The following is a 72,089-nucleotide window of genomic DNA, read 5'->3' on the forward strand; positions in this document are numbered from 1 at the left end:
CTAAAGGGCAAATTAGAATTCCTTTAGACAGAGGTCCTGTAATAGCCACTGTTGAAAATGAGTGTCCTTTAAATCTGCGACAGCAAAATAATTGTTCTTCTTAAATTGTTTAAATAGTTTAATTATTTTGCAAACTCAACCATGCTCCATGTTGAAAACCAATTCTGTTCAGTACGCACAGACTCTGTGACCTTAACCATCAAATAATGTTGGTCCAGAAATATATGGTCCAACTGTCAAATTCTTTCAAGCAGTAACATAGTCAAATCCAAAAGGTTATTGGCTTTTTCAGGAAGTGAATATAATGGCAAATACAATGTATAATTTTCCTCTGTAAGCAGAAACAAAGAGTCACGAATCATAACAGTAAAAGTAATTTTTCATTTCAGTGTGACTTTACAGTTGGCTGAGTTTAAGGAGTTGACAGACTGATAGCAAAGCAACATCCTAAGTTATAAACCAAGGGAGTGGAGCTTTTTCTATCAAGGGCCAATTCAGTTTTTACAACATCAGTCGCAGACGGGCGATACAGAATTAGAACACATATATCACAGCAGCTACTCTAATGCAATAGCTGGAACTGCTTCAATGGTAGTGAAGATGATGAAGCCACTTTTAGCCAAAGCAACTGGCTCAAACGAATCGTCACCTTGGGTGGTCACATGCGAGGCGTGATTTAGTACGGCATTGGACACAAATAGAGTCAGAGAAGCAGCCACAATTCACAGTTCACGAGCAGATTTACTGCAACAGTGTTCAAAGGCGTACAAAACAGAAAAATGTGCTGACGGTGCCGACTCGTACAGAGTTCAGTGATGAGGAGGAAATTCAACGAGTCCAGTGTCCAAACGCGAGCTAAGGGTCAAGAGGTCAGGGAAGCTAGGAGGGCTGAGGAGAAACTGGGAGGTGAGTCTGAGGTCAGAACAGGCAAGTTTCCAAAATCACAAGCCAGGGATTTGACCACGGCTTGTGTCACAGGGTAAACAAGAATCTGGCAGAGTAGTGCTTGGGCCGATCCAGAATTCCTGGCACAGGTTAGGAGTTGATTGCTGGAAGAGAAGTAGGAGGAGGGAGCCTGGAAGCCACAACCCAGGCAAAGGCACAGTAGAGACACAAGCTGGGGACTGGCTGTAAAATGAACTATAACAGGCCAAACCCAAACAGCTACTTATGTTCAGCCTGAGGAAAACACTAGAAATTGTGGTTTTACAATATTGCAACCAATATGTAACCGATGTGCTTTATCTGGTGCGCAGCAAATTCACTTTCTAAATGGGGTTTGAGCTTCAGAGCTCTCAACTCGCTCACCACAAAAACCTGCCTCTGTAATACGCTCCTTGTCAAAAATAGTCTTGTGAACTGCTTGTGAATTTCAGCAGCATGTTTCCATCTGTAATGACGCTTGAGATTGGCCTTTTCCATTGCTGCAACATTTCCCCTTCCAACTAGACACACTTCTCTCTTACCTCAGCTGAAAACTGTTTGTCCATTTCCATTGATAAGTTTTGACATTGCACAGCCACTTTTTATTTCTTCACTGTCGCCACGATGATTGTCGGTAATGACACGCAACAGCTCTGTTGGTTTTCTGCACCCTGACCTTGACCTGGCGGCTAAACAATCTGCGGGGAGCGACCTAGAAGACGAGGGCATTATCAGTCCCAGAATAAAAAAGCTGCAGTCATCGTTTCATATTCCTGAGATGCTTTTTCGTATTTTATTAATTGCCTCGTAGGCTGGATCAAACCTTCTTCCGGACCATAAACATCCGGATGTTCCCATCCACCCCTGTTGCAAACAAACCTCTGCAAGATAAATGTGATTACACGGGTGGGTTTGGGTGCAGCTGAGAAACACTTTATCTAGATAATGAGACCGCTGGCTTCCTTTTTCTTCAAGCAGTCACCCCATGCGGTACCTGAACACATGGCCAATTAGTGTAACGTATGAAGGACGAGTCACGTACGACTTGGTTTCCGGGACCATCTCTCTTGAAGATGATGTCAGACTCCAGAAACAAGCATGTGCAGGAGAGTGCACATGAGATCATCTATCATCGTGTAGGCTGGTGTCATGTTACACAGCAGCCAGGGCCTGTAGATACAATCCATGACTCCAATTGACACAGGGTCACCTCGACCACGCAGGAGATCTGGAAGGAGGAGAGAGTAGAGAGAGGCACGGGATGAAGGGTGAATACATTTTAGTATATAGAATTCCAATAGGAAGTGCACTGTATCAAATGCAATACCTTTGTTAAAGACACCGTGGTCCCAATTACATGGAGAGCCACTATGATGTTCTGTTCTCTACTCGGTTTTCTATACACCCTTGGTAATTCTCTTAATGGCTTTTCTGACAGGATAACCACTCAACATGGAGGCGTGAGATGTGTGGCTGCACTTGACTTACTTATTAAAACCTCCTCGAGCCAATGATGTATCCAGATACTGAATATAAATCATACAAGCGATTTGTCTACATGCTACGAAATAGGGACGGCATGTAAGCTAGTCAGCAGATTTATAAATCATAAAATGAGTGGGGGGAGCGGACAAAGATTCCAGGTTGACTTTCAAACTCAAGGATGCAACCGGCATGAAAGAAAAAAGATGGATGAATGAGTAAATGGATGAATGAATGGATGGATGGATGGATGGATGGATGGATGGATGAATGGATGGATGAATGAGTAAATGGATGAATGAATGGATGGATGGATGGATGGATGGATGGATGGATGGATGGATGGATGGATTGTATGTTTTGGAGCTTGGACTGTCTGTAGAATATAAATATGGACTTCCATGACAACATCATCTGAAACAAGTTACATGATTCCAATTCATACGGTTTATTACTTTCTAGTTGTATATGCAGAGGGAGTGTTGTTAAAATGTTAAACTGTGTGTGTGTGTGTGTGCGTGTGTGTGTTACACTGCTTTTGCGCACTGAAGCCTATTAGGAGGCGTTCTGCTACCACAGACTGTTTTTAACTGAAATTACATTGTACGTCTCACAGCTGAGGACGGGTGTGAACTGAGGTAATATGCAAGTCCATTTGTTACTTTCCCCGAGGAGATTGTTGTTTCCATCTGCGTTTGTTTGTCTGCGTGTTAATCAGCAGGAGTACGCAAAAAAACTACTTGACTGATTTCCTGGAAATCGTGTGGATGGGTGATTCATGACCCAATGAAGAATCCATTAACTTTCAGAGCTGATCTGGATAAATGGGAAGATTCCATTTTTCTTATCACCGCTTTGACATGGCGAGACAAACCAATTTGCTCTTCTGATTGTTAGTGCATTTGTCTGATTACCCGATAAGCGCTCAACGGATTTCAAGAAAACAATAGACCTACTCGCACTGTGCCTCATTAGATGCCACACATGTTGCAGGACCTCCAGAGCTACACAGACAAAAATAAGACATAAGACAAAATAAAGTCCTTGCACGTGATAAATATGGCAACCAGTCCCCTTTTGGCTTCAGACAGATTTTAGAAGTCCATCTCTAGGTTTAGGAAATACATTTGTCACATGGTTTTACATATTTTCTGTATTTGTTTACGGTATTGAAATATAAACTAAAACATCTTATCCAGCGTCTTATCGCCCCCCCTCTCAGGAGACAGTTCCTGCACGTAGCTTCTACCTCCACCAAGGAGGTTGTTTTCCTTGTAGTGATTGTTTGTCTCTGAGCCGTATTATTCAAAAAGCTGCTGAACATATTTCCATGAAATTCTTGTGGAGGATTTGGATCTGTCCCAAAGAAGAACCCATCACACTTTGGAAAGGATCTATATAAATGGGCTGCTGCTATCACGTCTCAGAGCGCCCTTCTAGATGCCGTCTACTTTTCCTCTCATTGTTCATGCGTGCTTTCTGCATTCATTTTCATTCATTTTGACCTTTTTTCCACTTACCTGCTTATCGCCTCTTGATTCTCTCACTGAACTCCCTCAAGTCCGTTGCTTCCGTAGGTTTGTTCTTCGAGATCTTCGAAGGAGAAACGGGCTTTGCAAATCAGAGCGATGGCGCTCGCCTGCGGAGAACGACTGTGATCATCTCTCATACGTGATAAAAGCCTGCGAGGAGTCTTCCCCAGTCAGATTGGCCTCTTTACCATCTATCATAGGTTCTGTGGTGCCTGCGTTGCTTGCCTCATTCTTCTTGTCCTCAAGGGGAGCCTTTTTTTATTTATTTATATAGCATAGTGGAGCTAACGTTTTTTTTTTTCACATTATGAATCGCATGCTCGTTTCATCTCAGTGTGGGATTTCAGTGTTTTTCTTTTATGGCAGATATTTGTTATGTTCAAGTTATCGTGCTGTCTCGTGCTATTACATTTTCATATTTGTTAAGGGATATTGCAGAAAGAGATCTTGTGTCTGTGGCTAATTTTCAATATGATCTGGAATAAAGCAGGAGCCTGGTTATTTGCAGTGTCTTATCAGGCATCCTCCTGAACCCAGCGTCCTTATAAGTAATCTCATATATAACAACAATTTCAAAGAGATTTTACGTGGTGAAGGACACATTAATGCAATGATGATATATTTTTTTATTTTACATTTGTAGAACGATATCCACTTGTAATGTTTTCAGTTTTATTATACTTATTATGTTAATATGTTCTGTTTTACATGTTATACTGAACATTTTATATTTTTAACATTGAGCCAAAACTAAAATCTTGTCCCTAACCAAAGTGCTTTTGTTGCCTGAACCTTATTAAAGAATGCTGTTCTTAGTTTATCTTTTACCAAGGAATGAAGATGGATTGTTTTAAGGCAGTTTGACAAACATGAATATATAAAGGTAAATTGATAGCATGGAAAATTGGAAAACATTGTATCAAATCAGGGGGATACAGTTAACAAGCTCTGAGGCGCTGAGCCGAGTGAAAAGTGGTTTTGAGGTTTTATAGGGCACAGGGACTTTCAGCATTCATCACATAAATTGGGGGGGTTCGTTTTTTCCACATAAAATGACTCGAAAAAGGTGTGGCTGTAAAAAGGTTACACAACAATCTGATTAATCTGGCGTGATTTGAAGGACAGTTGTGTTATTCTCTTTCCTTTTTCTGAAGCAAGTTGATAAGTGGAAAAAAGGCAAATACAAAAAATAGTGTTAAGTAGTTGCCGGTCCCTCAACTGTCCACCCACTAACATGCAAATCTGCTGTATATACACTTTCTCCAAGCCTTAACTTACTTGAGGGCTGTGGGCAAACCAAGAGCATGGAGACTGCTTTAAAATATGTATTTATTATAATTATTTATTATTATAATGCTACTACAGGCAGAAACAAATATTAGGCAGTTACCAGAATAGATAGTAGGCACAATCGAGTGGAACATTTGAGTCGTAAATCTAAATTTAGAAGCATTTTTGTTGAAAAAATAAAAAAGGAAAGGTTGGTCATTTGGGGTAGATTACCCCAGGGTAGCAGTTAAGTTGAGCATGAAGACTGTGCAAGATAGATGGGGTAAAATGCCACACAACTAAAACCTTGTGTGTTTGAGTGTGTGCGTGGGTGCGTGTGTGTGTGTGTGTGGGAGAGAGAGAGATTCTGTCTTTTATCTCGAGGGCCTTCCAGGATGCAGGAGCCGACAATCTGTCTCTCCATCCGGCCTCTGCTGAGAGTCCTGTCCTAATAACATATCTCACGGTGAAAACGCCTCCTAATGTGGAAAATGGTAAGAATTCAACACAAAGGTTGTCCTGTGTCTGTGTCATTGCTTTGCGGACACTTCCCCACCGGTCAATTTCCTCACTCCATCTTTTGAAGGATCTTCTATCGAGTGTATAGCATTTTCCATTGCCTTCACTGAGGGAATCGGTTTTCTCTCTGACCCTTGCCTGATTGCTTTTTGGCTCCATCACACTCTTAAGAGTACGCTGTGTATACAGTATTATATGTGTCGAGCAGCGGCAGGTTTCTAACTAAGGGATGGCTCAGGACTTACCTGATCCAGAACTTACTGTAGTCTTTATCAAAAAGTAACGTTTTAAGTTTAACCATAAGTGTAGAGATGGTGTCTGCCTCCCGAACCCAGAGTGGGAGCTGGTTCCACAGGAGAAGAGCCTAGCTCCCATTGTGCTCCTACCGATTCTAGTAAGCACAAGGGAGCCTGGGACGATACAGTGTTATGAGGTGATTGATCCATGAAAGTCCTGGATGGAGGGGAGGTTGGGTCCAGGGATTTCCTCTGCAGGCCTGACAATCCGATGCAGTCTGTTCCTGTCCTGTTTGGTGGACAGTGATGGGAGTGCAGAGGACGGACTGGACGATTTCTACTTGCCCCAACCGTCTCCACCTGCTACCTCCTGCTCATTTACGAATCAAAACCACTCTCCAACCATAATCCAGCAAGCAATTACTCCACCAACAAAATGAATTTGAATTGTATAGAAACACAATATAGAGACAGGGCTGTGTTCAGGGTATTGGACAGCTCCAGCCTCCACCGTGACCCTGAAATAACAAGGTGCGACAAATTAATTGGAGTGAGGGTTTCGTACATGTTCTCTGCATAAGCGGGAGCTCAGACAGAAAACACAGCAGCATGTGGCTGGAATGCACAGATCTGCATTATTCCGCTTTGAATGACTTACCCTCGAGTCTTTCGGCTCCTTCAGCTGCCCGATGAACACGGCGCAGTGTTTTACTGGCCTCGAGAAAAAAGAAGCACAGTGTCAATCATTCATACTCCATCGCCGAAAGTTCAAGTTACAAGTAAACAGGGAGTATGTGCTTTGACGGGCCAGTGTTGCCATGATAAAAGTTCCGGGCGCCTTTATTTCCCCTCGTTCCTTTGCCAGAGCTGCTGCATCAGGATAATGAGGCAGCTGTTCAGGCAGCGGCTGCATCTGCCAAAATCTGTTTCAATTCATGTCCATTAAAACTGATTTGAGGAGATTTAGGGAGACTTTTAATAAAGTTGTAACTCAACCGGTGAAGTCGGGGGAAACAAGGTGAGAAACTAAACTTCACCAACATGTTGTGCGGCATCAGCAGTAACGCAGGCGTCGGATATCCACAGGGAGCTCGGAGTAAAGGCCATGATGAGGTACTTGGTGAATCGCATCAGGACAGCCTACGGGCACATTCCATTGGTGGATTAAAGGGTGCTGCCAGCTCAGAGGAGAACCAGACCTCGCTGGAGGGATAACATGTCTCATGTGGCCCCCGGGGAACACATGGGATCCCCAAGAAGGAGACGGACAGTTCAGCTGCAGAGGAATGTCTGGGACGTCCTGCTAAGCTGGCTGCCCCTGTTACCAGATCCCGCATATAGCTCAAGAGAATGGATGCAAATGAATGCATTTGTCGGATCTGCTGAAGATGTTTGGATCCTTTTTGAGAGGGACAGTAAAATCTGAGTTAGATCAACAAATAAAGCACATGGGGGGAATTGCGAGTGTAATATCTGCAGGGCTTCATTTAATTACATACGTGGCTGTATATCTCTAGCACTGGGTCTTCCTGCTGTCAGATCGATGATTGGAAATCTCTGCAGACCTCAGTGACCTCAGAGCTGTGCCCTCAGAGACCTTCTAGACCCTGTGACACTCGTGGTGCTAACACGACATCAAGCCCCCCCTCTTAAGCCCTAACAGTGCCTACAGCCACCGGACCATTCGGCCCCTGCTCCCCGAACACAAAGAGAAGACTTGAGTGTGCTGGTTTCCATGATGCTTAATGTGTGCACGTGGAAATAATCAGACGATGCGGTCGCATTACTCTCATCTGGGTGGCCAGCGCTATAAGGCCACGGCTCTGAATCGCCCTCCAGCAAAGAAGAGTGCAGGCTAGATAGTGTCGCTTTCCATTACCGCGCACACTTGCCTTCCTAAAATTAGAGAGGGGGCCTCTGTAAACATTGTCGGGGGACCTTGGAATGACTGCCAGCGGGAGTTGTAATATAATTCTAGGGTCGAAGAGGAAACTACAAATCAAGTTAAAAGACAATAAATGTTTGGTTGGTTGCTTCCTATTTATCCCTCCGACCTCACATGGCCACAGAAGTGTCACTAAGGTCACACCCCATGGCCTAATTAAATGAAGTGAACTGTGAAGGCTTCATATCTTATAGGACAGGATGCTGTTAATCCTCATCTTTACTCATTGAGGCCCCATCACTGGAGAACGGTGACAAACTGAAAAAAAAAAAAAAAAAAAAGCCTACGAACAACTTCTGTTCAAATTCATTGGTCCAAGTGTTGGTTTGATAGAGTTGATGAAACAGCCCGACAGTGAACGACTGACTCACAAACCGATATTGTATTTGCTATGCCTGCCAGTGATGGAAAGTGCAACAAAGCACATGGCGAGAGAGAGAGAGAGAGAGAGAGAGAGAGAGAGAGAGAGAGAGAGAGAGAGAGAGAGAGAGAGAGAGAGAGAGAGAGAGAGAGGGAGGGAGAGAGAGATAATTGTTAACTGTGCAGCCAATATCTCTGTCCCTGTCCTTTTTCTGCTCTGCTCTGCGCTCGCACTAATCAATGCTTGGCACCAGTCATTTGTAGAGTCACATCCTGAGTGCCAGCATAAGGAGACTCCAAGGTCAACGTGCAGTGCACACAGGGTTACACCACAGCTGCTCGTGCACACAAACAGATGCACACACCCTAACAGGATCACTCAGGTTGTAATCTGATTGGCTGCATGGCTCTCTGGCTTCCTGCACACACACCTAAAGTGATGGGCCGCCACAGTCTCCCTGCTATCCAGATAGCAGCACAGAGCGGAGAAGCTTTGCATCTAGATTTTTTCTATTCTGACAAAGACGTGCGTTGACATTTATCCGCTGGGTGGGAGGGAGCTGCTGGGAACATAATACACACTCCAGGAGTTAGTGCCAAGTGAAAGGCTGATTGTGGGGAGTGCTGCACCGAAGTTTTTGTGTTACCCACCTGCAACCACAAAAGTGTTTACAGAAGGGGCAGACTGAAGGTTAAGATCAATTTCACGGCTTTTGTCCTCCTCTCAAAGGTCTGCCAGTAATCCCTGGAACCTTTTCTTCAAAGCTGTGCTAGTTTTTTTTCCAAACAAAGACTTTCAAACCCTGCGTCAATAGGAGTGGATTTGTATCCCTTGTTATGAGGCAGACTTTGCTTTTTAAGATGGTGGAGTCAAAGCGATAAATCCACTGAGTTATTTTTGTGTCAGGTTTGCACTTGATGTGTTGTTTGTTTCCACTCGGCCTCCCACATGTGCAGGAGCCTGTTTGGTTCCACGTTTGTCTTTCAGCCTGAAACACATCAGAACCATCTGAGGGAAACAGCCCACTGTTTCTAAAAATACTCGCCCTCCTTTCTTTATATCCAGTTTTTCAGTGTTTTTCCACGATTGTGTCAGTTTTTCTCACTTTTGATTCACAGTGTCACAACTTATTCACACAACCTGTGGAGGGAGAAGCCGTCCTTGTTGTCTAAGCAACAGCAGCAGCAACACAACCCACACTGCGACAACGCAATTTGAAGAAGACATATTTAGAATTAGTCTTAATTGAATTATTGCTTTTATACAAGTTTACTTTACAGCACAAAAATAACTCACACAGTTATTCCACATCACTTCCAGAAGTTTTATTTCATAAACAAAGTCAATAGACACAGTCATATCGCAAACTTGCTTAATGTTCTGCAAAAAAAAAAAGAAAACCTGCTGATCTTCACTGAGCAGAGAAGCTCAGATACAATTGATCCATGTTGGTCCCTCGGTCTCTCTGTGATGGGAAATTAGATAAATCCCCAATGTTTACAGATGTTTTAAAGGAATGTAGTCACATAACCGTGTAATGATTAAATTGTTTAGGCAATCGAAACTTAACTTTTATAACTGCAGCTAGATCCTGTGGGACAGCGTCTTTTCCTTCCTCTGCATATCAGCGAAAATCCGAAGGGGATTATAATCTCACCTGGGGCTTTGTTTGTTGGATGATAACGAGAAACTCTTTCCATGTGTAAAATTGTCTTTTGTGTGTTCTAGTGAGACGCAACAATGGGCGTACCAGCTTGAACAGTATCTCAAAAGATGGAGGTGGAGTGCTGTCGAATCCTTGTTTTCTAAAAGACGGTGTCTGTGGTTCTAGATCGTTCTTATCAGATGTTTGTTGAAGAGTTCAGTTTTCTGGTGAGGTTGGTTTTAACTCGTTATATGATGCTACGAAAACAGGATCAAATGAACGATGATTTTTCTTTAAGGCACCGTGACTCTTATTTTTCCAAACATTCTGTAGATCTCAGTTTGAAAATGCTGAATGTAGGATTCCACGATCAATGCAAAAACACAGATGGAGGAGAGAAATGAATATAAACTGGCAAATATTTATAGACACAGGAGAACAAGAGATTGAGAGAGAGAAGAGACGGAATAAGCTATTAGGATGAGTCGTTTTATGGTTCAATAAACAGATGCTTCTCACTAATATGACCCCTGTGGTATTTGTCTTGAAGGGCAATGAAAGGCAGGGAGATTTGTGCTGAGACTCAAATCGGCAGCATGTGGTTCTTTACCCAATTTAGGAATTAATGTGTGAAATTACCTGCTGGTTATTTGGTGAGCGGTCTCTGGACCAGATTTGAAAATGTTCGTCCTTGCCGGGGAGTGTGCTGCCAGCATTCATTTGTGAGAGACGCAAAGTGATTTCCCCTGATACATTTTATTGAATAAACTATGAGTACAGTACTCCAGTACTACTGTTCCCTCTGATGCCGAAACAAAACCCTGCTGAGCAGTTCCTCTGATAAAACATGACTTCACCAGCACGTCACGTCACATTCCTGTCCGGGGCTTTATTTTTAGTCCCAGGCAGCTGTGTACAAATCACTGTACTGCATTCAAAACATAGCAATTGTGACATCCCATAATACGTAGTAAAAGAGCGCATTTACACAATAATTGTATTTATTTATATACGTCCCTCAAGATATAGGTGACTATTTTTCATTTAAACTTAAAAGATAAGTAGCATAACTTAATCTCTACTGTCCTGGTTATTTTGAGGCATGGGCATGCATGTTTGTTTTAGTGTGGGTCTGTGTGTGTGTGTGTGTGTGCATGCGTGCCATATACTATTTATAAAGATGGATGTCATTAAGGCTCGTCAAAATTGAAGCCAAAGCATTTTGGTCGCCTCTTGGCCGCTAACTGTAGCATAGGTCACATATCCTGTATCCCCCATGTTATTGGATGGGAAAAGTCAAAGTCTGTCTATCTCTCTATCTCTCTATCTATCTCTCTATCTCTCTATCTATCTATCTATCTATCTATCTATCTCTCCATCTCTCCATCTCTCTATCTCTCTATCTCTCTATCTCTCTATCTCTCTATCTCTCTATCTCTCTATCACTCTATCTCTCTATCTCTCCATCTATCCATCTATCTATCTATCTATCTATCTATCTATCTATATATCTATCTATCTATCTATCTATTTATCTATCTATCCATCTCTCCATCTCTCCATCTATCCATCTATCCATCTATCTATCTATCTATCTATCTATCTATCCATCTATCCATCTATCTAACTATCCATCTTATGTCTTCTTTGTAAAGGACCACCGTGAAAACAAGAGGGTTCTTCTCCAGGGATTCATCCTCGGCTACTAATAGATTGTCAATTTTCACGTTAGAAGCATCATCACCCCGACTCGCCATCTCGGGATCCCCTGCTGTATTCGTACATAGAATTTATACTCCAGGTCAGGCGGAGAAAGTCCGCGGAAACTGCAGAGCGTCCCTTTCCGGACATTTGCGTTCGCACATGCATCCTTTCAGAGAAAAAGTATCTGTGGAGGTCAGTGCATGTCTGAAAGCATCTTCTGAGTCTGTGTGTATGTGTGTGCAGATGTGTGTGTGTGTCCAGATGTGTGTGTTTAGGGGAGTTTATGAAGCAGAGGGAGGAGGTTGCAGGACCAGTGAGAGAGTTCATGGAGGCAGCGAGGCCTTAGGCTCTGCCACAGCGGTGCAGGCATCATCATCGCAGATCAGAGGAGTTATATTTAGGACGAGTTTGATTTTCTCCTCACAGGTCTCGGCCTCTTCACAGTCTGATTTTAATAAACAGGCCAAAGAAAAACATCCTCCTTTTCCCCCTTTCCAGCTTTTCCGTTTTTTCCCATGTCTGTGTCTGTTTTTCTCACATTTCATTCAATGTGTCACAACATATTTAACTCACAACCTGATGTGGGAGATGCCGTCTTTGTCGTCTAAACAACAGCAGCAGCAACACAACGGATGCTGTGACAGCTTCAGCTCTGTGACGCATAATTACTCATAGTACTCCTACATATTACTCCTTCTTGCGCCATGAGGTTAAATTCTCACCCCTGTCCATTTGTGTGTTTGTGTGATTGTCAGCAAGACACCAGCCATTGAATTTTGCACAAAGGGGCACATTCTAATTATAGCAGGATTTCGAGAGATTGAATTTTTAAGGGAACAAATCATGGATCTTGGTGAACAAATCAGGCATGCTCGGGTAATTGATATCTACATGTGTGCAATTTGATGTTTTAATTGAATTTAAATTGACTGCTGGAGCATGACAGAGGTATGTGCTCTACTGAGTGTCATCTGGTGATGCTGATGCGATGCTCTGCGTTGGTTGTAGTCTAGGTCTCATTGTGTGCTTTTAAAATGGCTGACGTAGGCTATTACATGTGCTGCTGACAGGTCATTGTGATGGGGGCACTTTTCATGTCCGGTTTCAGATGCCAGTTCAGAGCTGTGTGCAGGTACAACAAATCAAACAGCTGTTCCAGTAGCCTCCCAGACACAGATACAGTAATGACTGAGGTGAAGGAACTTTATTTTTAGACTGACTCACTAGATCAATTTAAAATACCTCAAAGACTAAGGATATAAAAGTAAGAGAATTCATTCGGTTTAATTCTTCACATGTTTTATATTTGGAGAAAATGAAAAACTGCTTAAAAGACAATTTAAAACAGAAAGAGACTGACGACGTGCATCATGGATGATTCTCTCATATGTGCAAAGCCATTCTCTGAAGGATTTCTTATGGAATTTAAATTTTTAACAAAGATGTCGAGTATCACACGCTCAGGAGATTTAAAAAACTCACACTTTGTGTCAGCTTGCCATGAATTTCACATGAGAAAAATCCCTCTAGCACGGTAGTAAATACTGAGGTGGCAGTTTGGCCTCACATCGATGCACGGGTGGCACTCGGTCTCTAAAAGGATCTATTTTAAGATCGTGTTGTACAGTGTAAAGGATTATTACAGCTGTGTTCAGCGTGGACCCTCAGCCCTCGTTGTTTGTGTTGGTTTAGGTGTTGGACAAAGAAATTTGAGTTCACCCTCTGGGACACAGCGGATATCTGTTTAACGGTAACCAGGGCGTCGTTAGGTCGTTAGGCCTGTTTTAGGGGGTCATACTTGTGTTGTCAAATTTCACAATGACCCTGAAATTCTGTCTTTTCTGTTATCTTATACTGAATGAATGCAAGCAAAGATACAGAGAAAAATCACACTCTTTCTGATTGAACCAATCTATGAACTGTATGAAACATGGATATCCGCAGCCCCAAATGAGCCCCCCCTTTCTTTCAATCCTAGAAACGCCCCTGATAGATAGACTTGTTGTCCTTGTGACAGCACTAATCTTCTCTGGTCAGGGTCAAAAGACATAAGGTGAATAGATTCATACAAGTGTGTTTGAGTATGTATGTATGTGTATGTATGTATGTGTGTATATTTATGTGTGTATGTGTGTATCTATCTGTATAGGTTGTTTAGATAAATTCATATGATGCATTTCGCTGCAGGTTCCCATAGCAACCCCCCCCCCCCCCCCCGCCTCCCCCCACAGCTCAATGGTCAAGTGACGACAGTCTTCAAAGGTATATACCTTTGAAGACTGTCGTACCTTTGAAGTCTGTCGTTACTTAAGAAACCGCCAGTTTTCACTTTTCCCTCAGTTCTCGTCTGACTACTTGGCTGGTTGCACCTGAACTCTGTTCTTTGGATTTGACTTGAACTCAACTTAGATCTATTTGAACTCTGGTCTTGCACCTGAACTCTGTTCTTTGGATTTGACTTGAAGTCAACTTAGATCTATTTGAACTCTGGTCTTTCACCTGAACTCTGTTCTTTGGATTTGACTTGAACTCAACTTAGATCTATTTGAACTCTGGTCTTGCACCTGAACTCTGTTCTTTGGATTTGACTTGAAGTCAACTTAGATCTATTTGAACTCTGGTCTTTCACCTGAACTCGTTTCTTTCACCTGAACTTGTATCTTTGGATTGAGAGAAGAGAAAGATGTTCCGGAGGCCCCGTGACAGGGAGGCTGTTGTGTCCTTGGAGGCATCTGCCTCCTCCAAGAAGCCATGGACCCCACCTGACCGGAGGGGCGAGAAGTGGCGTCGCGTTCCATCCAAGCCCGTGGGCTTTCTCCACGCTGCCTCCTACGAGCATCAGCCGCAGGTGAACATCGCCTTTGGCTTTCCATCCCTCCAGAGGACCGAGAAGACAGAGGAGGAAGCTGTGAGGAAGGAGCAGGTCCGGCCTGAGGAGACCGTCAGCTGTGTCACGGACAACTTTCAAGCGTTCATAAGTCACGAGGAGATGGACGCTGAGGAGAGCCTGCAGGAAACGGTTGAGCTCGTCTTCAAGAGGGCCGTGAAGAAACCAGACTCTGCTGCAGTCTTCGCCAATCTGTGTCAGCACCTCTCAACAGTAAGTGATGCATCTATTACTGGAAGCTACTTTTATCCTGTTTCTTACTTAGTTGAGAAGTTGATCTTTTGTTGCAGGTTGTAACATTCATTTAAAACTTTGATAAACAAGCTATGCTAACCCCTTCTAATGCACACCATGGGTCATATCTTTGAGATAAATGTATTATATCATTTAATATTCCAGGTATTCATTAAATATCCAGTTTTTGATTACCAGAAATATTGATCTTTATTTTTCCTTTATTACTTTATGAACAAACATATATTTTGTATTGTCCATATTATTCTTTCTCACTAGTAATGGATTGTGAAGAAACTCTTAATTTACATTTGTTTATAAGGTAAGAAAGGAAAAAAGAAAATAATGATTTGTGTTTATCAAAAACAAGATAACTAATGATTATCTGGAATATTAAATGAAGAAATAAATTGATTTCAGAGATATAGCAAAGAAACATTCATGCCATGCATGAAATAACATAGGAAATTAAAACAGGTCATTTTTGACCCATGTTGTGAATTAGAAGGGTAACGATACAAAAAGTAATTTTTTTCAAATAGTAAGAAAGGAAAAAATAAAATAAGGATTTGTGATGATCATAAACAAGTTAATTGAGGAATACCTGAAATACTAAATGAATGAAAATGAATCGTCACTTTGGTTAATCAAATAATAAGTTAATTTAGAGTTGAGGATAAAAATCAGCACACACTGATCACTGTTGACTGCATTTGGTGTTTGCTGTATAAAGTGATTCTTTACACATAAATAATCACAATGTTTTCCTAAGTATGTGAGTTGCATTTGTGTTAATATTTCCTTATGGTTTTCTTCTCTTCAGGTGGAATTCCAATCCTTGTCCGACTGGTCGGCCAGCGTCTCCTTCAGGTCCCTGCTGGTCAAGCACTGCCAGGCAGAGTTTAAGAAGAACTTTGACAGGGAGGACATTTCACGGAAGGGGGTGTCCTGCCTAGAGCCAGTCAGGGACGTGAGGGTTATTGATCGACTGAGGGAAGAGAAGAACAACGCCAAACCCTCCTGTCGCTCCATTCATACCATCCGGTTTATTGGGGAGCTGTTCCTCTCCAAGGTTCTGGATGACAAAGCCATGCACTACTGCATCAGGAGGCTGCTGCAAAATGGAGACGGGCCGTCTCTCGAGAGCCTCTGTGAGCTCCTCCAGCTCATCCAGCAGGACCTGGAGGTGGTCACGTCCAGGGAGCTGATGGACTCGTACTATAACCAGCTGAAGTTCGTCGCAGAGAAAGGGAGGAGGGCACCAAGGCTCTCCCTTTTGTTGAAGGACACAGTGAAGGCAAGGAAGTGAGCAGACTCCACCCCCCACACATACACACATGCTGCATGATTACAAACCTCACTGATGGATGACCGAGGGCATCTCCTCAATCCACGCTGCTGGAGAACGCCGTTATTGTAAAGTTGTATTGTATTGTATACCAAAGTACATGTGAATGTAAATACACTTGTGCTTTTTTCTATTCTAAATAAAGGATATAATCTGATATTACACAAAGTGTGATTTTGGTTTGTGATGTCTTATCGCCGTAATATGTGTTTCTGAAAAACTGCTGCATCCAGTAATTATGAAGGAAGAGAAGGAAACATAACAAATCCTGATAACAGACTGATATTCATACATTTTCTGATAGTGCAGCTCCAAGTTGAGTTAATCTGATCATGTTGTCCGCTTCATTTGTTTACTTGAGAACTAAATAGAGGTTTTATTTAAGAGGATATAACACATTTAAACTCTAACTTTACAAATTTCTCAAGTTGAAATCCAGATAATAAAGTTATTTTCAGGCTTTAACTCTTTATATAAAACTTCTATCCACTTTATAAATGATCTGTTCTGTTGTGAGTTTTGTTCATAGAGAAATCTCCTACTACTGAGTCCCAATTGTAAATAAACATTTTGAGAATAATTTGTACTGTTTCTTGCTGTATATACGTGCGAGTGATGAATCAGAGTAATAATTCCATCAATTTTCTAAACTGTCTTTCCCATTTAGCATCTTAGTTGATGGGGACCCAGAATCAAATCAATACTTTCTTTGATTTGCATAGTCAGTACTCACAAATCACATTTTCCCTCATAGGGCTCAACAACCTGTACAAGGAGCGACACACTCTGCCTTGTTACAGCAGAAAAGGGGACAGTCAGAAAGAGACACCAGAAAAGTAATAATAAGTGAACATGTTATACTTTCTACTGAGGCAATGAAATATAAAAACAATTTAAAAATACAAATAGAATATAATATAATACGTCGGTAACGCATCCGGCGGTTCCTGAGGCCAGTCTGGGTGTTTCTCAAAACCCATACACCTAAATATTTTAGCAGAAATCTAAGACGGGGAAGGCTTCATCCTTAACAGAGTACAAATAGACTGCCATCTCCTTCCCTTGAGCCACAACATGGTGAGCAACGCCGAGTAAAACAATTTGACTTCCATGCATTCATGATTTTATAGCCTGCTTTAAGACATGCACTGAAGTCTGGACTTTTCCCTTGGAATGAAGTCTTCTTACCTCAGGATGAAAAACAGGTGCAATACATGTAGAAGATGAAGATGTCAGCTTAGAGAGACAAAAACTGTTTTTGGTTATAAGGGCCGACCATGCATGATGTGTTTTCTGCAGCTGAATTTACACGTCAGGGCCAAACTGTGTCCATTCTGTTTTCAGAAGAATGTATCTAATGTTTCCATTGAGGTAAAGAAGGAGCGAGGGATTATAATTGTGCAGCACTGTGTCCCCTCCTCGCTTCCTCTTTCACATACATGGTGCACAGCCTAAAACTGCAGCGGCGTCTTAAACCGCAGACATTCTGAAAACAAACAAATCCATCAGAGCTGCTCGCCGGCTCCGCAGTCTCCTCTTCTTCCTTATGTAACGTAGGTCCTGTCACAGGGAGTCAGCTTCAGGGGGCTCGGGCTCCCACAGCAGCAGCATGGGTCTTGTTAATACTGACCCAGTTTAATGGGCAGGCGACAGGGATGATGGCGGGATGATGTCTGCCTGGTTCGCTGGCTGACTGGCTGCTCCTTGATGGCTGAATGTCTGAGTAGTGAATTTCCTGTTTGACTGGTGGACTGGCTGGATGTGTAATGAATGAGTATTTTAATGACGTCGCGCCTTCGATCGATTTCTGGTTAAAAACAAGCCGTTGCGGGAAAGGAAGAGGAAAACATAGAACCCCCTTATTATTTATGTGTTGCTGTCATACACCTCAAACTTCAGAGTCCGCTTCCGCATAATAATAACGTTGATATATTGATAATGAATTATACCTTATACAACAAAGAGCAAAGTTATTGATTTAAAAGCTGGCAGAATCCTTGATGTCCCAAAACCAAATAAAAATGATGAATGCAATGTTCAAGATTACGTCAGATTGGGTAGAAATGCAATGGAGCCATGGGAAGAATGAGCCTAAAAGAAAACATATTTATCATCATTGTTTTATTTTGTTGTATGTTTGTGGCAGGTCTTCCTCTACTGGGAAAATAATGTCTCTGCTACAATGTGTGCTGCACTGCTCTGTTGCAAGGAAAAGTGAAATATAAAATAAAATATTTTAGTATGAAATGAGATATAGAGACTGAAATAGCTGCGTTGAGGCAAATGTCACCTCACTATGAGTGTAATGATTTTTTTGTCTGACTACAGTAACAGCTTGTATTGACTGATGCAGAAAAATTGCTGTGCTACTGCAGGAACTGGCTGTCTTGCTGCTCGGCTTCTACACACATGGCTGGCACACTGTGTTGTCTTATGCACTTGCCCCCCCCCCCCCCCCCCCCCCCCCCTTCCCCCCCTGCATGATTTGTGAATGGGATTAGCTGCCTACTGGCTAATTGACTGAATGACTCACTGACCACAGCTCTCGCAGGTTCAGTGGGAGTTTAAAATTGGCCAACGTGTTATTTTTAACGTGCCTGGCCCGGCTGAAGACAGAAGTAAGCCGGGTTTTCCATCATTGTCTCAAAAACACTGGCTGGCCTATTGATCCACTAATTGATTGCCTCATTGGATGGCTGGATTGTCCGACTGGACGATTTTTGGACCACGCGCCGCAAAACGAACGTCGCTCCCCATTAGCAGCGGTGTCAACAAATGTAAGATTTATGACTTTGTCCACCTGGTAATAATGGAGAGCCGCTTGTTTGGTGAAAGGCGGTGACATGACAGCTGCCACAACACTGGCTGGTGGACATGAGGACGGAGCGAGGGGACGGACCGTGCGTGGGGAAGCAACAGAGTGGAAAGGACTTAAAGGGAGTAGAGCAGAGCTGAGAGGACGAGCGGAGGGGAAGGCTGGAGCGGTGGGGAGGGGAGGAGGGTGACAGAGCGAGCCAGGGCATGAGTTTGTGTTTGTACGTGTGTGTGTGTGTGTGTGTGTGACAGAGAGAGAGGGAGGAAAGAGAAGAGAGAGATGTTCATGATGAGCCACCGAACAACTTCTCTCTCTCACTTCCTTTCACCAAATGCATCAACAGATTGTCTCACTGCATCAAAATAGCATTATTATACTGCTCCTGACAGAACTGCCTTCTTGACATGTCCACACACACACACACACACACACACACACACAGAGACACACAGAGACACACAGAGACACACACACACACACACACACACACACACACACACACACACAGAGACACACAGAGACACACAGAGACACACACACACACACACACACAAACACACACACACACACTGCAGCAATTCAACATTTGCACTGCACCAACATTTCACAGAAGCCCTAAAAGAATCAATCAAGCCTGAACGATGTAAATATAATAGTCATGCAATGTAATTTTAAATAATATACTCAATACCTAATTTTCACTGTTTCAGATTCAAATAAATAGTAAACATACAATTCTAGTGTTCAGCTTTGAACCCATGCAAACTGACCTGCAGCCGTGCTGTGTTGGTCCCAGTCTAATTCCATCACGGCCCAGTTAATGGTCATCATCACTGCAGTGAGCAAACAAAGCCTGTGTGGGACAATGAATTCACCTGTTTGTTTTTTTACCGGCCCTCTTTCATTATCTCTATATTTTAGTTGGCAACCAGCAATTTACTTTCCTCTCCTGACAGACGTGATGGTGCTTGAACAATGCTCAGCCACATAAATGTCTAATTCGTTTTAGTTTTTTCTACAGAACAATGTAATTGCTATTAAAATGTGCCCTTTATTCTTTATAATTACCTTTAGCAACCAATTACTGTTTATAGCTGTGTTCTTTGTTATGAATCTCTTTGTTGCTTATTATCATGTTTGTGTGTGTGTGTGTCCCTGGCAGAACATTTTGTATCACAATTGGACCTTCCAGACTAATAAAATGAAATAAAATAAAAATAAAAATAAAATATAATAGTTATTACTGATGTTTTGGCTTAGACAGGCACAGCTCAGCGACAGTGTCTGCATTTGGTGACCCTAAAGTTAACCTTAGTTGTTTATCTGATAGTTGTTCATAACCCTTAAGAATTTAAATAATATATATATTTTAGTAAAAATGTAATGTTTTTTATGACTTGATACCTATAATGTTCACCTGGTTAATGCTTTGATGCTCAGTTGTGGACACACACACACACACACACACAAACACATGCAGTCCACAAAACACACTGTTGTGAAGCATGACTGAGCAGCACTCGGTCCGTCCCATGGAAATATCTGATTTGGTTTGGAGAGAGATGGCGCTGCCCGGTTATAAATAGTTCTCCCCTAAAAGCTAAAAAACACTATCTGCTATTGATTAGCTGTCAGCACATGTTAAAGCTCACTGTCGCTGGTCACACAGTCTGTCCTGGTACGCTGAACCACAAACACTCTCACACACACACACACACACACACACACACACACACACACACACACACACACACACACACACACACACAAGTTCGTGCAGAGACAGCGAGAAAGCGAGAGACAGTCATGTTAAAAAAAAAAATGTGGGCACATACGCTATTCTATTCAATGTTTTCACTCTGTCTCTCTGTGACACACATTGTGACACACACAAACACACATGCAAACACATAATGTATGCACACAAACACATCTGAATACCTGTTCCATGCAGACATACTAATACATACAGAAATCATAGAATCTCTCAAACTCTTACACACATATGCACACACATACACACGCACGCAAGCACACAAACGCATGCAGGCACACGCCCATGCACGCACGCACGCACACAGACACACACACACACACACACACGTACACACACTGTACGTTTCACCATTTGCTCTGACTTGAAAATGCATGGCTCTAACACTTCCACTCTGAATGCCGATGTGAAATCATTGGTTCATTGAAGCTGTGGTGATGTCATCACTGCAGCTCCAATAAAAATGCCTGTTTGATCGCCCCCTGGGGGCTGGTTGTAGTTTTGGTCATCTATCCTGCCTCCTCCATGTTAGCAGATAAGGCACGGGCCAAACTGAAAAGTCAAAGTTCAAGTCCTCTTTACAGTATTTGGTTTGAATTAGCTATGATGCAATACAAATTGTCATGATTGACAGCTGACAGTGACTTCCAATTGGTCAAGGGCGTATATCGGCAGGACCCTTAAACCGCGGCTTCAGACCACAATGCAGACTCTGGATCCGAATGTAGTCAAAAGCACAAGATGGTGGCATCAGGACCAAGTGGGGATGCATCATTCATCTTAACATATAGAGTAAACAAATCTATTTTCCCATGACATCCTGTCGGGGAAAACAAATGATGGAAGAAAAGATTTCTAGAACAAAAAAGGACTTATGCTTAATACATAATTCATGAATTTATGCGTGAGAACACAAGACACATCTTAAGACTTCTGATTTGTTGCAAGACAGATGTTAGGATCACGTTGTAGCATAGAAGGAATAAAGTGGAAACTGGGAACCGGACAGTTGCTTGCATAATAAAGCCTCCGCCCAAACATGCTCAGCTCGGTTCTGCCAAACGCTCCTGAGGAGACGCAGCGTGCTGGCGGGGGAGAGTGATTGTACTGAACAGCCTCCAGGTGTTCACGTGTATGAATGTGTGGGCATTGAACCAGCTCACTCTCATACACAGAGTCGGGGGAGTGGGAGTATGAAAAGATGGAATGAGCTGTTGCCTCTTTTTTCTGGTGCAATATATCTATATAGTATGAAACCCGAGTTTAATTTCGATTTTCATTTTTCCGAACAGTAATAGAAAATTCAAATTGTCGACACCAGAGATATATAAAACCTTCCACAGCGGAGGCTGATGTGGGAGTTTTATTTCCGAAAACACGAGTGTAAAAGTTTTGTTAATCACTGTGACGCCGGATGAGATAAAGTCTTAACTGGAAATCCACGGCACTAAGACGTTAAGTCAATCCAGGCAGCGACAGAGCAGACAGGGAGGAAGGCCACATCCGAGGAACTGAGACCACAACAGAGGTTAGTATTGTTTAAATAAACCAGGAAATTGACATGAATTACTGAAATGTAAAAGTACCATCTCCTTCTCCAAATGAACCAGGCTGATCGGTGTGTCCCCATGGATGAGGGATCGGTCCAGAATGTCCTTGGACGGCCTCCATGGCCTCTCTTCAGCACCGCGTCCCTCACAATCCGCCAGCTATTATCCACCAACCCACTTACAATGGATCGCCGGCCGGTGCTTGAAGGTATAGTTCTCCATCAAGGTGGGGGGAGGGGGGCTGGCGGGGGTAAAGAACCCCCCTGGTTATAACATCCATTCCAAAGCCGAGAAGAAAACTGGGGACCTCTGTCAAGAGGAAGGTTTGAGCTGCATCTGATATACTACCAGGATTTATGAACATGTGTTTTCCTCAGTGAAGTCAAGCACAGTGAAAAAAGCACATATCTACCGAAAGGGTGTTTTTAATATTTAGGGGTAGACACGTTAAATTGTTAAAGATCAACATCTCCCTTCTCTCAGGTCGGTCTTTCAGATTTATCTCTTCCCCGGTGGTGACTGTCTCCTGACCTGTGTCTCGGCGTATAAACGTCCATCACGGTGACCAGTGGGCAATATCTGGGCTGTTTTTGAAAATCTCTTCCCAGGACATCTGGTGCCCCTTGAAATAGATTAGTTTACACAGGACACAGGTGGCTGAAGAGCTGGGTGGTTAGGATGATCTGTCAGGAGAATCACAAGCAGACCACACACTTGTATTTTAAGCTGAAGGTCAAACGCTCACTCGGAGCATTTGTGACTACGCCTGGGGGCAAAGTGTATTTGGAAATATGCTCCGTGGCTTTTTTTTCCAGTCCACTTACAGACACCAGATGGTTGTTATTTGTCACCTCGGACACTGATGGGTTTAGTAAAAGGTTTATAATGAATGCATCATCAGTGCAGGCTATGTTAGAATTTATGACGTGTGCCACCTCTGTAAAAAAAACAGGGGCCACAAAGTGCACCTCAAGTCCATAAAAACAAATGAGATCACCCGGACATATTTACAGTGCCGAGGAGCAGATAGGAATAAATTAAGTTCTTGTGAGTGAAGTAAGCTTTCAAACACCAATCCGGAATATTTACTGTTTATTTTTGACTTTTTGAATTATGTCTGCAGCTCATGCAACTGACCTTGATTAGCATTTCTGTCTTAAATTGCTGCTAAACCTTTTCAGTCAGGTATTTAGAAACAAATCACACCCCGGAGTCCTCTCAGCAGAATTTATTCTTTGAATGCCCTTTCTGCAAAGAAATAACCTCTGGGCTGCATTAATTCCATAAGTAGAGAAGACACTCAATACTTTAAATGCAAATTTTTAACCAGTTTTATACTGTACTGGAGCACGAATCAGTCATAAGTAATAACATTTTTTTTTTTAGGACAGATGTAATTCATGCACGCAACATCAAAACAAACCTAGAATTATTGTATATACAGCTCGCCCCTGCATAGTTAAGATATGTTAATATTTTTGTATTATGTTAATTTGACTTGCATTCTTGCAAATAAGCTTTATTCTGGTATGGTTGCAAATAAGTTTTTCAGGAGTGTATTTTTCCTTAAAGTTTCAAAGAAGCAACAAAGCAATCCGCACTCACACCTGTATGAATGCAGGTCAAAGTTCAAATGACCATCACCAAACTTAATGCGTGGCAGAAAGCCAAAGCGTGTTAACCCTGCTGGTGTGGAGAAATAATGATAATGATGATGGTGTTTATTTGTTTGTGCGGGTGGATCCTCATTAGCCGACTGGAAGAGACAAACTGTTTGGAGTCCTTCACCTACGCACCAATTAACCCACTAGACAAACTGGGAATACTTCATGAGATAACAACACTACGCAAGGATGACACAAGTTTATAGACCATTCATATATAATTACTCATAAAATCATTTAAACTCAATTTTAAAGGTGTCGAAACTATGTTTATATAATACTTTATATCATTACTATTAAATAACAGTGACAAACAGCAAATACAGCACATAGAGAGAGAAACGATATTACATTAAGTGCATTCAACCATGAGGGTACAAACCCGGAACAACAAGAATCAAGAAAGTCCAATTTCTTCAAAAAAGCCAAACTTTAAAGTGCTATAGGTAAGTGCCATATACGTGCTCATATGCCCCCTGAATTCAGTTTATATCAGTATATGAGGAAAAGCTGGGTTGAGTAAATCCTCCCGTGCTGCAAAATGTTTGTACTGAATGAAACCGCGGAAAAACAGATTGCAGCAAATGGAGTGTGACATTGTTTTCTTCCTGCTTATGTTCCGGGAGTCGGAGCGCTTGGTTAAGATTCTCTCCCACGGTTCTTTTGACACACCAAATTTGTCAACATGTCAGCAGCAAGGTTAGCAGCTCCCTGAAGCTGCTCTGACTGCAGCTGGACTGCAGCTGAATCCTCCCGCTGTACAGTGACCACCCTGACATGCTGTTTTTTGCTCAGCTTGTTCGAAAGCTAAACACAAACGAGGCCCACAGCAGAGGACCATGGGAATATCATTTTTTTAATAAACAAAAGTATTGACTTGTTCTACAGCTCACAGCACTCCACCCCATAGCTGAGAAATGCCCCTCACTACTTTACCATGGATTTCAACTACTGACATTTATCTGGACAAGAAGTAATTTAAATTATTTACTGTTTACATAAGTCGCTGATAGAATGTTCTATTCATATTCCTGAGTGTAGCAGTCCACATCCATAATATGTCCCACTACTTGTTTACACTCAGACCCAGGGCACACATCATCCAGCTCCTGGTAACTGTTGCATGTCGATGCTTCAAAATGCTGTGAAAACATCAATAGGACATAAAGATCAGATCAAACATCTGGGCATCATTAACGCATCTACAAAATGATGTCCCAGTCCAGCAAGTGTGTGTTGAGATATTTTACAGGATCAGTAAAGACCTTGACCTGTCGGTGGCAACAGAGGGTTAGTACAGTCCATGTAAGATTATCTGCATTCAAGTGTGTGTGTGTGTGTCTCTGTGTGTGTGTGTGTGTGTGTGTGTCCGTGGGGGTTCCTATGATACCTACATAGTATCTGTAGGCATCCGTGTACAGTATTGTCTGTGCTCACCAGTGGCTTTAAATAGAAGCCTGGACTCTGGACTCAGGTGAGTGTCCAGGCAAGCGTGCAGTTCATCCTGCTCCTTCTGTTCACGTTGACATTTCTAATATTCTACTACTACTACTCTACTATTATCCACACAAACTTAAGACTGCCAACACGATGAAATAGGACATGTGTAGAGCAATGAGACAGTGCAAACATTCCATGCACTGTGAAGAATGGTGTGTATATTTTTTTATAGATATATAACAGGGCTAAGCAACCATTTTTGATCATGTAAACAGATTTCAGCCAACGTAAACAGCACAATTACATTTAGTTAATTATGTCAATTAAATCTTCACAAGCATGAGTTCTACTTGCTTTTACTTCTTTATCAGAGTTTAAGATTCCTCAGGATCTGCCTCTCTGCTGGACTTACTTTCTATATCGACCTAATTTGTACTTTAGTCGATTGATAGTTCCTGTTTTATTTTGAAGCTTCTTCTCTCCTGTGTGTATAGCTTGCCTCACGTCCTGTCTTGGTCTGGGTTTACTTCCTGTCGTCACCCACATGTGATTCACCATGGTTCAATTTCCCCGGCCTCCCTTGTGTCTGTTTGCTCGTATGAATTCACTCGGTTTGGCTTCCCTGTTATTGTTCAAGCTTTTTCAAAGGTTTTCCCTTTGCACATGGACCCAATCCTGAGTTTAGCTTGTTTGCTGCTTGACTTCTGGATTTAATGGACTTTACTTGTGTACCTATCTGCCAACCTGCCCCCCCCCCAGTGACTGGAAGCCAATTTATTTTATTTTATGTTTTTTCTTTGCTGTATTTGGGTCCTGCTTGCTATGAGTAAAGATATGATCCAAAGAAAATGTGGAGTACGCATAATAGTAAAATAGTAGTGTGTCTTGTAGGTTAATTTCAACTTTATATATATTGATCCATGAATGTCAGATAAAGCCGCATCTCTGCGACTCAGCAATTCTTGTAACTCCAACGCACTCGTAGCCAGAGAGAGAGAGCGATCATCACCCTGTTGTTAATTTACTTTGAAAGAGCACACAGAAGAGAGGAGTGAATTGTGCTTTTCACTCTGTAGAGATCTTATCAGACTCCAGCTGCTTTCAGGTGGAATGGAGATGTGCAACACAAAAACCAACATCTCTACAATGCACTACAATGGTTCTTCAGTGCACCGGGCTAGATAAGCATTTACCACTCAACCGTTTGAATTGCTCTTCAGGAACAAGAAGAAGAAAGCTGCCCCCGTCTGTATATCGATGTGTTTGCTCCATTTGATGCACTGAAGCACAGGAGATGATAATGACATGTCTTGAGAAGTTGGACACATTGACCCGTGACCTTAAATACAATGTCACAGGAGTACACGCACAGTTACCTTTTATCCCGCCGGGCACACTCAGGCCTCTGTGATCTATTGTTGGAAGAGGAACAGCATTCAGCCAGAGGACGGCCTCGGCCTCATCGCAGCTCATCATTCCAAGGCGGTTTTATAAGCTGGAAAAATCTTCCAACTTCTTTAAGAAACTTCTTTCACGTGAGTTGAGGTTGTGGTTCAAAATAAAATGGTGTCACTATTGTGTAAATGTTATAAATCTTACAGGAAACGGTCTAAAACTCTTGCTTTTGCTTTTCTCACTGTGTTTTTGTAAAGAATGCACAACGTTTAGAAAATTGTGCCATAGAAATTATAAAACATCAAGCGTGAGGCAGAGCAGCTCCAGTGGTAGATTTACACACGCACTGTGAGACCTTGTAGCTATTGTAATACATGCTCATGTAGCATTTCATAAGCAAAGCAGTGTGATCATGATGCGTGATTATGGATTGGTAGGCAAAATAAAAGAGTTTGCAACGTACTTAGCAAATCAATTCACATCAGAGCAAAAGTTTTTTTTTCCTGTCCACCTTTCAGGAGCATGACCAGGCGAACAGCTACTTGATGTGTTTGGCTCTGATCAACCTTGTTTGTGCTTGCGACGCTGGAGCTGGTTGTTAGCGAGGAGATAATGAGAGTTCTGCTCCCTGTTACATTTTTCCTCCGTTTCATTTTTACATTTTGTGGGACACTGCAGTTTATTCCGAGACAGCTGCCGAGGTTTTTCATCACTCTGCAGAAACTGAAATAAAACTTATTTCCCTCTTTTGCCCCATAAAGCAGAAGGAGTCACACTCGTCGTTTTCTTCAAGGAAGGAGACGTATCGTTCTCATATTTAGATTCATATATTTTATTTTTGCTTTAACTTCTCTATTCAGCCTCTGTTTTAAGAAGTTTCAACGTGTGAATCAAAGAAGTATCGGCTGGACTACTGACGAGGCGTTAAGGAGCCTCGGGAGCACTGCTCTCCGTGGAGGAGTTACTGTTCATATCAATGTGATTCAGTCCTATTCCACTTTGAATGCAGGGGCTCATACCTGTGAACATAAATCAATCATGTCTGCGAAATACAACTGGAAGATAATGTGCATGGACACTCAATATTTATAGAAACATTTGCACGGCTTGATTAGTTGTGTTTCTTTGAATAGAATATAAAGTAGGGCGGAATGAAGAGGAGAAATAAATTACACCTCCGCCCGGTTCGGTTCTCTCTCATGAAAGCGTAAGAGCCCTTCCCTCCAGGCGCTCCACTGCTTTTGATTATCTCAGCCGCGCAGGAAATAAAAACAAAAACATGATTTTGGAAAAAAAAAGTCAGAAGATTTGCTTTTTTTTCCAATAAGAAACCGAGCAGCTCAGCGTGGTCTCATGTCATCAATCATACTCTCTGCATTTCTTTTGTTTTGGTTTCATTCATCAGTTTGTCCAGTTCAATTCATCAAACCACAAGGTTGACCACGAAATTAGTTTGATTCATTGATCAAACCTCCAAATCCGAGTTCTAGCTTTTTCTGGTGTATTTACTTGTATCACATGGTCTTCTTTAGTGGAAGAGGTTTGCTCTGTTCACTTGGGGATGGGTTTTGGTCCATCATCTGTTGGCTGCTTTCAGACATGCACTGAAGTTGCTGGAGAGTGAGTTTGTGAGAGCGGGAACAGTGAGTGTGCGTGTTGATAACGTTTCTACTACGAAGGTTGCAGGTTCCACGGCCGATTTGCCACGTCGTGTCCTTCCTTCTGCTTTCCAGGCCCCCCCCCCCCCCCCCCCCCCCCCCACCTGCATGTTCCTCTAACCAGGACCATATCCTGCTGTGTTCTTTATGTGAAGGGCAAAATATCCCAACCCAATTTTAAGTTCAGGGTCTGAAAATGGCTTATGTCAAGTCCAAGTTTCTGTAGCTCACTCCTGAGTGATGCTCCGGCTCTACAGTGTGTGAATTACAACCCCCCCTCCTCCCCCATGCTGGCTTCTCCCTCTGCTCACTCTGTTTCTGGCCGTCAGCCCACACCTCTCCTCTGATGGTCCCAGCAGGTCCGACAGATTGGCACTGGTGTCAACAGTTGCGGAACAGGATGAACATCAGCATCGTAACCACCGCTGGTTTGGAACACGCTGTGTAAACCAGTGAGGAATCAAGTGTAAAGCGTGTGCATGTGCATGAATGGCAAACTGGGTTGGATGTGTCCCGCGCGCTCACACACTTTGTCGCACAATCCCCGTTTGTTGACTGTCATGTGCAATAAGAGCCAGTGACATCGGTCCACGGGCTCCGCGAGACATGAGCTCGCTGACAATTCATGTGCGTCAGTGCCGCGTGCCCGTGTCTGCTGTCCGTGCAGATCTGACATCAGCGTGTGACATTAAAATAAAAAACGTTGCAGCCCCAGCAACGACACAGTGACACAAGGCACGCTGTGAAATCGATGGATGTTGTCAGACTATTATACTTTGAATCAAAAACATTTAACAATATTTTCCACTCCATTATCTGTTCCTGCTTATATTTATAATCTCTTGCGCTACTCCACATGCCTTTGGACATTAGAGTGACTAAGTTGCCTGCAGTCTTATTCCTATGGATTTTCTCTGAGGCACGATACTTGTAAGCTGTTAACAAAGTGACCGGTGTGGCCTCATTCCTTTTTTTCAATTAGAGGAGATCAGCTGCTGTGCGCTGCATGTTGAAACAGCTTAAGACGAGGACGGGAGATACGACGGGGAAACGGTTCAGCTGATGTCGGTGAAATGCAAATGCATGAGCAAACTTAGCGATCTCGGGACGATCGGATCGATACTGGCGAGTTGAACAATGAGAACGTGTCCCTGGAGGCATTCCGACCGAATGTGTAAACATTTGTAAAAAAGTAACATTAGCATTTCGGATAAACTCATTATGGAAAAAGCTGACGGCGGGAAACCTCCTCCCTGTGTCATCATTGTTCCACCACAGGTCAGAGGCCTCTTGCTTTTGTTCCCAGAGACACTGACATGTGGAAATTATGCTTATTGCTTTAATTTTCACCTTCGGAAGTTGTGAGCATATTTAAATCATGTTTATCGCCCCCTGGTGGCGGGCTGCAGTCAGGCATAAAATCCCACTTCCCTGTTTGCAGATGGTACACATGGGCAAAAACTAAAAAAGAACTCAAAGGTTTTTCAAAGGTTTCTGTTGTGCAGACTCTGACTCTGACTGACGGGGTCGGGTACATTTACATCCGTTTTAGGAGTGGAGAAGTGGAGACGTGTCGTCCTTCACCATTAACAGTCTATGGTCTACATGCATTCCTTTTCCCTTTCCATTCCTAAGAGACCAATATGTGACCATGCCAGATACATTCTTCTGTGTGAGCAAACCCTCGATAAGGCAAAGCTGGATAATAAATTAGCACGGGTGCAAGACGCCAAGACTGATGTAAGAATTGTCTTTATTAAAATCACATTTAGTTTGGGATATTTTAAACTGCTGCTTCAGTTGTTCTGGTTTTGTGTTTGTCTAAGCACATGGCGTCCTGTCCCTCAAGGAACTTAATTAATTTTTTCAGGAAAAAATCACATTTCTGCTTTGTCCATAAATTGAGAGCAAGACTGTAATTAAATCTCTGTTGAATTTACCCACAGCAGGATTCACCACTTTAGAGTCTGTAAAGCTAGAACAACTCTATGACAATTTTTTTACCCATGGTCTTCTTAGGCCAAGAATGATGAACACAAACATAATTTAGGACCATTCGACAAATCTCTAAAGGAACTAAAAACCTTAACTCTGGACGTTCTCCTCTCTATCTCAGGTAGAAGGAACTGATCACTATCCCATCCTTGTTGGACGCTTTAAAAGAATATAGATTTGTGCAGGTTCATTCCCTTTTCTCTAGGGGGACACGTGCCATTCCACTATTGCACCAAGCTTGACTTAAGAGCTTATTGACACAAGAGTGCAAAGCACACACAGCAGGGAACCATATATATATATGACAGTATCGAAGGGAAAAATGGATCCTTTGCCTGGACTGACTGTGTCACCACTGGGAGACTGGGACACAGCACGCGTCCCCGGGCTCCACACACCATCCAGTGGCTCGTGGACAGAGAAGAGACATGTTGTAATGAAGGTGGTGAGAAAGGAAAGAGGTGGTATCTATAGAGCTCATGCTGTACAGATGAACTAATATAAACCACATATAAACGTATTGATACACATGGAGTTTGCCTTTCCACCCCGAGGTGAACTGTGAACAGGGCTACTTGTGTATTTCCTTAAACCTGACGTGGTCATGCATGAGAATGTCCAGGTTTGGTTGAGGTTCAATGATCCGATCACTATCATGTCTGTAGAGCTGTTTTCAGAGATGCACTGAGCCCCAGACATTCTCCTGAAATATTTCCACAGGGGCTTTTTGTGAGAATGTGGACATTCTCCTTCCAGCTCTCTTGTAAAATGTCCTGAAATGTGAACCCATGAGATAATACAATAGGAAGAGGAAAATCCAGTGAGTGAGTGGACGTGCTGATGATGTTTCTATACAAGAGACACAAAACTGAATGAATACTAATGACTGGATGTGAAAGAGGTGAAGACGTCCGCCTGAAAATGAAAGGAGATTCCAGAGCTTTTGGTGATAAGTACTAAAGCTGTTGTAACACATAATAATTGCTGTGTTATTTTCTTTTTGTATATGTTATCTCCTGCATAATCTAACCAGAAACCACTTCTGGCCTGAATGTTGTTGTGGACGTGAAGAATCACCTGCTGCGTTCTTCAAAGGCAAACTCTGGAAAATGTCAAAACCCGATTTTCTAGACATTTTCCAGAGTTCCTGTCTGAAGACGGCTTACGTTGCACTGCCCTCGAGGGCGTCTGTTTGGAGCGAGATGCAATTCATTATGTTCTTGCGGACATTTCATTACCTGCACTGAAATGTTCATATTCTCCAGTAATCGCAACAAGCTTATTATCTTGTAGTGCAGGAGTATTAACAGGGTGGTGCTTTCTGTATCACGGAGCAGTAAAACTTCGACATGACACCGTGGAGATAAAACATTGATCTCCTCTGAGGGAGAAGAGCAGACCTGGCGGTGGATGCTCTGTGTTGAGACCCCCGCCAGGGGAAAGTAACAGCGCCTTTGTGTCTGTCTTTTGTGCGAGGGTTGTGTTCCTCTGAGAGCTGCACAGCATTTTGTGCAATGTTCTCTCCCTCCTGCTGTTGGCAGAAGTTTCCTACAGTTTGTGATTGGGCACTGGAAAACTGAAAAATAGAAGTGTATTCAATGGAGAGGGATAGAGTGGAGCTTTTATAGTGAGACATGTATAGCAGACATGATAAAGGTTACCATAGCAAAGTATGACGACTTCACATTAGTCCACAAGCTCATCCTCCATCCGTCTACTTTGGTCTGTTCAGAGTGTGAAAAAGCAGTTACAAAGCATTTTGGGGTGATATATTTTTCTACATAACAGACATATATGTCAGAATATATAGGATTATAATAATGATATATAAAAACAATTATAGTGAAGGATTTTTTTACTTATCCATACTCTTCTATGTTCTTTTTTTCCATCCTCATTCTGTAATTATTTCTTTAATTTTCGTGAATCATTATCATTGTGTTCTGGAGTACTGGCCCGATGCCGAGCTGGATGTGATTTACCGGCTCTGAGGAGCCTAATGGGACTCGTGTCTCACATAGAATTTGGGAAATATCTGATGATGTGGAGTTAATTTGTAGCAGTGTCCTGACACAGGCTGGTGCTCGGGCCCTAACTCAGAGCGACTAACTCTTACCTCCAAAGGAGTTATGTTTTTCATTTGCATTTTTTTTTTTTAAGTTGGCAGTATTACAAATAAGTGATTGGACTGATTACCTCAAAACTGGTGGATCCAGGAATTTTTTTCACTTTCTTTGACATTGGAATCTTTTTCATTAATATCTCTGTTCATTCAAGACGTATTTAGTGGACTGATCTTTAAGTGTGTGAGATTTGGTGCAGCTTGACTGACTTTGAGGGGAGTATTGGGTCTCGGTGGGTGTGGCCACGTTGAGTTCCATTCTAGTCTCAAATGAGCTTCAGTGGCGCTGAATGGGATGTGAATCCAGGTTTGTTGTGTGCTGCAGGGTTGTGAGATATTTCCTAGTTGACCGAAAACTACTGAAACCGAAAAAACACTGACCCCGCGTGTCCCCACCTGTGCACGTGTGCGCGTATGTGCACATTAATCTCCTTTGTCATGAGCACACTGACAATCAGACACAAAGCTTTGAGCCCTAAATGGGTCATAACAGCATTTGTCGTAATACACACGTACATACTTCCGTGTGATGTAAATGAAGCGTAAAATATTTTTGTTCCTGTGTCATCACAAATTATTCAAAAAGAGCCGTGAGTAGCAATACACTGGAGACTTTGTGCATAATACCTCCTCCCTGCATAACGCTGCATGACTGGCAGGCTGCACCGCCCTCATGGAGCAATGCCTCGTTGTGCATTGTTAGCTCCCTTTGTGTCTCTTTAAATATGTCAAGTCCATTTTCCAATTTGCCAAACAGCTCCCTATTGTTCACCGTACAGGCCAGAAAAATAGTAAAAGCCTGACGTGTCCACCAAACGAAGATTAGCAATAATCATCTCAAGACTCTTGTGAATTTAAATCAAACACTGTAAGTTTCTTGGCACTGCAGGTGCATTGAATGTGATTTCTTCCAATACTTGTAACTCCGTGAATTGAACCAAGACTGGAACAAGTTCACCATTCATTCTTATCTCCACACATTAAATGTCTTTGGAAGCTCAGCGGCGCAGCAGTGTGTTCTTTCATACTACAGCACAGTACGTTTGTAAATCTCATTAAGCTTCCCTTGAGACGCGATGTAAGTTTAAAAAGGTGAAGACCGACTGTGTTTGACCCAATTTAGGAAAAGTGTGATTATGCTCTTATTTAAAGCATCAGGAACCGAGGGAACTTTCAGAGCTTAACACATGTAACGCAGGTTTATTCTGAACCTCCTCTGAGCTCCTCCACTCCTCGCCACTCCATTCCCTGTGATGGCGAACCACAGTGAAGACGAGGGAAATGGAAATTGCAGGAAACTCTACGAAAACTAGATGGAAACAGAATCTTAAAGCAGTCCGCGTCTTATCCACTCGCTCGCAGAAAGAGGCAGTGAAGCCCTGGTGTGATCTTTGGGCCTGGAGGAGCTAAACCTGAAGAGGGGAAATTGTTGTCTGCCGTTTGGTTTTCACCGAGGCTGAAACCGTCAAGGTAAAAGTCAGAAGATTTGTGCTTATTCCCAAATCATGCAAAACACAACAGGGCTCACACAATGCATGTTGATATCAGAGTGGAACAACAATGAGATCACATGCATGGAAAACATTGAGAGAGGCATGTTGTAACATGGTGCATGTATAGAATATAGAAGATAACATAGAAATAATAATATATAGTGAGAAAAAGTGTAACAGGATTGGATATTTGACATTGAATTGCACATTGCTGATGTAGTAGCTTGTCCCCCTACGTTAACAATGACTTGGTCAAATCTTTTTTTAAGTGACTTTCTTAAAACCTGGGAACATTAAAAAATCCTCTAAATACGATGGAAATGAAAAATGTTCTTTCCCAGAATCAGAATGAACCAACACCACAGGGGGAATCAGGATTTTCAGCCCCTTTGCAAACCTCCTACTCTCAGGCTCAGATAGAAACACGGCTGTATCCCATTCTGTCCAAAATGCACTGCAGTCTGCAGAGCCTGAAAAAACATATTAGAATTTTTTAGTAAGCCCTGGTAGATTCAGTCAAAACCCACAGGAAAAATCACCTTCCACCCTCTTATCCTGTGAGCCAATCCCAGCGCACGTGCACCTGCTTTCATTTTGAAATACAGTCACAGCTAGTAACGTGAAGATGGATTTGAAACACATTTGTAGATTGAGACTGGCAGTAGCCCGCTGTATAATCGGCACCGTGAACCTGCTGCGAAAGCGTTCACACAAAACACTTAACAGCTTCGAGCTTGACGAATGGGGAAGAACTGCCGACTTCATCGTTTTTATCCACAGTTTCCTCAAACTTAAACAAAAGGATAATGTGGTCATGTTGTACAAACTGGAGCTCAAATGCAGCCCTCGCCGCCCCAGTGGATCATTGTAATGGTTTTCCTCATTACACCAAGGTGACTCAGACTGTGTTTGAACAGTATAATCACTGTGCAGCAACTTCCACGGGTCGTTAGAGGCGATGCTCTCTTCGAGGATTGGGACACTTCAATTAATATACAAGACGAAGGTGTTTCCTTTTTTCTTACTTTACATTTCTTATGCCTTTTGTTAAATTCACCCTTCGGTTATTCAGTAGCCAACCACAGGCTTCTGATAATTGGACTCATGGCGCTTCATTGGCCCCTCGACACAGAGGAAACCCTTATAGCATGTCATTGTTTCTACTGGGGCTTCTCTGACATTTTGAACTTTCCTCCGTCACTTTGCTAGCTCCATCACCTGCTGTAGTCTTAAAGAGACCACTCGCACACTTAGTAAACATGAATGCCTTGTGTGCAGTATGCTGGTATTACCTACTGGGCTATAAATCCAGATTTTGCTGGCTGACCTCACGGTGCCAGTTGGGGTTGCTGGTGTGTTAAATAGCTCACAGTGACTTTAAGCAAGACATTGTCTTTTCCCAGGACAGGCCTCATTAATTCCTCTCCAACCCACTCACCTTCACTCTTGACTGTAATTACTCTGCACCTTGCCACTCTTCACTTTGACTTTAAAGGAACGTTTCCACGTCTGCTGCCAATCTCGCTCTATCTCTTTCCCGCCCGCCCGGACGCGCTCGCCTCGGTGAGGGTGTTCCCTCTCCGCCAGTCAGTTGCGAATTGATTGGACAGAAGGAAGTCGTCGATTTAAACAAGCCGCTCAACAGAATATGAAATTGTGTCCTTTGTGTTCAGATAATGGGAAGGCGCCAGCGAATATATTGGAACGAATGTAATTGACGGGATTTTAAATGTTTTCAGGTTTAGCAGTACCACGGTTTGGCGACCCTCAATGGATAAGCTGTGTGGAGAATAGAGGGATGGATAGTAACGCAGAGCTTTATAAGCTTTAACAAAGAGCCAAGACGCTGTTTGATGTAACTGATAATTGCCTTCAAAACCTTAGCAAAGGGGAATATGGCTGGATGGAGTGTTTTCCTCCAGAGACAAAAGCTGCAGAGTTTCATCCACTCAAAGATTTGTTTTCCTTTGACGTGGTTTTGATTCCTTTTCAAGAGGTGATGTAAGTTGGGTGTCGTGTTAGATCCACGGCTTCTGTTCTTGATTTCAATACGGCTTCTGTAAGCTTGGGGCTCTTCATGGCCTTTGTTACGCGGCTTGAAAAGATGGAGCCATGTGAAAATCTGGTTTGAACTTGTAGCACATTCATTTGGAAGAAGCGTGAAGAGAAACTGGGGCAATGATTAAAACAAAAAATGCAGATTAGCAGGATTTAAGTTGCAGATGTTTTTCATTGACTCTGTAAAAAGCAAAGTTTGAATCCTCTTGGTTTCTCTATTCTCTCCCTAAAGTAGCTGGACAGCCAGGTGCTGCTGCTTGGGGTTATCAGTCCCATTCTTCTGAGGCTTAAGCTCAAGGATTTGGTACAAACGTTCATCTGGATTTAAGGATGAACGGATTAGAATTGAATGGTCAAAAGTCAAAGGTCAATGTCATGGTGACCCTAAAAAACACCTGGCACAGTCATTCACTTGGACTCAGGGATGACCTGATATAAGGTCCCTAAGGTCAAGGTGGCTGTGACCTGATAAAAGTCTTTGTTGCCCCGTTGGTGGGTTATCGAGGCCTTGAGGGAATCCTTTCAGATTTGGAACACATTTTTTACTGAGACTCACAGATTAATATGATTTAGATTTGGGTGGTTAGAAATAAAAGTTTTTATTGTCCTCTCGAACGTGATATCTCAAATCTGCCTTTAGATAATTTCTTCTAATTTGGACTAGTTGTCACTTGGATAGGAACATTAACTGATTTAGATTTCTGGTCAAAGGTCAATGGTCACAGTGACCTCATATGAGTCTGAAAAAAAGTAATGTGTAGAATGAAACCTCACTGGTCAGCGGAGGCATACAACTGGAAATGCTCTTGTATTGGCTGTATGTGTCACTGCCCACATGCTAAATGCTTGATCAAGTATCTCATTTAGTTTGGTTACTCCTTTGCAGACAAGCTGGTGATCAAACATTAAACTTGTCTTTATCTACCAATGATCTAAACACAGACATGATTATCTCGTGACACTGGTTGTTCTCTGCTCCCAGTTGGTCATGGACCGGAGTTCTTTCCTTAACTGCTGTAACTGACAGTGAACGGCTCTGACACTTTCTCCGAGAAGAGATTTCCTGGACTCACAGACCTGGAAATAGTTTCCTCTCAAACTACCATATATATTTTGTGAGACACAGTTCTCATGTCTCTTTTACCCCCATCTTCATCCCCTTTATTTATTTATTTTCACCAAGCGCCACACTTCATTGTCCACGTGAGATGAATCCAAGAGATGTGACAATGGAGCACCTGCATACCTGTGGAGATGGAGGGAGGGGTTTTTGTAATTAAAAGAGGAGAGGTGTTCTTTCTTTTCCTCTCAACAGTCAATCTCTGATGCCTCCATGCATAATTGCCGTGACTGATGGGATGTGGGTGGGGAATTGATCTGGGGAGCCAGTGCGATCCCATTATTCTGCTCCACTTCTGTCTGTCCCCTCTCTGTCTCTCTCTGCGACTCTATTTTTATGTATTTCCACTTACTCTAGAGATCTCTGCATGTCTATTCCCCCTTGTTGCATTTTTTTATTTTTTTATTCTTCCCTCTCTATTCACAAATTGCACGCATTATCATTCCAACTGCCCCTGGGGTACGTTCCAGTCGGCTTGTAGTGCAGCGGCCAATATCTCCAAACATTTACATTCTGCTCATATTGTCATCTCCTAATTTTTCTGGTGATGTGTGCAACCTCAGCTACAAGTAATTTTGAAGCTGTATTATGAGAGATTCCTTTTTTATCTGCAGAAGCAAAGCAGTGGCGCATAATGAGCATAAGATGAGGACACACTTGGAAAAAAGGAAAAATGATTGAAGGTGCAATAAAAATGTTTTCTGTTGAGTTTTCAATACAAGTGGCATTTACAGTATAACCAACTAAGAACAGCAATACTACAGAACGTGCGACTTAAATAAAATAGAGGAAAAAACCTAACAAATACTCTAAGACAGCATTAAACGACAAACTGTATATAAAATATACATGGATAAATTTATAAATAAATGCTTTGCATGTATACCCGATCTAACAGTACAGTCCTCCTTCACATAAAATATGTAATGTATCCAACCTGTGTGGGTTGGAGTGAAACCATAGGTTGTATTTGCATTTGTTTCAAATGTTTAAACCTCAGACAGTTATTTTTTGACCTGATTGTCTCGTTTACTTCTCCACTAATTCATTATGTCCTTTATCTCTTTCCCTTTTTTTTTTATACGTCTAGACTTCATCTACTTCTGTCTGTGCTGACCTCATAGTCAGAGGTTTGTCACTCTTTCTGTTGCCGACCACTCGGCACATGGCAGCCCGCTCTTTGCACAATTTTCACTCAATTTCCATTTTGTCGGTGAGGGAGAGTTTGGGCAGCTGAAGGATGGCTGCACATATGTCTCGTCTGGCAGACCTTCATCCAAGGCTCCCTTTTTTAGAATCTGTTCCAACTGGTAAAATAAAAATATCCAATTGTCATCGCTAACTGACTATTTAAACTAAAATCTGAATGAATTTATAGGTCAAAGATATAACACATTTCTTTTGAGGGGCTTTTATTAGAAAAAACATTTTTTGCATCCATAAAATAGACAGAAAAACTGCACGTTTAACAATGCACAGTTTTTTTTAATAGGAACATAAATTATGTTTTATAATAATGATTTGTGTCTAAGTAAAAATATTGCTGAGGTCTCAATCTTTTTCTTTGCACCATTTTAGGAGGAATGTGATACTGCTGTGGGGAGCTCAACTGTCTTAATCTTCATTAGCTCCGTCCTTTCATTGTGTTTTAACCTTATACTTAATAAAACTATGGAGACCATTGATGATTTATCTTCTTCTCTGCCTCGTGTTGCTTCTCTATTCCTCCTCTGTGCTTCTGCTCATGCACTTGTGTCCCTATAGAGGTCGTTCAAAGGTTAAGATTGTTGGATCATGTGCAATTTGTTTTTAAAAAACAACTACAGGAAGATAGAGCCAAGAAAGTGTCAGTTTCATCTTCGACCCATAGGAGGTTGCAGAATAATATAGATGCCATCTGTGTTATGGTTGGTAAAGTTAACAGCTGAGGCCTGGTTGGGGGGGAGAGAGACGGGCAGTGATAGAGCATTGTCTAAGGTTGGAGAGAAAAGAAGGAATAAAATAAGCAGAAAAATACCAATCAGTGTGTTGAGTCATACTCGGTTCCTACAAACAGCCTCTCTTCCACTGCCTCCACTTACCTGGTGGAGGTTTTCAGTTAAAAAAAAATCTTGTACCAAAGTGAAATTAGAATTGTAAACATACAGAACCTTAATTTTCTGTCCAGGATGTGTCACAAGCTTAAAGAAAATGGCATTGACTTTAAAAATAACACCGTCACTCAGCATCAGCTTCAACCGTTGCAACCTAGCGACCTTAAAGTAATCTGTACATTATGAAAGACCCTCTGGGGGGTGAGAGGGGAGGGAGACTAAATATTGCATGGTGTAAGTGTTGTGCCACCAGATGAGCAACATGTTCCTATGAATAGAACAAAAATATATATTTACAAAACACTTCACACTAAGATCTCATTCACAGGTGGATGTGTTGGTAAAACCTTTGCTTTTCACCGAACACTGCAAACTGGGTGTGATGACATGATGTTCTCTTTTGGATGCTCTCTTTAACAATTACAGGCTGGAACGAATTTGCACAAAAACTGAATTAATTGCAATTAGCACATAATCGGCAAACGCAGCGTGTTTCCGTTCATTAGCGGAGCTTTCACACTGGTGTCCTCTGATTATGGTGGAACTCTTACAATGAGGCAGCCGCAGTCTTCATCTTCCATTCTCTAAGTTTGGGGTTGAATCCAAAACGCTTCCACCTGTTTCTCTGAGGTTCTCTGCTGCTGCTGGAACCGAGGCAGCGGCTGTTTTGTCATGTGTGTGAATTTTGACCTTTCAGATCATTGCGGACTAAATGGATAGAAAGATGCCTTTATCATTCCATCCATCGATTCATTATTTACACCACTTAGTCTCTGTAGACCATTGGGCCTGAGCCTGGCACACCCTGGACAGGTTTCCAGTTCGGAGATAAACGACCAGTCACACTCGCATTCACACCTACAGTCAACTCGGAGTAACAGGAGAAACAACCCACATAGACACAGGGATATCACGCAGCTCCACACAGAACGACCCCGGCCAACCCATGGCATTGCCCGTTCCGCGCACTCAATGATCTGCAGAGGGGAAAATCAATTTGTGATAACAGCAGAGAAGAACAGAGATGTACATTTAGTGGGACGGCATCGGATTAGGAGGTCGATTGGTCGTCCGCCAATTGAGTGTATGTGATAATGAATCGAGCTCCCCAACAACATCAAGAGAAAGTCCACGCATCTTCCGCTGCAAACTAACGACTTTACCTTGAATAAAAACAAAAGTTGCGATTTAGTAGCACTTATATGGCACTTACCTGTAGCACTTAATAGTTTGGCTTTCTTGAAGAACATTGTACGTGTTGTTGTTCTGGGTCTGTACCCTCACGGTTGAGTGCTTTGGATAAGAGCCTCGGCTAAATCAAATGTAATGTAATTTCTTTATTTGTAGTTTGAAAATAAAGTAAAATTTGGAAGAAATGGACGTATTAAGAGATCCAGAGTGTAAAATCCTGGTCCACACTAAAGGTAATGCTGCAAATAGTCATTTATGGCTGCGGTAAATAAACGTTGTGATAGTGACAGTGTAGCAGAAGAGGATTTAGAAAAAACATGAAAATGAAATGGTAAATCTGTTGCTCCACTTTGCTTCGTGGAGATTCATCGTCAATGTGTCAAACTTCAGGGATTTGCTCAAAACAGCAGGTGCCGGAATGAAAAGGATCTTAAAAGCCACTGAACACTCCTGATCAAAGGGCTCAGAGAGGAATGTGGCAGCGAGCTGGAGAACACAGTGGAGGAGACGGATCTCTCTTCCAGGTGTTGGCGCACACGGACAGGATTTTAAAAAATACATGCTAATGCATCTCTCCAGGTGCCGGAACATGTGAAGAGAAATCAGGTTTAGGGAATGGTTGTGTTTTTAGGAAACGATCAATGGAACAATGAGATCTTTAAACAAGACGCTGCCCTGTGGATTTTGGTGGATGAATGGAATCCGCACCGTCAAACGTCCAATCATCATCCCAGCTCATTATTTCAATCTAAATCTCAATCACATGCAGCAGTCTCGTCGGCAGCCTCAACCTAAGCTCTTCAGAGCTCCAATGACCTTCAAGCGCACCTATTGTGTGTCGCCTGATTAGAACAGGCATAATTATGATTGATTTATTATGATCGACGCCCGGGGGTCTGGGGATGTGTCAGCCGTGTCATCGGCGGGCCGTGTGCCGGGGGCACAGCCTCTGTCACTCAGGGCGGAAATTGATGGCTGCAAGACTCCGGTGGCAGCGATGTGTTCAGTCAGTGGAAAAGGTTAATGCACGGCTCGTCTGCAGCAGCGGTGACCCGGTCAGATCTAGTCAAGAGGTGTGTGTGTGTGTGTGGAGGATGCTTCCTGCTCAGTGGAAAACGACGTATAAAGGTTCAGTTTGGTGTCACACTCTTGCGGGTATACGGGATGTTATTGTTTTCAATTCATACCAGAGCACATGCACCGACTGTTTTCCTGTCGGGTCTATTTTTCTCACGTCGCTGCAGTCGAGCGGACGTCGTGACTGACACGGGGTTCGACGGGCCGCTGATGAATTGACACTCTCTGACAGCTCCGCGGAAATGTGATGTGCTCCGGTGACACTTCAATTACGCCATCGAGACATTTGTCACGCGGAAGACGGTTCGGTCATCATGACTTCCTGCCAAGAGACACGTGAATAAAATCGCATTTGTCGTTTGTTTTAAGGATATGATCGTTTTCAAATTAAGCATTTTGCAGTTAAGTATCATTGACCAGCCGTCTGTTGTGGGCCCCACCGGCTGTCTGTAGCTCCTCAGGACATTCAATAACTACAGTAAATGTCCTTTTCAAGAAAGAGATAATTAACTTATCCTGACAGAACAACCCCCCCCCCCACCATTCAACAAACAAGGGAACCAAACATTCCCCCTTCTAATTTGTCCTGGTTTGAGAAACAGTGTTCTGGTCAGTCACTTCTCTCTCTGGGCCGTTTGCCAGAGTGAGAGCAGCCGACATCAGTCAATGTCAGGATTTATATCACAGGCAGGGAGCCGACCAAACGGCCCGGGTGGAGTCACCAAAGGTTGAAACAGCAGTTGGAATTTCCCCAACGATTTTAAGCTCTTCTCACACGCTGTTAATTTTTTACTTTTACGTCCATTTTAAATCACTCAAAGGGAAGTAGCTGTAGAGCCGGATGGAACTTACCAGTCAATGAGCAGTGATTTCTCAGTGGTCCGACATGTTTTATATGCAGAGTCATGACTTACTAAATCTATACAGCCAGTATAATATGCTGGTTTGTATAATTTTTTCCAGAAAATGAGGGTTTTCACCTTAAATCTTGACATTTTGTGTGATATACACGTCATGTGGTCATCCCCTGTGTGGGCTGCGTTTATGGATTGCTTTGTACACGGGCATAGGTCTGATGATTGCGTGTTTTCAGTTTGTTTTTACTAACTTTTGTGGTTAAAAGTCATAGAGAAAATCTGTGTGAATGGATCAAACGTATTAACCTGTTCTCCAAGTTCCCTTCTTTGCCACTCTTATATCATTAGTATTGCTGCCAGCATCACAACTTGAGGTGCAGAACTTGACAATAGTTCAAATGCACCAGCACAGGAGGCGAAGACAGAAAGCAATCCTGTGAGCTGCTTCCGCTTTTTCTTCTTCCAGCAAATAGTCCAAAATCCAACAAATCCCCCAAAAGCATTTTCTCCCTGCAAATGAATAAAATCAACCTCTCTTTGTCCCATAAAACCTTTGAGGCACCTTTCACATCTGTTATTTTGGTTCAAACTAAACCAAACAAGGTCTGAAAGCAGACATTGTCCTGCTGGTGTTAAAATAAATGGTCAGACAGGATGTATGAATACCTAAAATATAAATATTTATAATTATCTTGTTTCTAAGGAAATATGTGAACTATTTACTGAGGAGCAGAGTTACCGCTGTTTCTTTATGTAACTGAGGAGAAAAAACACCAAACCCAGGTGCACAGCACACCAGAGGAGATGTTGTTCTATTCATAGTGTGTTTCTGTGTGTCAGCAGATGACAAAGGCCTAGTTTGTTGGCAGTGGATGTGTACTAATGTGCACAGGTGTGGTTTTTAATGGGATCAGCGGCTCATTTCCGTCCTGAATTTATGGAAAGGAAAGCACATTTTCTCCATGTTTTTGTTTTCTCAAGCAGATGTTTGAATTTTTCCAAAATAAACGTCATCAAGTATATAATTTGATTATGTAACTAACACACCCGCCCCCTGTCTATGTTTAGAAAACCTCAGCAGACACCAGAGCTGGGCCGACCAGACTCGGAATGATTTTATGCTGACCCGCTGATTCCGGGGTGCTGTCTTACAAAGCAACATTAATAGGGCAGCGAGCTGTCTCTGCAGGGCTGAGCTGCGGCTTCTCCAGCTCGCGATGGTGGTGGTGAATCACCGTTAACTGGGAAAACATCACCATGGTAACATCTGCTGCCCAGCTGACCTCGAAGACAGGGCTACAGAGTTCTCCCTCCTCATCATCCCCTTGATCGGGACGGATTACATGACGGTTTGTAGGTGTCGGCAGAACCGGTGTATAGCTGCAGTGTGAGAACACAAAACTATTTCTGTCAGCCGTTGACGAACATGGATTGATCCAAAAATCCAAGAGGATTCTCCCTACCCTGTCTAGTGCCCCTGAGCAAGGCACCTTACTCCCCCAACATCTGCTCCCCGGGCGCCGTACATGGTCGCTCACTGCTCTGTGTGTCCTGCACCAGATGGGTCAAAAGCAGAGATTAAATTTCCCTACCTGCATGAGTGTGCCTGTGCATGTCTGTGCATGTGTTTGGGACAAATAAATGCATCTTAATCTTAATCTTAATGTTTCTAACACGCGATGGATACAATACTGAAAAAATAATAATGAATATCACCGCCTCTCACCTGAACAGCCCGGAGTTTATTCTGTTGATGTGAACACGTCTGACCCGGAAAAGCCGAAGTTCATGTGGGAAAATGTAGGAGGCTTTTGGATTAAACCAAAGTGATAGGAGGCTTTTGGATTAAACCAAAGTGATAGAAGGCTTTTGGATTAACCCAAAGTGATAGCAGGCTTTTGAATTAACCCAAGGTGTGAAAAATCGAGAGTAAAAGTAATATATAAATAAAGAAATGTGGCTTTTACGTAGTAGTAGTGACGAATATCAACTTCTTTACTCAGAAACAGACATTTTCCTTTTTTATATCCTGCTAAATATTGCAGTGGTTGAAAATCGTGTTATAGGATTATTATTCTCCACTTTTCTCCGATCTTTGCCATCTTTATATTCTTGAGTGCTTCCACTCTGAGACTTTTAACCTACTCAATCAAATTACTTGTTCTGCAGCACTGACCTTATTTCCCCTTGAGGCTCAGTGTTTTGCTCTCGTCTGGTAAAAAAATCGTTCTCATCTATGGATGCTGAGCAATCGATCTTGGTGACAGATGTAAAATATCTGTGGATCGAATATCAACACAAGCTGAAGGTGCAGAACCACGTGGAGTCTGGATTGATAAATAATCTGGGTCCAAAAGTCCAAGGTATAATCCCAGGTAAACAAAACCCGATGGAAAACAACTGTCCTTTTCTCAGTCTGTTACCAAAAGAAGGATTATGAATAATGACGTGAATATCTCCAGGTTTGAAGTTTGTTGGAAACATTTAGTAAAATGTAAGTACACAAGTCAACCCAATATATAACATAGGTCTAGTCGATTTATATAAGAAATGTTAAATATAATATCTTAAAAACACCCAGATAATAAACAATTGTGGGTTTTAAAAGACAAAATAAGGGATAAATAATCCTGAATTAGTGGGTAATACTTTTTGTTGTCATTCAGGCTAATATAAGCCAGGATTAATGTTGAAATAGGCAGAGGACCAACATCCCAGGAGCAGAGCCTGAAAAAGAAATGAAAAATAATAATTAAATACATAAATAAACAAACTTCCAAAGCTTTTGGACTAGTTACAGTAGACTGGACCCAGATTATTCATGGACCTGTGGCTTCCTTAAAGGGCTACATGTCCTTAGGCCAATATCAGAGAATCTGTTTAATAATCAAACTCTTTTTATTTTCATGTTTTTCAAGGTGACACAGACATTATGCTTAGGCCGAGTGTGTGATGACACGCCGCACTGCGCCTGCACGCGTGTGTATTTGCAGCAGTGAGACCGTGTTTGTTTGCCTTTTGCTGGATTATGTCTCTTTTTTCCTCCCCTGTTTTATCCCTACCTCATCCTTTGCTCAGCTCAGTGTGAAATGAAATGTAGGACGGCTGTTATTCAATCATAGCATTTATTCTTGCGTTGACCTTTTCCCCGAAATTGAGCCCTGCCTCAGTGTGTTCTTGGCGCTTCCCATAGGTGCTGCTTGCTTTCAGTCATTAAATGCATCCCGGTGTTTGTGTCATTCACCCTTTATATCTCCTGGAAACAACTCACACAGGGAAGCTGAGGTTATATTCATCTGCTTGTCTGTGAGCACATGTACATCCATCAGATGATAGCGGCATTATATCAGAACAAGGGCTCACTGTTCAGCTGATGAGGTATAATCTGGTGGTGTTCCCTCTTTTCTGTCCTTGTCTCTAAAAAGACATTATCACCTCTTCACTCTATCTCTCATCACATCACTTCCCTCCACCGGCACCCGGTTGGCTGTTAGGGATCCCTGGTGATTAAAGGGGCCGGCCTGCTCGTTCAGAGGTCAGACTGGAAATCACAGCCCATCTCGAGCCTGGTGACATGATGACAGGCTGTGGGATGTGATGTCGGGGCAGAGGTGTTCTTGTCTCAAGCGTCCTTTGTGCAAATATGCTGCTCTGCAGGATAACCAGGATTTGTCCAATGAATATATAACTTGGCTGATGTTTTCTTCTAGGACTCTTTGTGTGAGCAGAGTTACAATGACTGTCATAACCTATACTGGGCAACGAGTATGCCTGTTCTCTTGGTGTCTGTGTGGGTTTTCACTGGGTACTCTGCAATCCTCCCAGAGTCCAGAGACATGCAGATTGGGGTCAACTGGGATTGGCTCCAGCCTCCTACACAACCCTCAAAGCATTTGCAGCATAGGATTGATGAATGGATGGATGTCTCCATCTCTTAATCTGGCATAAAATGTAAACATTTGACAGACAATCTGTTGTCCGGTGACTTCACCATATGCTTGGATTAGGCTCTTGAGCGAAGATAAACGGCTTTACCCTGTCCCACTTGTACGGAATAAGTTGGTCAGGCGTTTGCTATAAATTGCATCACAAATGTCAGCAGAAAAGGGTTCTGCGGAAATAGATGGCCATCTGAAGAACCCTCCGGCCATGGGAAACCGACATGCTGCCCGGTGAATGTACACCCTGAGAGTTTGAGCCAATCTGTCACCTTGCACAGTGCCTCCTGTTCTGGCTCGCTCGCTGTCTGTTGCCCACTGTACTCCTCACATGCCTCCCCGCGACTGTACCGTCTGCAGGGTCTATTTCTGCTCGCTCCGCTGACATCCAACCAGGTTGTAGCGGCTCTCTCTTCTATCGGTGCCCTCCAGTTGTCTGCATCGTGGGAGTCCAGCGGGCCGCGTGCCGCATACTAAGCTTCAGGCTTTGGCAGATGTGTTCTGCTGCTTATTTTAGCTGCATGTAGCATGTTTTACATTTGTCTTTGTCAATCTATCGTTTTGTTCAACCTCCCCCGCTCTCTGTCCAAGGGAACAGATATCTCTGTGTCTTATGTTTTATGCTGATATGTAAAAAACAATACTCTTTTATTCAACCACCTAAGTCATTGTCTAAATACGACTAGAGCTATGTTTTGTTGACCTGTGCACTGATTTAATCCCAAATGTTTCGCACAATGTTAAAACCTACAAATCCTCAATTTCATTCAAGGTAATGGGACGTTTCGTTCTGGTCTCCTTTTAATTATGTCTTGTCCACTTTACCTGTGGCTTTGTCCGTCTCCATAATGACTTCCTGGACTATTAGCTAGTCAGCTGTTTTTCCCCCTTCCACTGTTTGTATCGGTCACTCGTAATAGATTAGATAGATAGATTACTCATTACTGTTGCGTCGGCAAAGCGCAAACACACAGGGGAACCAAGTGACCCGAGAAGATTGATGATGCTAAAGACGACAACTCCCATGATCCCACGCTGCTTATGGGTTTCGTCAAACTCGATCTTTTGTTATTGTTTTAATCGAGAGATCCTTGTGGCCCAAGTTACACGATGAATAGTGTGTTCAAATGCCAGCCATTAATTATGCATTATGCCTATCTTATTTTAACGACCATTTTTCAATAATGTATAATGTAATAAATGCTCAAAATTCCGACTTGGCAACATTACATTACGATATAGTAATTATGACATAGCCCCTCTACATTCAAGCCTCTACAACAAAACAGCACTGCCTATGTGCAGAGCAGAAGATATAGTGTCAATTACTGAGATAGACTGTGTCTAAATTTGGAAGCTGGGACTTTCCTCTCAGAGGCAGAACAGGATGAATGTGAACCGGAGGCTCCCGTGGGGAAGAAAAACATCTGCCAGCCAAAACAAGGGGTGGCGGGGGTGGGGGGCTGGGGTGGGCTTCTCCTCAGGCCACGGAAGTACAGTGTTAAGGCCTGCAGGTCTGACACAGCCCTACACTGCTGCTGCTCACTCCGGGGCAGACGCGTTGAGGTGGGAGTCCTTACTCCTTTTCCATTCATACTGTGCAGAAGACACCACGGCTCGTCTTCTGTGAAATGTCCTCGATCCAACTTGCTTTATTCGATCTTGTGTAGAAACCCGGTTCCTGACAAGAAATGGTTGTATCTTGCGTGTTTGACTTTGAGTAGGAAAAACTAGGGAAAAGATAAAGACACACAGAAATAGACAGGCACTTGTAGGAGTAAAGATTCACCTCAAGCCTTTTCGACTACAGCGTTCCACTCTGCACAGTATTTTCACACTCACACGTATTTATATTTTAAAGAACTCATATTAAAGAAGTTTGCCAGCGATGAGCCGGTGATTGTGTTGCTTCCTCTGCCGGTCTCACCTGAAACTAATGCGTAGCCCTTTTTTTTTATTTCCTGTTTAGCATACACTAAATGGGGACATGATTAATAACCTGCGGAGAACAGCCCACAGCCGGGCTCGCCAATGTCCTCATTTCCCTCTGCCCGATCGTATTTTCACACTTCACTGAATCTGCCAGACTCCTCTCGGGTTTATTAGTTTGTGTTGTTCAACATCTAACCATTCCCAGATCAAAGTGCAGATTCAGCTGCAGCACTTTGTTCCAAATGCATTCACTGCACATCATTTTTCTCTCACAGGAAATCAAGCAGCCAGACAAAACACAAGCTAATTCAGGAAGGAAACGAGCAAGCATCTGGACCATAGTCAGATTTAGGGAAACGTTTTAGGAAGTACAAATGCTGTTAATGATTCTTAAAAAAAAAAAAACTGTTGCTGGAACGTTGCTTCCTTAAGAATGGACCATAGTTCCTCTGTGGATTTAATCAGTCTCATATAATCTCTGTTTTCACATAACATGATCCCAGAGTGACTTCATGTGTCCTCATTTCTGTTGTGCTGAAGCTGCAGCATTTCTCCACTTTGCGTTTGTTTTTCAGACTTGTATCATTTCCCTAAACCCTGCCTCCAGTGTGAGCTGTCAGTGTGACAGAGACGGCTCTTTTTATCTGCTGGTGTTTATGGACAATTTTCAAATTTCCTTAAGCAGCGTCGTGAGCTCCCTCAGCTTTTGTATGGAAGAGACAAAATAAGAAATAATTGGGTGACGGAAGCAGCAGTCACAGGGATGGTACGAAGCACACTTGATGTTATGGCTCAAACTTTTCAGCTCGGGTTAAATGGGGCCTATTAACAGTAACTTTGAAGTTTGGAGTTGTGCAACAGCATATTAAGATGGTGTAACAGCCAGGCTCAACAGAAAACGAGATGCTCAACAGCTGGTAACGTTAAACCAGTATACAGCAGCAACAACCTGGTTATATAACAACCATTGATCCAATTTAATTAGATTTTGAAGAGCACCTTCCCTTGTCGGAGAAAGAAAACACCTGTCATGCAGCGCGAGAGATTTCCTGCAGTGACTCTGATGTATATCTGTTGGATTGTACAGCTCTAATCAAATGAAAAATGTCGACAGCGCTTTATGATATTTTAATTATAGCAATTACTGGAGCTCATACGTTTAATGAAATGATGGCACAATATGGGTACAGTGATGTAATTAGTGCAAGTGCAGCTTATAAGTGGTACTTAACAGAGCAGTTGTTACAATGATCTTTACAAAGTAAAGAACTACATTTAGAAAGTAGTGATACTGCATCTTGAAATTTCGAAATCCAGGTTACCTTCACACATAGGATAACGTGCATAGTATATGTTACTTGCAAAACAACATTTTGTATATTGTGTGTGATTCTTAAGAGACGAATCTTGAGCTCATGACCTCATTCCTACAACACGAGAAGAACCTTGGAAACTCAGCAAATAGTCCTTCAATTATGTCTGGATTAATTATTCTTCATTTGTCACTGCATCGTTTTGATTTGGCCTTTATCTGACTCAGGCTGTCTTTCTCCACTTTACACTTGCACAGTTTTTTTTTGGCAGAGTTGCCGGAAACGAATTACTGCTTTCCAAATGAAAGGTCATTGCTTTGAGAAAAACAAATGTTCGTCGTTAAAATGACGTTGAGGCTTTTGAATTTCGTATTGAATAGAAACTGTGTTGCATAAAAGACAATGGTTTGCCGTCCACTGAAATTACACTCTCTCTTAATGAAGTTGACAAACTTAATCAATTAAAAAAGTTTATTTGAAAGAATAAGCTATGAAAGCGGAGAGACCTCAAGGTCAACCCAAGTTCATCATACTGATCAATGCAGGCTGGCTGCTTGCTGAGAGAAGCCTCCACACAATAAAACAGCCTCTGCAATAACAGCAGCAGCAGAGACCAGTGTCACATCCTCCATTTGTGTTACTTAGATAGATAGAAATTCCTGTGGGATCGGAAAGGACCTGTAGTTGAATAAAAAAACGTCCTTGTAAACACAGATCAGGAAGGTGTGTGTGTAAGCCCCAGGGTTTCTACAGAGGAAGTGAAAAACACACAATAAAATGTGGCCAAGTCAGCACTTAGTCTTCAGCAGAAAGTGTCACATGTATTTATGAGTCTGTGGACACACATGCTGTTGTGTTTCTGTAAAACATGATTTTCATTCATGAATGTGTGGGAAATCCACTTCATGCAATAGGCCAGTGAGCAAACTGTAGCTGACTACATGTGAGTCTAGATCTAGTTAGCTTCTCACAAACCAGGCTATGGCTGTTACCCCTGTTTCAAGTCCCTACCCTAAGCTAAGATACTCTAAGCTAATTCTAACGAAACATCGTCTTTTGTGTTTCCTTTGATATTGCTCAACTGCTGCCTCATGTAGTAAACAACCATTTTCAAGCCTTTATCAAAACGTCACTTATTATTTAAAGAGAATTGTATTTATTGTCAATGTAGTTGTTTGTGACATCTATGCACATTGATTTCAAACATGCTAAATGTCTTATTTTGATCTATGTGCCTTACATCAATCTTCTTTCTTTCATATAGACTTTCACACACACAAAAAATCCGTTCACACTAATCTTTTGTCAAATTCTCTGTGAAGTTTTTTCCCCACATTTCACTGCACATTAATTAATTGGGGACATTTCCGAAAACATTATTACTCTACAGCTTCTCCGCGCAAGACATGAATAAATGATTTCAATCAAGTGATCCACCGGCAAGATGTCTTCTGTTCTGGCTGCAATAAAAAAGCACATTTACTTTTATAACTACAGGAAATGGATAATGCCTAACGTACCCTTCCTACATTTTAAAAGACGGAGCATCTTGAAAGGAGAGATTCAGGCTCAACTGTGGGATCAATGGACTCGTGATAAACTGCTTCTAATGTCTTTCATGATTGTCTCCATCATTATTGATTTTCTCTGACTGGGCATGCAGCACATGCAGGTGAGACGTGTGTTACTCCACTGCTGACCTTCTATTTTTACCTTTTACAGAAGAGCTCATGCTGTCAGCTGCAAACATCTCCCATATGACTTGACAGTATTATGCAAATCAGTAACAGTAGGTGTCCTAGACATTCACAGGCTGATTGGAATAATTCTATTTTTTGTCGGTTAAAGTATTCGATTAGAACACGCGGGTTAAAGTTGAACAAAATTATTTAGTAAGTCAATCTTGTACCTTTAGTAAATAATGAAGGTACTCTAATATGCAGTTTTGTACATAATGTCAGCCGAGTTCACTTTGTGTGCGGCAGTGATTTAATATGGAGACAGGCTACTCACTCATCAAAGTAGAAAGTAATGTCAACAAGGTTGCAATAAACTTTTGTTTTCCCACAAACCAGGGATGGTCCTTTCCTTTGTATCTCTCATCAGCAAAATAATAACCTGAGGCTTTACCACACATTCTTTGGGATATTAAAGAAATTAATGACAAACTGTCCCTGCGTGATACGGATTTTGTTTTATTAAGTTTATTGTCACGTAGGAACATTTACATTTTTACGTTGCCTATTTTGTTGTCAATTTTAATAAGGTTGTGATAAAAAGAAACCTGATGGTTATTTTAAATTGGCATTAGATGTGTACATGCAGCATCTCTAATAACCTCCTTTTCCCAGTATGCCCCTGTGTATTCAGAGAACAGAGGCCTTGTTATCTCGCAAGAGCAGCGACTCATTAGGGACCTTCACTGTCTTTGTCTTCCTTTTATAACAGGAACTATTATTATAAGCCTGTGGTACAGGGACGCGACAAATGTAAGTCTTGCAGTTGGATTAGGTCATTAATGCAGCACAAGTCGAGACTTCAAAACTCACTTGGAACAAAGTACAAAGTTACATATAAATGCTGATGCACTGTCACTTGAACAATTGGCATTAAAAATGTCTATTAAGGGCAAAGTGTAGCATTGAGGGGTTGGTGTAACTGAGCTGATGAGTCACGGGGGGGGGGGGGGGGGGGGCGCACAGAGTCCGTGGAGCTTATCAAACAGTCATCAGCGCTGAGTCACCGCAACATCCACTGGAAACCACGCGCCTCTTCAGAGGAGGATCGTGTAAAGATCGTATCTGTTCTAAATTAGCGTAGCTTTAATTGTGAAAGAGTCGATAAAATGTAATGGCAAAGCTACAGATCTTCTGAATTCCCATTTATATCACAGTCCAAATAAAGCCAAGGGTTTGTAAACAAAACCGTTACCTTAGGCTGTTCGGAGCACTTCATGTCTGCAGATGAGTATTCAGTGTGTGTGTGGGGGGGGGGGGGGGGCTCCTGACCTGCGCTGGTGCTGCTCAGTGCAGCATCAGGCAGCTTTCACTCTCTGCACAGGAACATTGTGATTGATATGAAACGCAGCGGAGCCGAGAAACCGTTTAATTAATTTCCACCTTTATCTTTCTATCTTCCTTTACCTCTATCCTCAATCCAATTCTCCGAGCATCGCTGCGTATCCCTTCGAGGTTGGTCGTTGTGAAATGATAAAGACTGAAATATGTTTGTTTTTTTCATGGCTTTCTTTTAAAAGTCAAGTTATTACTAAAGTTAAAAGAAAACTTTACTTTACTCGACCAGGTATTTATCTCTTTGTGAGAAAAGATTGCAATCATTTGATGTGATATGGATCAGAGTAGAAGCCATTACATTTTGGTGTGGATCAAGGCGCACAGGATTTATTTTACTTTCCGTAACATGGGGAGATTAGGGTTCTTTTTGACATTTTCACTGATATCTCAGAGAACATGGATCTTGATGAATTAAAACCACCGATATTTAGGGGTCTGGTGAAGATATTGGTGCAGATCCAAAAGAAAATCACAAAAAAAGTGACATTTGAAAAGGTGAGACAAAACTTACCCAGGAATTGACCAGTCGTTAAAGTATATAAAAATAACGTGTGTTAACAATATGTCTAATTCATAGCATTGAAATCCCTGCTTATTGTAGAACATGGTTAGACAATATTCCACTATTGAGTCTCTTTACTTTAAAAAAGGTTAGAAAGATTGAGTAGAAATAAATTGTTTATGTTAAACCGCCATCATTACCGGGGATTAATAGGTTTTCCCATCGGTTCATTTATTGATGATGAAATAATCCGATCTGTGTTTATTCTAAAGGGCGTCTGTGTCAGATTGTGTTGACATTTCAGTTAATTACAGAGTTCACATGGTTCACTGTCCAATTATCAGAGGTGTGTTGCAGCAGAGGGGAGATCTTGGTTTGCTGCATCGATAAAAGGTGCACAGCTGTGGACGGACCTCTTTCCAATTTTTCACCTCGTGAAATAAACTGTAACCTGATTAATTCCCTCCACCCATCACATCTTTGTGATTTTCTATTATTCCCTCCACCCACATTGTGTAGAAGTGAGCGACTCATCGCATTTGTAGTCAAGGAGGATATCAAAGCACCAGAAGCCCAAATGTTTTGCTTGATGAAGGGGAGCAATTAGAGTTAATTGCTACAGTGAGGGCAGCCAGTGAGTGGCAGATTGTTGAAGGAGCATCAGCTGAAAATAAACAAGGCATTAGGTATTAGATCATTATCATGGATGGCCAGAAAGCAAAGGTGAGGACAGAATGACTGCGGGATAAAATATTGGTACAAAAAAGGTTTTACATTATCTATTTTTTTTGTCCGTCTGTCGGCCGTCGACGATGGCTGCAAACTAAACCGGCTGCACCTTTTGCCCGGCACTCCCAGTGGTTTTCAGCTTGTTAGCCTACAAACAATAGTTAAAGCTTAATTTAGCTATTTTTAACTCAGGAAAGTAACACTTGCACCAATGCCTACACATCCCGTAAAATCCTTGCGGGGAAATGAATGCAACACTGCATAGATAAACTGCACTGAATTGCAGGGAGGAGGTTGTGACACCAGAGGCGGGGGGTTTGCTCTTCTCTGCAATTGTGTTTAGATCGTTGACTGTAAATAAAGATGGCCGACAAATCTCAGTTTCCTCCCATCATCCAGAAATTTTGTCCGGGTCAGACTCGTTCACACGGGCAAGAAAATGTCCACAACTTTCACCAACATGTTTATGTTTTGCATCACATCAACAATTTTTTTTGTTCTTGTATGACACCTCTTTTGCATTTGTATTCTCTGTGTGTGTTGTTTTCAGCTTTGCCCCTCACTCCGACATTTTACTAAAAAAAGAAATTGGGAAATTTTCCAAAGGCAACAGACAAAGCACCTCTGGAAGATTTCAGGAAAATGTGCATGTCAGCTAAAAACATGAGGACAACTAATAACATGGTGTCACAAAAAAAAGCAAATAGATACACACAATGTACACATATATGATATATGTAGATGCCAAAAAATGTCCCAAACACTCATACATGGTGGGTTATTGATATACTAAGACAATAAGTGGCTGTCAAGTCAGGACAGATCTTGTATTCTTCTGTCTTTATATGCATCAGACCACACAAAGTAGCAAATCATCTAGGAAATGCTTGCATGGAAGGGGATAGATCACAGCATCTGTGCTTGTATTCGGGACGGAACACTTCTCTGCAATTATTAATAACAGAAGACGGACTCGAGATAAACAAATGTTTGCAGCTGCAACTAAATCCGTAATGTCCCAGCTTCTCTTTGAAAGTCATAAATCATTGTGCTGTAGGGTTCAATTATGGAGACAGAAGATGCTTAAAATGAATTATTAGACGTCAAGCTGTGCGAGTACACTCCCAAACTACATCTCTAAACACTTTCGACAGCCATGTGAAGCTAATATTATTCCCCTGCACTTCACTGGGTTAGATCACCATTTGCTCGACCTCCCCGCTGACCTCAGATGTGTCATTGTCTTGGCTGCGGCGTCGTCCACAATGAGCCGCGATAAAAAGCTCGTTCTCCTCGCACCATTTCTACTTAATTAGCTCTGCTCTAATCTATGAGCCTCAGCCGAGAGGGCGATGCTGTGTCAGCGGCCGCTGTCATGTACCTGCCACAACCACTAGGAAGTTATGGAGGTGTGTGCTTTTGTCTCGGTGCCCGGCGCATTCATCTCGTGTCTTTGGAGAATGGAGTTTGTCTTGAGCTTTGTCAGTTTTGTACACGTGTTTGCATCTGATGTGTGAGGTAGAAGGAGAGTGGAAAGTTTGTGTTTACAGTCTAATGGTATATACGATGAAATTAAAAACAGCATCTCTCTCTCTCTCTCTCTCTCTCTCTCTCTCTCTCTCTCTCTCTCTCTCTCTCTCTCTCTCTCTCTCTCTCTCTGTGTTCATATAGTGTATCTACCACATATCTGACGCTTGGCTGTGCTTCCCATTTGCAAATGATACTTACAACGTGCAAAAGTCAGACAGAAGGAAACACACTCTTCCTACCTGTGACATAGGAATTACAAATTAACAACTACAAGCATGAATGTTGTGCCTGCTTTAATTCCTCTCCATACTCGAAACTTTAGTTCACGTCATATCGAAGGAGCAGGTTTGGACTGAAGCCATGTGAGTCACTCTCCACCTGACCCTGTCAAGCTTTATAGCACCGGCTTGTGACACCCGTGCCTGGGTTGGGTGGACATTGGAGAATACTTGACATTGTCAACAAAATATGTGCAAAGCTAAAAAGTTGTCTGGATAGAAAGTTTTCACAACTAGACAGAATATTATTAGGGCTGCAAAACTCTTATAAACTGGAATTAGAGATTTTCTTGTTGACAAATTCACACTTTCATAAATAGGATGTTAATTAAGACGATCATTTGATTCCTCATCCTCCTCCTACAAGATCTGAAACTTCATAATTTTCCTGTGTGAATATTTTCCCTTTCTTCAGTTCTTCTGGTAACAGGTGCATTTGTTTTGCATGCTGGTGGGTTCCTCATGCTGGTTTTGTCATTTCCTCTCTCTCTGAAGCAGCTTTTGTCGCCCTGGGAAAGGAGAGAGCTGCAAACGATGAAAGTGTGTTTATCTTGGCTGCATCAGTTGGCAAGCTCGAGAACACCAGAACATTCGGATGTAATCAGTTAATGAAAGATTTCAAATTAGGGGTGAAATTAAGCTTCAACGGCACGTACATGACTGAGGAGAGATGGCCACCAAGTCATAGCAGCACAGAGTAACACAGGCCGAACACTTCACTCTACACTGATAGTCGGATGCCAAAGGATGTCTTGGAAGGGCCGTTGGGATACTGCAGCAATGGCTGTTTATGTAACCCCCTCCACCCCCACCCTCCACAGAGACGCGCCAACCACGGCGCTGCCACACCAACGCCTGTTCGCTGATTCACACCTAATACAGCCCTCCGTCCATCTCTGTTTTCCATTTACCTCATAAAGCGGAGGCATGTTCCCTTCAACCACTCTGCCACCTCTTTCACACCTCCCGTCTTGCCACTCTCCATTAGCATTCCCTGGTCACGGGGCCGTATGAAAGTGAGGCACACACCTGCCACAGTCGAAGCCCTGTAGCCTGTCGCCTCTCTACAACTCAGGTCGGTTGGGCTCCGGCGGACTGGATAGGTGTTTACTGAGCTATAGCTTTCTTTGAGGATTGACGGATAACTGACCGGCCGGCTAGTTGACTGCACGGCTTGCCAGCTGGTTATGTAAATGCGTTGCTGGCTGGCTGAGCAAATGCCTTCGGGGCGATTGTCTCTCCTCAGCCTCTCCCTCTTTCATCCTATCTGTCCCTCTCTCCTCCGCTCCCTCCCGCCGCCCTCCCCGGCCGAAATGAAACAGCAGCTGAACCAGAGGTAGGAGTGTCAGAAAGTGCCACAACTGTGTTCCTCTCTGTTTTTAGGCAAGTTCCTAGAATAGAACAGCGTTCGCAGTGTGTCGAGTGGAGGCTAAACCCCAGAGGCTAGCTGGTTCACTGACATCCTCTACTCAGGAGCCGTGGTACTTAAGCTGGATGACACACACGCACACACAGACACATAAAATGGGTATCCAAACAAAAAGGGTTGAAAGCGTACATGCTTGCGTCCATAATTGAGCACAGAGTTGCATGCTGTCGCAGATATAAATATTCACAAACCCTCATATACACTTGTATGCAAAGAGCAACTGATCGTGCCGGATAGGATTTCACTCTTATTCAATATTGAGAGTTATTTATTGATGGCTGCTATTTCAAAGTGAAATGCTAGAACATTCCCTGCAACTGTCCTGTTGGTTAACGACCTATAATACAACCACACAGCCATACATTTAAATTTGATTTGTTTCGTCTGGGAGGAACAAGTTCACCGGCCATCGGGTGAGGACCTGTCAGTCACAGCCGTCAAGTCACTGTGTTGGCCAGGCTGCAAAATAATGCATACAATATATGGAATGGTGTTCTGTTAGTTGGTCGTTCCACTTGGTAACCACTGGCAACAATCATTACTGGTGATGGTATGATACTAGAATTATGACTTCAATGTGATATCTGCGTAAATATTCTGATGTGAAACTGAAATGATACCACAAGCCGGTTGTTATTAATTATCATTTTATTATCTAATTTGACGAAAAAGAAAATGATTTAAGGTTCCCAGTTTCAATCCCAGTTCAGTCTCGGTGTTATAGAGTTGGCCGGTTCTCCCTATGTTCAGGTTTTTAATGGGTACTGTGGATTTCTCCGACAATCATGCAGATTAAGGTGAGGTTAATCAGACACTAACATAGATGAACGTAGTCACTCATCTCTGTAGGTTGGCTCTGCGATACCCTGACAACCTATCCAGAGTTTACCCTGTCTCCCCCCCCCCCCCCCCCCCCCCCCCCCCATCGGAACGTTTGGGAAATTTACTGTGAACGTGTCTGATCGTTTCCTCCCTGTTATTCAAATGTGAACTTCGGAAAATCTCCTGACCCGATCTTCCCGACATTTTCCTGAGTTCATTTCTCAAAATGGCGTTAGAGTAGTAACTGTTCAACTGTTGTCTCAACTGCATCAAAATGTAATGTATCCGTTGGTTGACCTCTGCATGTGATATGTGTCTATGGTCTGGTTTGTACTTCGAGAGTAAGAGTAGTTGTAGAAGCCACAATAGCATCCCACCTTCTGATCTGAGTTTTCTCTGATGCTTCCCCCTCTTCCCCTTCCAGGGGAAGTGATAGTAGTGTGAAATCATCAAATGGGTGTAGGCAGGGAGGGATCCGCTGGGCCTGATAAATAAAAGCTCATAGACGGCAGAGATTGAAGCACAGAAAACAAAGCGGGGGAAGTCTATTTTAAAGATGACAAACGGGTAAACTCTAAAACTGTAAGAATGGCCTATATCTTCAGAAACCCCTGGGTGCTCTTCAGATGTTAACAGCTCTTGTCATGTTACATTGCCTTTCGAAAGGTCACACACAGCAAATTGCCCTTGCAATGGTATGAAAAGGGCCAAATGGGCTTTGTTAGACTGACAAAGCAGGCAGCCACCGGCCTCGGGTCATCCTGCCTTTAATGTGACGCAGCAGTGCAGAGTTCTGCTGACTCGTAGGGATGCTCTATGTGTAGGAGGCTGACTGACAGCCAGACCCTTGTGCTGTATTCGCTCCTCAGAGGCGTCAATGTGGAAGGCCTTCCCTCCGACTTATGACTCATATACATCCATCTATGCAAGGGCATCTGATCCTATGAGAGGAAATGTGGCTCCCAGGCTATTGTACACACACAGGATGGCAAAAACCCACATACATGCTCTGCAGTATATGTAATATGTTTATGTTCCTGTTGTATCCTATATAGTCCTGCTCCTGCAGTCCATGCAAAAATCTAGAACAAAATGTCTTAACTGAAAGGGGATTCTCTTAGTGATGAAGACTTTAGCCAACTTCTTCATCAGTCCCTGTATCATTAAACCCATTTTCAGCAGCAGTGCCCAGTTTTTTGTTATGGCAATAACGCTCTGATAAACTACCTGAGCACCGGCTGAGCAGCACCAGACAGCAAAAGTTGTCTGCTTCCTCGTAAAGAAAGTTGAACATTTAACATTCATAGATGCATCTGAGGAGTGGGTGGAGACAAAATCAGAGAAGGAGAGGGAATTTTTACGTATCCTGCAGATTCATTTTTTTGCAAACACGTAAAAGCTATCAACTATTTAACGCCATGATGCTCAAGTGTCAATGTTTTTCCTTTTTTTTGTAGAAATCTTTTTCAGAAAAAGCAATTACTCCATATGTGCACCCCAAGCATCAGTTAATGACACACTGGAGTCTTGACTGCACGATGCAATCTTTTCCATCAAAGGGAAACAGCAGCAAAGGCTAAGTATGAGCCGTTTATCCAGAAGAGCGATGTCACTTGAGGAGATATCCATCATGTCCTCTTCCCCGCTACCACTGAGGTTTTTAATGCGTTCTGTCAATACTTCAATAGTTTCACAATTTACCTCTTTTCATTGCTTCAGCCCATTAAGCACCGCCCTCCGCTTGCACACACAAACCCATATCCTATATAAATGTCTCATCATGTCCACTACGTTTCCTCTTAAGATAGGATAAGGGGAGTCACGTGGGACCGTAGGGAAGATGGCAGCACAGTAGGAGAGCTCCTCATGACCGTCAGTTAATTTGGAGACACACACTTCGTTTTAAGTCTGGAAAGTGAGGGGTTGTTTTAAAGATAAGAAGTACTACCAGTTTCCGACCAAAAATCTGTTAGTTCTCCATCGAAATGGCAAACAACAGCAAAGCTAACTTTTTCAAAGGTGCGGCGACGAGAAGTAAGCTAACCTCAAAGACCAGCCCGACACCTGAACCCACCTCGCCGACAACGTCAGGTGACAGCGACCCTAAACCTGGAGTATCTGACGATACACCTATGTTTGAGGAAATACGGAAAATGAGTGCCACTCTTCAGGTGGTGGCGACGGATGTTGTCTCAATCAAGGAGACAACGAAAGAGCTTAAAGACGCGATGGAGAGCATACAGATGAGGCTGGGAGAGGCAGAACAGCGGATAGCGGACGTGGAAGACGTAAATACACGGATGTAGGAAAACATGGAGAAGTGTGACAAACGACTGGAAACACTATGGATGCGTGAGGAAGACCTGGAAAACCGCAGCAGGAGAAATAATGTAAGAGTGGTGGGACTGAAAGAGGGCAAGGAGGAGACCGGGGAAAGTTATTCAGTTTGTGGAAAAGATCCTATCTCAGGGGCTCGGGCTATCTGGCAGCGAGTTTGAAATTGAACGTGCCCACCGCTCTATGGCACCCGTACCGCGCCCGAATCAACCGCCCAGGACCATACTGATGCGCTTCCTACGTTCAGCGGCCCGAGACAAGGTGCTCCAGGTGGCTAAGGAGAGACGTGGGATCGACTGGGAGGACTGTAAGCTGTCCTTTTATGAGGATGTGACCAGAGAGTTGGCGGAGAAAAGGAAGGCATTTACTCCAGTGAAGAGACGTCTGCACCAGCTAAATGTGAGACACAGGCTGGTCTACCCTGCAACGCTCATCTTCACATGGAAAGGGCAGAAGAAAAACTTTCGAGACAGCAAAGAAGCGGAGAAGTTTGTGCGTGATGCTGAATAGAGGACCGTGGGACTTTATGGAAACCAGACGAAGTGTGTGGGAATGAGGTAACTTTGATGATGGTTTGTGGGAGGCGGGAAGAACGGTGCTGTTACGAGCTGACAGGATGTGCCTCACGGACACGGCTAATTTAGATCAGGTCAAGCGGGGGGCGGGACGGGGGTTAGTTAGAAGCACCGAGTTCTGGGCTGCTTTAATCGGGGTTATGTTTGTGTTTTTCATGTTTTATCTTTGCACTAAGAAAGTAGATCTAACAAGGCCTAACATTTTGAACAACCTATTGAATATGTGTTTAGCTGTTGTTGAAGCCATGGTGAGAGAACTGAGGTCAAAGAGTATTTAAAGGTCTAGAAATGACGGCTAACAGGTACATTAATATGGTATCATGGAACATAAATGGATGTTGGAATCCCATTAAAAGGAGGAAGGTTCTGACATATTTGAAATACAAGAATACAGATGTAGCGTTTATTCAGGAGTCTCATATGATGGGGGACGAACAGGCAGGGACATTTAAAAGAGGCTGGGTAGGGAAGGTTTTCCATAGCTCATACTCTAGTAAGCAGAATGGGGTGATGATACTCATTAATAAAAATCTGAGTTTTGTTATGATAAAACAACACAATGATAAGGAGGGTAGGATTATTTGTATTGAAGCATTGATCAATGGAATCCGGACAGTGCTATGTAATATATACGCCCCAAACAAGGAGGAACCTGACTTCTTTCATGAGGTTAACAGAGTGATAGGAAACATGCAGGGCCGGGTGATACTGGCAGGAGATTTTAACCAGGTAATGGACGGGATAGTTGATAAGAGTAAGCCCAGTGCTAAATCTTCACCCAGGGACAGAGCTGCAATTCATATGCTGACAGAGGACTTGAGTTTGGTGGACATATGGAAATTGGTGAACCCACGTGAGAGGGAATACACCTTTTACTCCCACTGTCACAAATCTCATTCAAGGATTGATTTTTTTCTGGTATCTAACTCATTAATAGACTCAATAGTGGACTGTGAGATAGGAGCTATTGCCCTTAGTGACCACGCCACGGTGGAGTTACAGGTTGACCTGAACACAGATAATGTGAATAGAGGACGTTGGAGGCTCAACACTGTGTTGCTACAGGATGTGTCATTTAGTAATATGTTAGCAGAAGATCTTAAATCTTTTTTTTAAATTAATATTGGCTCTACAGAAACAATCTCCACGGTTTGGGAAGCATCTAAGGCTTATATAAGGGGGAAAATTATTGCCCACACCTCAAAAATGAAGAAGGCGAATGTGAAGAAAGAAAACACATTAGACCAAGAGATCCGTAAGCTAGAGAAAGAACTGGCAAGTCACTATTCAGATGATTTATACAAAACAATTTGTAAGATGAAATATCAACTACATGATATATATAACAAAAAGGCTGAGTATGCCTTATTTAGGCTAAAGACTAGTTTCTACGAAGGGGGCGAAAAGAATGGCAGACTGTTAGCGAGGCAATTGAGACAACAGGATAATTCCAACAACATTCCAATGATTAAGAAGGATAATGGGGTTGTAACCTCATCAAAGGAAATTAATCAGGTTTTTAAAAACTTTTATAAAAATCTTTACACATCCTCCTGCGCACCTAATCAAGAAGACACAGAGTCATTTTTCTCAGGTCTTAACCTGCCTACTGTATCTAATGAGCAAAAAGACATGCTGGATGCCCCAATAACAGAGGAAGAGATTAGTGCTACTATCGCATCCATGAAAAATGGGAAGTCACCTGGTTTGGATGGCTTCCCGATTGAATATTAAAAGAAATATATTGATATTTTGGCCCCCAAATTGCATAAGGTGTACATGGAGGCATTTGAGAAGGGCTCATTGCCTGGCACATTTAATGATAATTTAATCTCGCTCATACCTAAAAAGGACAGAGATACCTCAGATCCGTCTAATTTCAGACCTGTGAGTCTTCTTGGGGTGGACTGTAAGATTTTGACAAAGACCTTGGCGTCACGTTTAGAGAAGACACTACCAGACATTATACATGGAGATCAAGTAGGTTTTATTAAAAAAAGGTCCCCAGCTGATAACATGCGAAGGCTCACACATCTGATGCATATGAACTGCTCTAATCCGGTACCAGTGGCGGCTTTTTCACTTGATGCTGAGAAAGTGTTTGACCGGGCGGAGTGGGGTTTCCTCATGTCGACTCTCTTGAATTTTGGGTTGGGTCCTGGTTTTTGTAACTGGGTGAAGATACTTTACTCTAACCCAAGAACAGCTGTGCTAACAAATGGGCTGATATCTGATCTTTTCTGTCTTTCCAGGGGGACAAGACAGGGATGTGCCCTTTCCCCATTGCTGTTTACTATGGTTCTTGAACCGTTAGCTGTAGCAATCAGAGCTGATGTGAGGATTAAAGGTGTGCAGGCGGGGGGTAGAGAGCACAAGCTATTTATGTATGCCGATGATATCTTAGCAGTGTTAGCGGACCCTGGGGACTCCCTGCCAGCGTTACTTGACTGTATCGAGTCATATTCTAGATTATCAGGTTATAAAATAAACTGGCATAAATCTGAATGTATGCCGATATCACATACATGTCATTCTGGGGTTATCACTCCATATGGCTTCAAGTTCCTGCCTTCTGGTATGAAATATCTAGGAATTCAATTAAATCCAAATCTGGATGATATAATGCTCTCAAATATGGAACCGCTCCTTCAGAAAATAAAAATGAACCTGGATAAATGAGGAAAATTGAAGCTCACACTGTGGGGGAAAATTTAAGTAATTAAAATGGTGGTTGCACCACAATTCAGTTTTAGAATTATTAAAGACTTTTTATGGGATAAAAAGAGACCAAGGATTAATATAAAGAAGATGTGGTCACCGAGGGAAATAGGAGGCATGGGTCTACCTAATGTAAGATTATATAATCTATCATTTGAAATGTCTAGATTGATAAAACATTGGAAGGGGAGAGATCAGGAGCTGAGCTGGATCAAAATTTAACGGGAGCTAACTAGTCCATTTGAACCTCTGGATGTTCTCTCGCATGGTTCAACAACTTCTGGACATAATTGTTTTTCAAACCCAGTGCTGTCTTATTCCAGAACAGTCTGGAGGGAGATGCATACGATGTATGGTATGTCGCACTTAAGACAACCTTACGCCTCTCTATGGCACAACCCAGCTGTAGGTATTGGGAAGAAATCGGTTTATTGGATTCAATGGCTTGTAAGACGGATACGCAAAATAAGTGACCTATATGTGGATGGAGTGTTCATGACGTTTGCTGATATTATGCAAAAATATAATCTGGAATATAAAGGTAATTTTTGGAAATATTTACAAATAAGAGACTGTATCACAAAGGGTAAATTTAGGCTCAACAAAAATACATTAATGGAAGTTCTGGATCTACCTAGGATAACACACAGAGCAGCTACGTTCTACAAGACATTTAATGGTATACGAGAAGACAAGGGTAAAAATCTGAGGATCATTTGGCAGAAAGACCTAGGGTGCGATCTGAGTGTGGAAGACTGGTTAAATATTTTATCAAATACAGGGAAACACATGAGAGAGGCCAAGGGGAAGTTTATTCAGTATAAGATAATTCATAGATTTTATTTCACCCCCTCAAAACTGCACAGAATGGGCTTAATAGGAAATAATTTATGTTGGAAATGTCAGAATGATATAGGGACATTTTTACATGTGATCTGGGGATGTAAACTAGTGTACCCATGTCTGGGTGTGGCGGTACCTGTATCACTAAGACTGTGTTTGTTAGGGGATCAAACAGAAATTCCAAATATATCTAAATATGATCGGGTAGTTTTAAAAGTCGGGATGGTCACAGCTGCTCGAACGATTCTCAGAGTATGGAAAAGTACAGTTGCCCCAGATGTTAAAAAATGGATGGAAATGATGTCAGAGGTTGCATCTTATGAACGCATGTTGGCTAGAATGAACAATGAAGAGGAAGATTTTAGGAGGGCCTGGGACCGTATTTTTTTTGTAAATAGGGCATATGGAAAAATTGGTAGACATGGTGCTGGATGTACATTCTGCTTGTTTCAAGAAAAAAAAAAAAAATATCGATTTGCAGGAGGCCTTTGTATATATGGTTGTATGATGGGTATACTGTCTGTTGATGCTGTTATAAATGTTGTTTTTTGAGTTTGATTGTATGTTTTTATATGCATGAATAAATAAAAAACTTTAATGACAAAAAGATAGGATAAGGAGACCTAGAGGCAAAAAGGATCATTGGGTAAAAAGGCTATCATCACTTGTCTCTTCTTGAGATATAAGCTAGTCCAAGACAGACGGAATGTGCGTCTCCTTACGGTATCTTCACGTGAAATACGATACATCAGGGAGAAAATCGATAAATAGTCCCCTTTCCGCTATAGCTCCTAAACTGTTAAACATGTATTTGACATGAAAATGGCTCCACTGGGAAATATCTCTTCATGTCTTTTCAAACAGATGGTGTGACATTGTATCTGAGCCTGTGTGCATTGACTTTATATATGAAGGGTAAGTCGATGAATGTTAATGAAGGTTTTGCTTAAAGCTTACTGGCTTCATTGAAACACACCAGTCATGTTTATTTGGCCTGGTAGCTCTTGATGTGCTCGCCCTCTGTAGTTGTGTGTTCGCCCGCTGACCTACAGAACAGCCACTGAACTCTATCCCACGAGCCATTCCATGAATCTGTTTATTTCCACCACAAGGTTTTGTGGATGATAAGATCCCCTGTTCCTCTGCAGACTGACACATGCAGCCAAGTACAGTGATGAAGTTACACGGGCAGGAAGCCGGGCAGGAATGTGCTGAAACCCTCGCTGCCTCGCTGGCACACACTCGGACACACTCATGTAGTTCCATGTGATAACTTGGCAAATTCAGAGCTGCAGTCTCTCTGACTTAAGGCGACTTTTGACACTTAGCATTCAAGTCGGGTTGGATCAGGAGCCACGTTCAGAACTGAGGCGTTCAATTTCCCTATTTTCAGACAGCCCTTTAAAGAAGCACTTGTGGAGGAAGATCCGTCTAAATTGCTCCTGAATGTTGAGCCGCTCTGGAAGTGCTTGTTTGAGGTTATTTCTGCCAAAAGAGATTCAAACCAAATCCAAGGGGTTGACTTTTATATATTTTTTCCCAGCAGTGTAAATGTTTAATGGGTCTCTCAAATAAAAGTTAAACATTCTAAAAGTTGGTGTGCTATTCGATTATCGGGTTCCTTGTTTGAATCCTGGTTCAGCCGGGGTCTTTCTGTGTGGAGTTTGCCTGTTCTTCCTGTGTCTGCGTGGGTTTTCTCCCGGTACTCTGGCTTCTTGCGCCCCCCCGACTCTTACCCTATATGACAGCTTGGATTGGCCCTAGCTCCTCACGTGCCCCCTCAAAGGAAAAGCAGTATAGATGATGGATGAATGGATCTTTTGCTGAACGACATTTGTTCAACTCTATACCTGTTACTTAAATAGAGATTAGACAGACGGGGAAGAATTAGAATTTTTTATTTTTTAAATATTCGTAGAGTACACACACGAGTTGCACTCATGCACATATACAAGTCAAATAAGTAAATTCACCTCAGACACATTCACATTCATTCATACCTGATCTTGCAGACAACCCCTTGATTCCCTTTTCTGTTCTCCTGCAATCACCTGTGTCCCCCTGCTGATGCCATCCCTTCAGAACCTGTGCAGGTCCGTGTGCATAATCCCTCCTAATGAGCGAGAGAGAGAGAGAGAGAGAGAGAGAGAGAGAGAGAGAGAGAGAGAGGGGGAGAAATGCAGGAAGCAATCACATGAAGTCATACATGTGAATCTATAAATAGTTGTCATCCCTGAGCTATGTTCTCACACATCATATGGCTTCAACAGCCTGAAAATCACATGGCTCTAAACCGGATTCAAAACAGACCTGATGGAATGCGAGCGTATGAGAGGTCATTTACTTCACAGTTGGAGTCAAGAGTGCAATTTGTTTTACTATTAGCGAGGGGAATTAGCCACTTACTGTAATAGCCAGAGAGGTCTGGATAAGCATAAAGACTTAAGCATCATTATTTGAATAGCAGATTTTATAAACCTGTTGAGCCATAATCTGTATGTTTATTGAACCCCTGAAACGTGTCTGCCAAAAGCCAATCAGTTTGTATTAGTGCTGCGCCTGTGACTAGCAGCGAGGCAATGGAGGAAAAGATTAACCGCAGTGACAGCAGTAAGTGCGTGTGTGTGTGTGTGTGCGCGCGTGTGTGTGTGTTAGTATGTGTAAGACAGTGACAGGGAGAAAGAGAGAGTGAGTGTCGGAGAGAGATGGCACTGCAGTGGCATGTGTGCCTATGGCTCTATCAGTCTATCTTTGTGGCATTAGTGTGTGTGTGCTCTTTCACAGCTATCTTTGTGAGGACCAGTTTGAGCCTCCAACCTACGGAGTGAGGACATTTTTGGGAAAGTGAGTACCTTTTGGCAGGTCCTCACTTTGTGACCCCCCCCCCCCCCCCCCCTTTAATGGACTTTTTGGGGGTTGAGACTTGGTTTTAAGGTTAGAATTAGGTTTAGCTTAGGTTAAGGGTTAGGCTTAGTCATTTAGTTTGGATGGTTAGGGTAAGGGGTCAGGGAATGCATTATGCAAGCGAGTGCCCTCACCAAGACAACTGTACAAACATGTGTGTGTGTGTTATGACATATACACTCACAGACATACACACACACACACACACACACACACACACACACACACACACACACACATACATCCTCAGATACTTAAGGAAGTATCTAAGGAAGACACCGTGTTTGGGTATAGCTTTAGGACCATTGTAAACAAACTAATCCAAATGTTATCTGTAACCTTAATCATAACCAATTCATGCCCCCCCCCCCCCCCCCCCCCCCCCCCAACCCTAACCCTAACCCCCGACGTTTTCGCCTGATTAGGACAGACTTTGGTCCCCATTTGGTTTAAAAGTCTGAAAGAGGTAACCAAAACAAGCATTCTCTCACACACCTGCACACGACTGCAGACCCTGTGTAAACATGTCGTGGAACAGTGTGACGCTGAGTGTTTACTTCTCCTCATCCTCACTAATTCTCACCAAACCAGCTGAGGTCTAATCAGAATAGTTTTATTCAGGTTAATTTGTGTTATTCATGGCCCAGTGACGAGAACACTTTCATTCAGTCCCTTTTTTTTTCGTTTGCTCTATTTTAAGAACAGCCGCCAAATTAAAGTGGCCTGCTCTGGGATTGTCTCCAGCTGCTGGGTTGGATTTCATTGATGCCCAGTAAGACCGCTACCCGCTAAACTTTGTTGTTATAGCGACGCCTACTGGAGGAAAAGGGGGACTTCATGCACATCGTGGCTGAACAAAATGATCTCATCCCTGTTTTCTCCCGTTCATCTCAACTTTCCTCTTGCAAATGACTCGAACAGACAAACGTGTGCCTGGTACAGTTGAGCATTTACTGCTTCACAGTATAGACATTTCTCTTTTTCCTCTGTGTAGAATTCAGCTTGTTTAATCTCAGTGATCGAAATGAGACCACCTGTTGTTTTACAGTAGCGTTTGAAATAGTCCACAGAGCAAGTAGCCCATGCTGATTGGCTTATAACAGTATTTGACCTTGTGACCTTGCAAAAGTCGTCTTACCAAATCCACATCTCGCGTGTCTCTAAACTTCTGAGTCTTATTACCACATCCTTGCTCTTTCTCCTTTGCAGTAAATATTGACATAGTTCCACTGCTGATAATGTCTTTAAGCTGGATTCATCTAATCAGCACCCTCACCGTGTATCTGTTAGTCAATGTACCATTATGACATGCCTCTGACTCTAATCCCACTCCCACAGATCTGTAGTACGCAGGCATTCTTTGGCTTTATTTTTCACAGCCTTGCCTTTATTTAAAAAAAAATGTATTCCGCTGATGCACCGCATGTCTGAAAAAATCAACAAAAAGCCCGGGAGCATGCTGCCGCACCGTTTTGTTGTCCTCCTGAATTTATTTTGTGGCAGCAGTGGGAGGCTTACGCAGCTTTACCACAGGCACTCAACGTTTTATGTGCAATTTAATTCAAAATCAATCAAACCTGGAAATTAGCATCAGTCTCTGGGCTTCCTGTGCGAGTGCTGTGTCGAGCGGAGGCAACGATTAGCTGAGAGGCCTCCGCGCGTCCACATCAGCCAGCATCGCATTTGCATAAACAGTTTATTCATGACGTCAAAGGCGCGACAATGTAAATGATATTAATTGTCGTTTACTTCTGTTTTCAGACGTCAGCTTGAGGATTGAGAGGTGCATTAAAGCACGTTTGAGTAAAATGAAGTGTCGGATCACTCTCGTGTATGAGCCGCACTTGTGTGTTTGTCAGTGTTCTCACACTGTTTAAAAAGTAATGTCGTAACAGTGACTGTGTATAAACAAACAAATTGTTTTTTAAGTGAATCATTAGGCTGGCAAATCTTCTTATTGGTGTATGTGTGTATGTGTGTGTGTGTATGTGTGTGTTTGTGTGTGTGTTCCAATCAAAGCTTTATTCTGCTTCAGTCTCAGTAATTCTCATTATGCAGTTAGTTAAAAGGAGCAGAGAGAAATAAAGCAGGAACTCGCACACATTGAAAGACCAAATGATTCAATCGGAAAATGTCTCGCTCAACATGAAGATACGCTGTTTTGATATGATGAATATGCAGCATATGGAAGAGTATAAAGAGCCAAATTAAACAGAGAGCGAAGCAAAAACTAGTAGGAGCGTGTTTGGAGATGATGTAAAACTTGCAAAGATAAGGAATCAAAACAGCAGAAGCTTGTGTTCTCAGTGTCCTTGTTATAAACAGGTATTGATAGGAACCAGTAAACACCAGCACACGTTACAGTAATAAATCAATAACCCTCCTTCGAGTGAAGTATGTTGCAATTAAGCTGTTTATAAATTCAATGTGTTTCCCCTTCCTGGGTGCTAATCCATTTTAAAGCGTCTATGAGCTCATTATTTCGGAGACAGCAGCTCTATTTTAAAAGGCAACATTTTTGAGGAGGCGAGAGATTCGGAAACATCTTTATGCAGAAGATGGAAATTGTGAAGCTCAAAATGAAAATATGAAAACAAACAACCGGTCAAACTTCCATCGTGTTTATTTTGTGCGGCGTACATCTGTGTGTGTTTGTTTTGGTTACAGAATTTCCCAAGAAGTGTCCCAGAAATCAGTGAAACAGAAACAGGCCATCGTGTGCGTGTGTGTGTGTGAGTGTGTGTGTTTGTGTGAGTGTGTGTGTGCGTCGAGCATTAGAATCTTTGGCTGTCCTCCTCCTCCACTGGCCTGCTCGGGGCAGATTCCCTACATCTGCTACTGTGTGGCTCTCGAGGGATATCTGCAAAGACCACATACACACACAACAACAACAACAACAACAACAACAACAACAACAGAATTCTTGTGCATCAAGCCCCAATGAGTCTGAATGTATAAACTCACGGGGGGGGGGGGGGGGGGGGGGTTCTCTCTTTGTTTCTGGGAGGCGCTGCCCGGGGCTTCATTAGGATGCGTAAATAGAACAATTTGTCTCTTAATGGATAAAGATAATTGTTATTCTCTATTCTGAAAGAGAGACGGATTACATCAGCCGAGTGAGAATATACAGCAAACAACTGCTGATGATCATATTTTGGCAAAGCTGACCAATCTGATCTTTATTCACGTAGTCCATTGTGCATGTTTGAAATCTTACGGAAATGTAAAAAGAAGTTACGATCATGGACTCTGTTAAGAATCAGCCTCCGAAACAGATGTGTAAAGCACACAGTAAAAAGATGTGAGCCCTTCCATGCAGAAAAAAAACGAATATATATATATATACATATTTCATATTCTCGGTTAGTGGCAGAAAGCAGACACTGAGAGGTCAAAGGAACACACACACACCCACACAGGCTTCAACAGGCATCTCCTCAGAAAGGCAACGCGAGCCCAGCTTGGCGCTCCTGCTCAGACAGTATCTGGAGGCGAATGCTGACGTTTGAGCAGAATTAAGGACAGAGGAGGACGTGATGTCACAGACACGTCATAGCTAAACAGCCCTACATTCTAAAAATAGACGCGGGCTGCACTGTTGACAGCAAGTGATCACAAGTACAAAAGCAACCAGGTGGAAATCCACAGAGCACGGACCCTTATGTGATGTATACAAATATCTGTTTTCCTTTGGTCACTTGTCTCCACATTTGAATGGAAATCGAACAAGTTGAACTATTTGTCTTTCCTTTCTACAATGATTAGCTCCTGTTCTTTTGTCTACATGTTGTAAAACGATTGACAGCACATCTGGTGGCTCTGTGATACACTAGTGACCTGTGAAGGGTGTACCCTGCCTGTCTCACCTGATGTTGGCTGGGAGTAGCTCAAGTCCCCCTGCTACCCTCAATGGATGGATGAATGGTTGGATGGATGGATGGATGGATGGATGGATGGATGGTTGGATGGTTGGATGGAAGGATGGATGGATGGATGGATGGATGGATGGATGGATGGATGGATGGCAGGATGGATGGATGGATGAGACAACCATGATTGACTCTCAGCTTTTAAAATCACAACATCCTGTCATATTTTCCTCAATCATATTTTCGTAGAAGATATTGTAGTTGGGATGTCATTGGTGTGACTCCTAACCCTAACCCTGTCAAATATACAGTGAATCCTGTGTGTTAGTTTCCTTTGCCTAGGAGGGTTAGTTATTTCTTCAGCGTTTGGTTGTTGGTTTGGTTGTTGGTTTGTTGGTTAATTGGCAAGATTAAGCAAAGATTGCTTTGCACGAAACTTGGTGGGAGGATGTGTTGTGGGTCAGGGAGGAATCCTGTTCAGGTTTGTGCCGAAATTCAAGAGTTTCTTTATATTTCCGTTGATTTCTCAGAGACTAATTCACGGATCTTGATTTTGATAAAGGAGTGTGTGCAATGTGGTGCAGATAGCAATACAAATCCAGATCTAATGGATTTAAATGTGGATTCAGACTTTAGGTCCTCGATGGAGATTTGTCAAGTTAATCCAGGGTTCAAAAGATTGTTGAAAGACACGAGGATTTTCTCCAATGTGCGTTTTGTGTTCATCCTCTGACCAATGTGACTCATGGTGTGATTCACAGTGCGACCACAGTGACTCTTCCACCCACATGTGATATTCCAAACTGCCACTAGAGGAGGTAGTAGACAAGCACATGGCTTGCTCAGATGTGGTCGGTCACATGCTGTGTAAGGAACAGCACAACAACATGACAAACGATCCCTGTCAC

At 42.5% G+C, this 72,089-nt stretch overlaps 1 protein-coding gene across 1 annotated transcript; it reads left to right on the top strand.

Annotated features, from left to right (window-relative positions):
• Positions 1-14,300: 14,300 nt before the first annotated feature.
• On the top strand, positions 14,301-58,368 carry LOC128457396 (eukaryotic translation initiation factor 4 gamma 3-like). Its single transcript, XM_053442062.1, has 3 exons — positions 14,301-14,717; positions 15,562-15,810; positions 58,360-58,368. The coding sequence occupies exons 1-3, from the start codon at positions 14,301-14,303 to the stop codon at positions 58,366-58,368; spliced, it is 675 nt and encodes a 224-aa protein (XP_053298037.1).
• Positions 58,369-72,089: the final 13,721 nt, after the last annotated feature.

The sequence above is a fragment of the Pleuronectes platessa genome, chromosome 15, assembly GCF_947347685.1.
Source record: "Pleuronectes platessa chromosome 15, fPlePla1.1, whole genome shotgun sequence".
Taxonomy (NCBI): domain Eukaryota; kingdom Metazoa; phylum Chordata; class Actinopteri; order Pleuronectiformes; family Pleuronectidae; genus Pleuronectes; species Pleuronectes platessa.

Bases quoted from the DNA above. Each gene is read 5' to 3' on its own strand.
- LOC128457396 (XM_053442062.1), top strand. From the start codon at position 14,301: ATGTTCCGGAGGCCCCGTGACAGGGAGGCTGTTGTGTCCTTGGAGGCA. The intron at 14,718-15,561 runs GTAAGTGATGCA...TCTTCTCTTCAG, and splicing joins TGTGTCAGCACCTCTCAACA to GTGGAATTCCAATCCTTGTC.